At 39.0% G+C, this 72,089-nt stretch overlaps 4 protein-coding genes across 7 annotated transcripts in view; 3 read left to right on the plus strand and 1 right to left on the minus strand.

Annotated features, from left to right (window-relative positions):
* Nucleotides 1-570: 570 nt before the first annotated feature.
* Nucleotides 571-16,790, minus strand: LOC306857194 (membralin-like). 2 transcript variants are annotated; one of them, XM_079396992.1, is made up of 11 exons: nt 15,748-16,790; nt 8,643-8,936; nt 7,811-7,973; nt 7,109-7,219; nt 5,759-5,881; nt 5,568-5,668; nt 4,797-4,854; nt 4,591-4,674; nt 4,333-4,465; nt 3,200-3,299; nt 571-3,113 (listed from the first exon to the last, which is right to left on the minus strand). In XM_079396992.1, exons 1-11 carry the CDS (start codon nt 15,964-15,966, stop codon nt 2,454-2,456), a joined length of 2,046 nt encoding a protein of 681 aa, XP_079253118.1. In that variant the 5' UTR covers nt 15,967-16,790; the 3' UTR covers nt 571-2,453. The 2 variants fall into 2 exon arrangements, with proteins under 2 accessions (XP_079253118.1, XP_079253119.1); XM_079396993.1 differs by having other exon boundaries at nt 7,865-7,973; nt 15,748-16,741.
* Nucleotides 15,854-27,299, plus strand: LOC306857190 (mediator of RNA polymerase II transcription subunit 16-like). 3 transcript variants are annotated; one of them, XM_079396983.1, is made up of 15 exons: nt 15,854-16,156; nt 19,162-19,414; nt 19,567-19,674; nt 20,798-20,967; nt 21,049-21,480; nt 22,226-22,331; nt 22,628-22,783; nt 22,867-23,084; nt 23,156-23,362; nt 23,458-23,668; nt 24,827-24,960; nt 25,050-25,242; nt 25,345-25,558; nt 26,076-26,159; nt 26,934-27,299. In XM_079396983.1, the coding sequence occupies exons 2-15, from the start codon at nt 19,231-19,233 to the stop codon at nt 27,061-27,063; spliced, it is 2,547 nt and encodes an 848-aa protein (XP_079253109.1). In that variant the 5' UTR covers nt 15,854-16,156; nt 19,162-19,230; the 3' UTR covers nt 27,064-27,299. The 3 variants fall into 3 exon arrangements, with proteins under 3 accessions (XP_079253109.1, XP_079253110.1, XP_079253108.1); XM_079396984.1 differs by lacking the exon at nt 15,854-16,156 and having other exon boundaries at nt 18,881-19,372; XM_079396982.1 differs by lacking the exon at nt 15,854-16,156 and having other exon boundaries at nt 18,915-19,414.
* A 1,858-nt stretch (nt 27,300-29,157) lies between these two features.
* Nucleotides 29,158-44,213, plus strand: LOC306857196 (phospholipid phosphatase-related protein type 3-like; the record flags this gene model as incomplete). Its single annotated transcript, XM_079396996.1, has 8 exons — nt 29,158-29,267; nt 38,380-38,487; nt 38,879-39,064; nt 39,583-39,712; nt 40,142-40,337; nt 40,533-40,590; nt 41,035-41,208; nt 42,954-44,213. The coding sequence occupies exons 2-8, from the start codon at nt 38,407-38,409 to the stop codon at nt 44,211-44,213; spliced, it is 2,085 nt and encodes a 694-aa protein (XP_079253122.1). The 5' UTR covers nt 29,158-29,267; nt 38,380-38,406.
* A 7,925-nt stretch (nt 44,214-52,138) lies between these two features.
* The window catches only part of LOC306857224 (paralemmin-1-like), a 35,246-nt gene continuing 15,295 nt past the window's right edge, over nt 52,139-72,089 (plus strand). Inside the window, exons 1-3 of the mRNA XM_079397054.1 lie at nt 52,139-52,494; nt 68,758-68,803; nt 70,331-70,411. Of these exons, the coding sequence (XP_079253180.1) occupies nt 52,490-52,494; nt 68,758-68,803; nt 70,331-70,411 (132 nt within the window). The 5' untranslated portion in view covers nt 52,139-52,489. The remainder of the gene's footprint in view (nt 52,495-68,757; nt 68,804-70,330; nt 70,412-72,089) is intronic.

Here is a 72,089-nt window from a genome sequence, read left to right on the forward strand (position 1 = left end):
CAACACGCTCATTTATCATCACGCACTGGCATAAATAGCCTACAATCATAAAGTACTGGCATAATTATCAGGCGTTTACAGTATTTGCTAAATATATGGTAGCAAATACTAGCATAATTATACAGAACGTTAATTAGGTAAAGCGATACACGAATTGAAAGGAAAGATAAAATGTTTATATGAAAAATATAGCCCTAACAAGTTAATATAGCCTAATAATAATAATAATAAACAAATATTAAATGTTTAATGTTAATAAAAATGTTATGATAATCCTGGGTTGCTATGGTCACGTAGGTTTGTTTACACATTAAACTCGTGGCTCACCATGCTGTTCAAAAATAATTTTTTTAATTGAATATGTTAAAAAAATTGAATATTTTAACACTTCTGGCAGCGTTTAAAACAATTAAACTGTACCCTATTAATGGAATGAGCCGGTTTCAGGGGCTAAATAAAAATCATATATAAAATAATATATCTTTAAAATATAGAAAACTTTTAAAAAGAGCTTAAAACAAGCAGGTTTAGCCAAAGTTAAATTACTGAATGATTGATTCACTTGCATTAAAAGTCATAGTTTTATTTTCCTGCCTTCTCAATTTTCATGATTTCCATGTTTCGTGTGATGGGCAGACGTCACATTAATGCACATGCTCCAGAGTTCATTATATACTCAGTCTCAAACCTCAAGTTGACAGAAAGTTTGTCAACTCTAAGCCTACTTTGAAACAGTTACAACTTTGTGTGAAATGCCACTGAAAGATGAAATGACCACACACAAAAAGTTCTAAGTGGAAATTAATTTCATCTCTTTAAGCAGTTTTTAAACATTACAGTTAAATACATTTGAATGACAGAATCACAGAACTGAGAATTATTTTTTCAGTTTCTGTCTAGACATCCTACACAATGCATCTAAACTCTACAATCATCTGTTTCCTCTGACAATGGCAAATAGGCACTGAAAAAAAAATAATATCGAGGAACTGATCATAAAACCATAAAATCACTCTTTCAGACCTATTATCCTTTATGGATCTGAGCCTTACAAAATATTGCACAATTTGATGAAAAAAACCCCCAAAAAACAAAAATCCAGAGCCTGGCTTTTTTTCTTGCCATATTGTTGCATAGCCTATAAATGACCATCCCCATCCACAGTCATGTGTCACAACAGACAAGTTTCCTTTGTTCTCTTAGTTTGCGGTGCGTTTAGTGAAGTTTTTACACATGGTCACAAAGCTCATTAGACAGCCACTGATCTTCCCAAGTCAAACATATGGAGAAACCTCAACACAAGCAGAATATGAAAAGACAGCGGACGTCTGGATCAGTGACTTCAGCTGATGGGCTGCAAAATGAGCACAGCTTGACCTTCACTGCTTACGGCTGTTTCAAAATTGTTTCTGCTAAAGCATGTTCATTCCTGCTTCAGTTGCTCTTTTCTCTACTGGCTTTGAAGCCTCTGGTAAGGCTATCGACTCCAATGTACTTGGCCAAAGACGGAAATACAAGGTTAATGTTCGGTTTTAGAAGCATAAGGCATTAATCTATAAACCAACTCTCTCAAAGCCAGACTTGACCTTAAACCGACGACTCACTGATGAGTCTGTGCAAAAGACAATGTCTGTCTAAACTAACCGCAAAAACAAATGTCTCTTGATGAGGATTACAAAGCACAGAAATGACCCCATGATTTAAACAGAGCTTTCAATGAGGATCATGTGGAAGGAGGACTTATTCTAAGTGTAATGTTGCTTTGATGTCCACTTCTTTTGACCAATAAGCACTCTGACCACCAATAGCATTGGATTCAGGAGTCAAGCTGCTCCATACCTAGGCCAACATCATATCTGAATGCAACGGCAGGTCGCAAGCAAGATTTGAAGTCGCGTGAGGAACATGTTTGGCAACTTGCTGTAGTGAACAAGGTAGGAGAGGCCAAAACAATTATTTTTCACTGCTTCAAGTAGGCAGCATTAATTTTATATCATTGGAGGAATGGAAAGAAAGCAGAAACAATCCTTGCACGAGATGCGCAAAGTACGACTTTGAAGCAAGACTGCCGCCTTGTGGCCCACTGATACCTGCACCTCCTTAATCAGGAGAAACGAAAAGTACCATTATTGAGCGATACATCACGTTTTAAACTGAATACTCCCTGCATTAAAAGTTTCAATCAATTAAATAAAGAAAATCACATATAAAGACTTCAAATGATCACACCCTCATAGCATCATTTGGACAATTCAATACGAATTTACTCTTGAGAACATGACTAGACGGCGGAAGTCTGCTTCGGCCCTCCTCATGTTCACATTGGAGGTTTCCAGGATGTAATTACATAAAGCTCCATCACGGCTTCTCCTCTTGATGCCTTCTGGAATAATTTAGAGAGGGGTGTTGACTGTAGAGCGTGGATTCATTCATTCAGAATGGAGGTGCGAGACTCAAGCCGGTGCAGAGTGGGAGTCAGAGCTCTCGCTTTTGTTCTCCGTCTTGTCATCCCAGTCCGTGGCGCCTTTAAGCGTTTCTGCAACTCTGCAGTCTGTGTGTGAGGTCATTGGGGAGGACGTTTCGGATTCCATTTGCCCTCCTCCACCACCAGGGGGACCCAGACCCTGAGCGCAACCCCGTGCTGCAGGAGCACTGGCTGCGCTAATGTTTCCGACTTGGTTCTCTCCTGCAGTGCTCGAAGCACGCAGCTCTGTTAACCCTGCACCCAACGACGCCGGTTCCTGGATCCTTCCCAGCTCCAAAAGAGAGTCGCCTGACAGGACGTCCGGGCCAATGGCGATCTCGGCCATCCAGTCGAGGTCGGAGTTCGATGGTTCGCCGGGCACCCCAGTATTTACCACCAAGCCGTTGTGAGTTTCCAGTTGAGGTTGGTCCTGAGAGGCTCGCCGGTCCTGGCCGTTAGTGTTCGCATTAGCAGCTGCGTTAGCCTGGCCGGCGGGCGCAGCACTGCTAGTGTTGTTGTTGAGATTGTCCTGCAGTGCAGTCTGGTTTCCTTGACCCACCTGCTGATTTTGAAGCAGCATCTCCTGGATCCGGATCTGCTGCAGGATGGCCGGAAGCTCATAGTGGTGGAAAAAATAGATCATTGAGTGCTGCGCAAGACAAAAACGAAAAAGCTTATGAGCTACAGACAATTCTATTCAACTGGCTACACTGAAAAAGGGCTGAAATAAGATACCTGAATGAAGAGCCAGGAAGTGACCAGAGCAAGGCTGCTGTACTGGCCGTTAAACCGGTAATGATATGCATAGAAGGCAAAGTGATACAGATAGAAGAATCTGAAAAACAGCACAAGAGATCTTTTAGATGCATTTAGTGAGCTGCCTTTCTGTCCATTCCCTACATAAGGAGCTCACTTTGGCTGTGTTTACCTGCACTCTGAATTCATTCCGATTGATGAATCTGAATGTAGTGTTTACATGAACGCTAAATAAAGTGATTGGGTTGATGTGTGTGTTTATGTCACAAGCTTTAAATCAGCATTGATTTTTTGACATGCACACACTACACAAATATAGAGAGTTTGTACAATAACCATTCTCCTACACTCTATTTGTTTGAAACAGAAGAATTAATATTTATTTCTGGACAAATATTACATAACCCGCTGTGCCATGCTGCGCTTATATTTATCACGCAGTAAAAATGCCCATCTTTGTGCCCAAAACAGTCGTCTGAGGATGGGAATCCAAAACAAGGACTGGTGGGACGTTGTCCTGCTCCACTTTAAGGAAGCAGGACAACGAAAGCCACTTTTTCAAAAGGAAAGTTTTATAAATACAGGACAATAATTTATACAACACTTTATTCAACGGGAAGAACAGCTCGTTCCACACATCATACGTCATTACACTATTTCTACGCCAATGCAAATGCGCAGTCCTTTCAGTTTTCAATCTGAAGTTTTTACATGCACTCTCGATCGTATTAGAAAAGGAATAAACCACCTCTTTCAATCCGATTGAAATTTTATTCAGATTGAGCTCAATCGGATCGATTAAGGTGTTTACATGAAGGCTTTCAGTCTGATTTAGCCGTCGATCCGATTCAGATTATTTGGTTGCATGCAAACGCAGCCATTGAGTGATTCAATATAATGCATTTCAGTACGCCACACAAATATCACTCCTGGGAACTAAAAATGTATTTCAGTAGAAAGTGATAAAGTGTTCCTAAGCTGAATGATGACTACTGGAAAATGATTTTTAAAAATAATAAATGCGCAAATGTAAATACTAATGTAAAACAGCAGTAGAGGAGTCTGGTAAAACATCAGAGCCATTGGCATGTACCTGTTATCTGAAGACATACCTGAGCCAGTGCCGTTTGCTCGTATTGGTGTGGCAGCAGATGGCATCATATTGGTCTGCTAACCAAACAATGAGGATGATGTAGAAGGCAGTGGTTGTGTCATTGAAAAACTCAGACATGATGGCCTCCATACCTGCAGACAGGATAAAAAAGAGGGTATTTGCAGTCAACAAAATAAAAGATCAGGCATGGAGTGGATAGGAGACGCACATGAATATGAGAACATCTCTCCAAACCCCAGCAGTGACCTGTACCTACCCACAAGAGCCAGGATGACAGTGAGGAGAGGGGCGGCAGGGAAGGCAATGGTCATATTCATCTCCAACATCTGGAGAAGGTCCACTGAGAAAAACCAAACAGCAGAGATATAGTCTTGTTAAAAATAATAGCTTTAGACTGCATTACAGACTTGATAATAAATGGTTTTTCACTGATGAAGACCAAAGAGGCTGATGGGAACGTACCTATAAAAACAAAAATCTGGTGGTGCGAGTACCGTAGCAGCATGGACACGGACAGAGTCTGAGAAAGAAAAGAAAAAGTGATTCCATTTGATTCAGCAAGGAATAGTTCAAATATTATAGTTCTCTTAACATTTCCTCACTTGTATGAGTTTCTTTCTTTAATGAAACCCAAAAGCTCAATTCCTGAAGAATATTCTGGTCACTTCTCAATGATGTAAATGAATAACCAAGTTACAAAAAACAGACCGAAGTTGAAATCATTATTCACTGCATGTTTGTAAATGGATCATTCTTTTAAGTCAGATCTTTTCAGTGAATCAGTTCATCCAGCTCGCCAAAGCAATCTGAATGAGGTTTACAAAATCAGAGCATTTTTTCAAATTTAACACCTTGACCTTTGGTCACAGCTGTTAATACCTCACTGGAGGGGAAGATTATTAGTAAATGATGACTTTCATTTCAGTATGTGTCTTACCAAAATCTATCATATGACAGTGCATAGGCCACATTTAGAATAATTTCAGCTGATTTTAAATAATTTTTTCCAAGCTTGAAAGCTCTAGACACCATTCCTTGTAATTAGAACGCCGTAAAATTTTTACCATATGTCCCATTTATAAATCATGAGAATGACTAAATTATCAATTTACATTTCTGGGTAAACTAATAGCCTAAATGCTCAAACTGAACTAATGTGATGACATCACATATAATCCAATCACTAACAAGCAACTGCTCTGTAAGGGCTGCTACGGTAAAGAAAGTACTTACAAAGATAACCATGATTACAAAGGCTGCTAGGTAGGAGGTACGAGCCATCCACATACTGACAAAACGGTAGTGTTCTCCAGAAACCACGTTCCTCAGAAACCCTAAAAAAAATAAAAAAATTAAATAAAAACTCTTCATAGTTACGGCATCACCAAGGAATCAGAGTTCTTAAGTGCGGACATCAAATTTACCTTTGTTTTCCTCGTTCTCTGCTAAAGCCTTCACACTGGACATCAGGATATCATCATAACCCAGGCATTCATCCAAGAGGAAGCGACTGAAACCATCTCCAAAGCACTGATCCTTCATGGGGTCTGCAGACAGATGGAGAGAGATTAAGTACAACTGTATGCTTTCCCTTTTAAAAAAAAAAAAGCTATGATGTCTAATGGCCTTGTAGGAAGAGCTCACCAAAAAATATTTGTTAACGCACTCTCATGTCATTCAAAATCTTTATGACCTTCTTAGACCTTCAAAGTAATTGTCAATTCATTTATTATTATTTTTGCATTTTATGAGAAATACAGCACTTTCACACAAGCACAAATCAAGAAAATGTCAACTCGCCTGGTTTGCTCCCAGATTTAGTCACAGCAAAAGACCGTGAAAGAAAACAGGCTGGCTGTATTACACTTCAATTTGAGCACAATATATCAATAGAGATCACTAAACTCCAAACTTACATATCCATTTAAGAGAAAAACTCTTATTGGGGATTTAAATGTTTTATATCTGGCAACCCCAAAACATGAATGTTTGTGGATAGGGATGCACCGAAATGAAAATTCTTGGCTGAAGCCGAACAAAATGAAACACTAGGCTGAAGGCCAAATACCGAACTCGGTTTTTCACATTTTTTTCCCCATGTAGGCCTATTTTGCCATTTTTTCACCATTGCATAAATTAAATAGCCAAAATGTGCAAAAACATTTACAGTTGTGTCCTGCTTTTCAAATAAATAAAAAAAATCAATTACAAAACAACAATTTAAAAATATTTACTTCACACGGAATTTTTTTTTTACATTCTATCAAACATTATACCAACAATTTTTTACAATTATTTATATAGCACATTTAAAACAGCCACGAGACTGACCAAAGTGCTTCACAAATTTAACTTACTAAAATAATATTTTTGGGCAATTTTTGAGGCCAATTATTATGGCAAATTATTATGCTTAATAAATTGAGAGAAGCAGAAACCGTGATCACGATTCATGATTCAACACACTTTCCTCCATGCAACACAAAAGGTGACCAGCTGTAACTCTTTTAAATCCTATTAGCGAATGAGGACCAAGTGCATTAAAAAAGGACCATACAACTTAAATTTTAGTCTGTTTATTATACAAAGGCATAGGTTATATAAATTATAGGTGATTGAAATAGCATGAAGATCGGTAAACACTGACAGTTTTAATTTTGGGGTAATTATTTCCAAGAATGTTACAATATAACAGTGCAATAATAGAACATTCTACTCTTTTGTGTGTTTTGCCAGATTTTCTGTTGATATCCAAGAGAGTGTGATGTACTCACCCAGGGTCACCACCATAACAGGGATGTTGAGTCGCTGCCGTGTGGCCTGGGACAGCCGTAGGAAACCATATTCCAAAGAATATTCAACAATATACTCTTCTTGGGGCCACACTACACACAAACACAAACACAGATAAATGTTGACAACTTTTCATTGAATTTAGAAATTCTATAAAGCTGTTATTTCACAACAACGGTACTACTTTTTCTGTATTAATAAAAAAAAAACATCTCTATATTGTCATTGATTTAATATGCAAAATAAAGTGTTGATTATATGTCCTTTTAAAAGATCCTTTCTTCTGGGTTTCAAGCTTTAATTTGGGGGACTGCCACCCCAAAAACGTCCCGCAAATTACACCCTGCTCATCCTACACATTATAAATAACTTATTTGCATCCAGATGTGAGATTTGGAAAAGGTGAATTTGTATCTAACCTAACAAATTACAGTATATGGGACTCTCAGACATCTTATCTTACAACAGGCCATTGTGATCGTTTCTGAAGTCATGTGACGTAGCACACGTGGCCTCTGGTAAGGGTAAGGTAATAAAAGAATGTGGGAACAGAAAGGAAATCTGAGCAGGGGAAGTAAGAACGGTGGCACTGGATGGAGGGAGGAGAGGGAATGAATTCACACAGGAGGAAGAGGAGGAGAGAACCAGATGGCTACGGAGTGGGGCGTATTTGAGATGTTTACCTGCTCGAGTTAGCATCTCAATCTCGGAGACAGTCTCCCTCAGCGGCTGCATACCTTTAGAGGGGGCCTGGCTGAAGGACAGATCCTGGGATTCATTCAGGCTGGAGCCAGGAACACCACCACTCATCGACGGATTCAGCCGTGGCTCGATGTCGAGCTCAAACTGCATGTGAGAGAGAGACAAAGGGCACAGTCTGTCAGAACGATCACTTTAGTGGAATAATTCACAATGAATCAATATTATATCATTATTTACTGATCATATATAATAATATATAATTTTAGATGGTGAAAATAATAATAATAATAGAAAATGGGAAATATTATTAACAATAACAAATGTAAGAAATTAATATTGATTTGACATGTTAACAGCATGTGTGTTTGGGACAACAGGAGACCAAGTAATTAAATAACAATTAGCAATTTTTTAATTAAGTATGGGTGGCTCCCTATCCTTATTTCCTGTTGCTGTGTAATAAGGCTGCACGATAAATCGCTTGCAATTGTCACGCGCAGCTTGTCAGTAAAGCCGGTTCTGTGATTAGTAGTAAATCTCCATCACGTGCTTTCAGATGGAACGGCATTTAATACACAGATCCGTAGATCGCTGACAAGCTACGCAATTCATAATCGCAGATGAACCCCCTTCGATTATGAACGTGATATTGCGTAGCTTGTCAGTGAACTACGGATCTGTGTATCAAATGCCATTCCATCTGAAAGCAAGTGATGGATATTTACTACAAATCACAGAACCGGCTTTAGTGACGAGATGCGCATGATCATCACATGCGATTTATAGTGCAGCCCTACTGTATAATAAACTCACCCGTACTGTGCTGTTGTCAAACATCTCCATGGTCATCTCTTCCTCCTCTTCAGTGTCTGAGGGCACCATTGGCTCTCTGGTTTCACTTCCGTCCTCTGGTTCTTTCACGAGGCCCTGGATTCCCTCAGTCTCAGAGAACTGCAGAAAGATGGGTGCACGGCTGGAGTTGCGCTGGATCTCCACACGCAGGATGCCGTCGCGGGGCCATTTCTCCCGCACATGCTCCAGGCAGTTGATTGGAGAGCGTGAGAAGGCAATGTGGATGTAAGCCAGGATGAAGAGCATAAACAATGCCTGCCAATCAAATGACATCAAATTAAAGTGAATAAAAAAGGTGTACAAAAACTAAAGAATAGGCAACACTTAGGCATTAAACAATGCACTCCCATAACAATAATGGCATGAAAATCCCTCCTTTTATACTCACAAGTCAAAATTCTGAAACTGATACCATCTGAATCATTAAAGACTTCTCACGCAAAAATGATTTTTTTTTATTTGCTAAATGTGTAGGACAAAATTCAGTTAATCTGTTTAAAAAATATATATATATATATATATAATAACTAATGTTAATTTTTAGTATATATTGCAGACATATATACACATATTTTGGATATGATTTTTAATATGCCACAAATGTGTTTACATTTTCATCAAATAATGGATTTTTTTGCAAAATAAAATACACGTATAAACACTTTTTTTGGATACAGGGTTATTATAGTTAACTAAAACATTAAACAAAATAAAAAAGGTACCTTAAATAAAACAAAACCTATATATAAAAATATTGCAGTTAGTTGCAAGGCAAACATTTCTCATTTTCATTTCGTTTATTTTGATGTACTAAAATAAATTAAACTAAAGCTGAAATAAAAATGTATAAAAATTAAAATGAAAAACACCACTGGTTGGACAAGGTTACATTTTCAACTAAGCCAAATAAATAAATAAATCCCAAAACTTATGTAATTGTTTCACAGCTTTATAATTTAGTAAGATAATAAACTGCAGCAATATTTTTGTGGTTAGCCGAGAGATGCTAAGATTGGTGCCTCACTAACTTAAAGGAACACTCCACGTTTTTGGAAATAGGCTCATTTTACAACTCCAAGAGTTAAACAGTTGAGTTTTACAGTTTTTGAATCCATTCAGCCGATCTCCGTGTCTCAGCTTAGCTTAGCATAGACCATTGAATCGGATTAGACCATTAGCATCTCGCTGAAAAATGACTAAAGAGTTTCGATAATTTTCCTATTTAAAACTTGACTCTTCTGTAGTTACATTGTGCACTAAGACCGACGATTTTCTAAGCTGATATGGCTAGGAACTATACTAGGGATGTAACGATTACCGGTTTGACGATAAATCATGATAAAATTCCCCACGGTTAGTATTACCGTTTCATATTTTAATTATCATTAAAACCGTATTTGATTACCGCGATCTGAACAACTCACGATAATAAATACTGTCCATCATAAAGCAGAGTGTAACAGTGTCACGAGCGCACGGCAGCAGAGTTTCATTCCGAGTGAAAACAGGGCGGAAATGCTGGGAGGTTTTAAAAGAGTGCTGAGGGAATTCTACACATGAATATATCAATGAATTAATTATATGAATGTACCTCTGAAGGATCTAACTGTCTTCAGAAACGATTCGATGGCATTTTGTTTTCATCTTAGCTCCATGTAATACCTAAAGGAAGTGTTCTTAAACACAATACTGCTTTGTTCGCGGGAATCAGCTGTAATTCAGCTTTTCCATATAAACCGCCACCTGCTGTCAGAGAGTGGATTTACAGACACTCATTTACATTCAGCCTGTGTGCAGTTTCTGTCTGGCCAAAAAACTGACCAAATTTGCATGACCTGCTGTAAATTTTAACCGGTTGATGAAAAACAAGCTTATGTGGATTCTACACATCTAAACAATTCAGATAAGCAATATAGAATTATTTATGGAGCAGATAAGTGGATAGAGAGTTGGACTCTCCGGTCCGGCAGGGATTGTAGGTGGGGGGAGTGAATAACCAACACTCTCTCCACCTTCAATACCACGACTGAGGTGCCCTTGAGCAAGGTACCGAACCCCCAACTGCTCCCCGGATGCCGCAGCATTGGCTGCCCACTGCTCCAGGTGTAGGTTCACTTGGATGGGTTAAATGCAGAGCACAAATTCAGAGTATGGGTCACCATACTTGGCCACACACCACTTCCCCCTCCCCTTCCCCTTATTAATCAATTATCATTTTGACTTAACTTTTCTTTAAAGGCTGAAATGTGAGGTTTACCTTTATATGAAACTTTTTCAAAGCTTTATTTGAACATTTACATTATTTATTTGAACATGCTATTAAATGGGTGTCAGTCAAGTTGTCATTTAAAATCCAGACCTCATTGGTAATGTTATTGTTTTAGTGATTATGCAAACAAAAAGTTATTTTATTTGCTGTTTGTTGATTTAAGTATAAAACTTGAAGTTATTTATGTACTTTTTGAGCATCTCCAGCACATTTTAACAATACCGTGATAATACTGATAACCGTGATAATTTTGGTCACTATAATCATGATGAGAAATTTTCATACCGTTACATCCCTAAACTATACTCTCATTCTGGCGTAATAATCAAGGAAATTTGCTGCCGTACCATGAGTGCAGCAGGCACAGTGATATTACGCAGCTCCTGAAAGTAGATCCCAGCTATATCATAACTAGTTACCTAGCTGGGGACTACTTTCAGGCGCTGTGTAAAATCACTGCGCCTGCTGCACTCACAGAATGGCTGAATGGATTCAAAAACGGTAAAACTCAACTTTTTAACTCTTGGGGAGTTGTAAAATGAGCCTATTTCCCAAAAAAAGTGGAGTGTTCCTTTAACAGGTAATTCTGAAGCAAGGTTATTTTCGTAAACGAAGACTAAAACTAAGACGAAAACGACAATTTGAAAAAACTATTTCGTAAACTGAAATAAAATAAAAATGTCAAAATATTTAAAAAACTTAAACGAAACGAACAGTTATTGAAAAACTAACTGAAATAAAAATTTTCAAAAATAAATAATCGTTTTCGTGATCTCTCACCCCTTGGCAGAAAAATATTTGAGCTGTGTGGCGGTTTAGGTATATACCTGTAAATGGCGCATCACGCACATGGGGTAAATCTGAAGGAGCGATGCAAAGCAGTTTAAAGCAGAGTCCTGCTTGGTAAACGTGCACCAGCAGTACTTACAGAACACCCGACCCGTTATCCGACAGCAGCACTAATTTAATTCTGTACCAGACCAGAAGCGTTTGACAAAGACCACGAGTCACGACCCGAACCGCACCCACTTTAAATCTGTTACATCGGGTAATAACTTATTTATTTTCTCATGTAAACCAATTCTAAGTTGGTGCTTTGAAGAAAAACAGACGCGCAGCGCAACACGATAATTAACAAAAAAAACTCTGTAAACAATAGCCTAACTTTTGCCTAGCATATTGCGATCACTCTGGCTTTCGAACAAATGTGCATGCAGTCTAAATCACATCATACGCACGCTTAATTCTTCATAAATTAAAATAGCATTCAAATATGAGCCTTTACTGTTAAATGCGATTGCCCTTATTATTGAATTTCAGAATTATGTGTGGCGTTCACGGAAAAGTGAACAAGACACATCAGTTAAAAAATCATGATTATGGGTAAATAAGAAAAAAAGACATCTAATATTACCAAATTAGGCTTCATTTATTTTCATATTAAATCTCAAAACACATCTTTAGATATGACATTAAGCGCAACTTGTGTAGATTAGTAAAAAGGCTTGACTGCTTAATTGGTGTATATTTGTATACTTTTACCCTTTAATCAATCTCAAAATGCATTAATTCTGTCTCGCTAGACGTTTGCCTCACTATAAGGTTATGCCTACGTCTTTCTTTGACCTGCGCTCGGTGATCTGTTAATTCTGCTAAACTTTAATTAAAACTGAAACTAAACTATATAAAAACTAAAAAATGTGTTCACAAAATAAAAACTAAACTAAAACTAACACAAATATTCATGAAACTAATAAAAACTAAACTGATTTTAAAGCAAATTTGAAAACGATATTAAAATAAAGCGAATTTAAAAATTAAAACTATAATAACCTTGTTCTGAAGCAGATTCGCATGTCAATCAAATAGCAGCATTCCTGTGTGCAACTGTTGCAGTATGACGGAGTAATAAAGACAGGCTCCTGCAGATAACTGCCTATATCTGCCTGTTTCTCACTCTGGCTGATAACGTAACGTTTGGCCAACTAATCTTTTTGCTGTGTTTTTCGTCAGTTCCAAAGTCTGAAGACAGCCTTGTCAATAGATATTAAATATTTTGTGAAGCTAAAATTATTTGTGAATATTTTACATGCTATTTATATTACATATTTATTTTATTATAATTTTAATCTTTGCAATTACTATTTTTTTTTTAATCTTTCTGTAAAGCACTTTGATTATCACTGTGCATGAAATGTGCTATATAAATAAACTTGCCTTGCCTCATATTTATATTTATTTACACTACTGTTCAAAAGTTTGGGCCAGTAATTGTTTTAAGAAATTAACTGAGAAAAGTTATTTTAAAATGCAATAGTATTTCACAATATACTGTGTTTTGATTAAATAAAATGCAGCCTTACATGTGCTTGTAACGTGCTCTTCAATTGCCGGTGTGCTGTTTATTTTTATATTAAAGCGCAATTATATATTATAAAAGGTTGCGCGAAAACATGATGCGTGTCAGATCAGCGTCACGTTCAGCAGTGGCAGCTCTTAAAGAAATAAGAACCAAAAAACCTAATAACCCAGCTGCTGTGATGTTTGTTAATCAAAGAACAAAACAAATAATAATAATATCAATAACTTTTATAGCTTTAAGGATTCATCTATATTTAATATAGAATTTAGTGTCTGATAACTTCAATTTCTGTATATTTCCTACTAACTGAAGGGCACAGGTAGCTAAATAAGACATTTATTATAATGGGTTTATGTGAAGATTTATGTTAAATTAAGAGTTGTTATTTTGTAAAGTCTAATAAATGTTAAAATTGATAGCTCTCATTTATACTGTAATGTTGAATGGTTATAATCAATGGTTAGTTTCATAGATTAGATTAGATTAGATTCAACTTTGTCACTGTGCAGAGTACAAGTACAGAGCCAATGAAATGCAGTTAGCATCTAACCAGAGGTGCAAATAACAAAGTATATACATAAATATAAAAAACGTGTATATACATTAAGTTTTATGACATATAGTGCAAGTTATGAGATGACTAGCTCAGTGCAAATGACTGTACATACAACTTAGGTTGCAAGGAAGTATAAACAGAAGGTGCATTATAAGTGAGGTATGTAAGTAGCATATGTTTATATATGGCCAATGACCTTAATGTGAAATGTGCAAGGGAATGTGCAAAATATCAGAAATGTGCAAAATAACAGCGGAAACAATATGAACATTGTGAGTGAGGAGTGCAGACAGGTTATTGAACAGTTTTTTGAGACATCAGTATTGGTTTTTCAGTCATAAAAATGCTAAACAAATATAAAAAAATAAACTGTCTTATGTTTTACATTAATGTGAATATTGCATGTAAAATTATTGCAATATAAAAGTATATTAAAGGGGTGGTTGACCTTCTAGGCCTGATTGTGTTTATGGGGTGCAGTCTAACATGCGTTAATGCTTTGTTTTTTAAAAACGCATTTTTTTCACATAATTTACCTTCATTCTACACCTCTCTGTCCCTTCTCTTATGTACGCGCTCCCTCAGAAATACGCAATGGACTCTGATTGGTTAGCTTGTCCAGTGTGTTGTGATTGGCTAAATTGCCTCTAGTGCGCATCTAACCGTCAGGTCCCTCAGCTCAGCGGCATGTGTCTATATTGCTCATCAATTTAAGCCCGATTGAGACGCAGAAGATATTAGGTGAAGCGCATCGTGCAGGACATGTGCAAGCACAGCTCTCAATATTATGGTTTTTTGTTTGTTTGTTATCGTCTCATATAGATACTCTGTTATTTGTAAATGCTACTGCTTCTGTTAGTTTTTAATACGCGGTTTTATCCCGATTAAATCTTTAATACAGTACGGCAACCGCATATGCGCCCATGTATAACGCTTCTCATAACTATGTGAAAATAAGTGTATAGTTGGAAAAGTTCATTGTTTGAGCTGGTGATCTGAATGAGAGAGAGAGACCGATGCAGAGCAGGGGATGCGAGGAATAGGATTAAGAACTGCTGCTTTTGAACATTGATTTTGAAACGTGTGAATCCGTTAGAAGACAGAATCGCGATTCATATATGAATAGATTTTTACATGCACCTCTAGTTTTCTCTTCCTCTTCTCTAAAGCAGCGCAGCATGGCCTCGCCCCCTTCGTTACATATTCCCAGGGGCGGGGTTTATCTGGGTTTGTGACGTAACGGACCCAGGAAGTAACTCGTTGTAGTCCCTACGAGCCGTTTTTGTAGGCATTAAACTGCCAGAATTTTAAAAGACGATATCTCCGTTTGCACTGAACTTTCAGCGCCACAACTTTGCAGATATTGTTTATGCTCAAACAGCAACATTACACACTAAAGTTAAAAAAAGTGAAATCGCAATCAACCACCACTTTAAAAACATTAATGTTAGGTGAGATTAATCAAGTTTAATTTCAGAAAAAAAATTGAGCCAATTAGTTCCTTTTTTTTTAAATTGATTGACAAAACATTTTTAGCTATATACAAAACCAACATGTATCAGTAGTAATAACCCATTTTAGTTCAGTAATATGGCATATTTGGAAATGAAACTGGACACTACTTATTTTGACTTAAGCAAATGTTGCAAATAGGATATAGCTGGGAGGTAACACCTAAAGCCATGGGTTAGTTGGCATTTATATGATGCTGATAACCACCAGCATCCATCCTGATGTTTAGGGAGCACGGCATTCTGCATGCTAACAGATGAGGGAGAAAAGCATCCAAAACTGAGCATGTGTAGGCCTTCTGGGAAGGATTACTACAGTTTATATATACATGTACACGATATACAAGATAAAAAATGTCAAAGTTCACCTTTAACAAGACGAGGAACTCGAATATTCGTCTGAAGGACGGTGGGAAGAGTCTGGCGTATGTGACTGCCATCTTAAAGAACAAGGCGTGGAAGAGTCTGTCTCGCACGTTGATCAGTGGGTTCTGGTTCATCGCGGGGTTCCGGATCCGGTTCGCCCCACCGTTATTGTTGTTGTTCAGTGGGACGTTGTTGTTCACATTGCCTTGGTTGTCAGACATGGTGGTCGTTGTTCAGTAACTTGATAAGGAGAAAGACCAGGTGAGGTCAAGCAGACAGCAATGTGCGCAGATCCAGATGAGCAGGCCAGTCACACAACATCAGCACACGCCGATGATGATCCTGCTTCTCCAAAACTGGACTGACCTTCAGATATCACCACAAAAAACGCCCCGACAGATGCTGAATTTTGTAAGGATGTTGGTGGGCAATGCTTCTTCCACTCCTACCATGTCATAACCTAGCCTAGCGAGCTAGCAAACTTCTAGCTAAAGCTTTAGAGCCTTTGACACAACTGCTAATCGTGTAGTTTATATACCGTGAAGCGAGAGCAGCATCTCAGGCTGTTAAAATGTGTTTTAGACTAAATGTGTCCGGCAGATGTGACTTGGGCCTCCTGCATCCACTGTCACTCCAACCAAACTAGTTAAACATGCTAACTAACGCATTTATTGCCACTAACACCAGCTAAATGCATAATATTCACTCGGGCTTGGAAGTTGAATATCGCTCAGATGTTGTAACTGAGTGCATAAAAAGAAAGAAACCTGGACTATCACACAGCACGTCTGCTAACAGTCGTACGCTAACAAGTTAGCCGAGCTCCCCTGAGGAACCCGTATGTTCGGTTTACGTTTAAACAAACACCTCCTCCTATAACGCTCACAATGTTCGAGTAAATAAGGCCTCAGATACTTGATGATATCCCGCCAGAACCATCCGATGGCAGCGACTGCAACCTGTCTTAAAGACCATCTGTTTATACAACCATTTTCTGGAGCGGAGCGGACTTGGGAGTAGCAGCAAAGAAGCTTTTAATGAGGGAAGCGTTTCCACTCTGATCACGCTTCCACGGTTAGTCACATGACATCGAGTCACGTGATTTTTGACCACGCAAATGGTTCCACCCATAATTTGTAAAAAAATATATATATTTTATTGAATCCCATTAATGTATAACATTTAATTTAATTTCAGTACTAAAAATAGCGCATTGTTTATAAGTACCAAATGTTTACTCTAGTTTGAGAGGAGATACGTTATTGTTAAATAGGACGTCACGTTATTGAAGAGTGGAAGGGCTTGTCAGTACAGCAGCTACGGCACGTCACTCGGTGGAAGTACCATTTCTAACATTAAACCTGTAGAGCACCCGGTTGTGGTGGGTTGACCACAGGACGCAGGTCAGAATATGCATATTTTACATGAAAAAAATAAAGACCCATAAAAGTACGAAGGAATGACACAAATAAAAAGATCATAAATAAAAACTCAATTTAAATATAAAACTAATAAATGGAAATTAACAAAAGGCAATATCCAGTTAAACACGTTTTGACAATAAGAAAAATATATTTATTATAATTTATTATTTGTCTTGGAGACAGGAGCTTCCAGTGCAGAAAAAGTACAGACATTGTACAATCAAATACAGTGATAAAAATATAGAAAATACACAACAGATAGATTTACAAATGTACAGATATGCTTTACAGATGTACAGTTAGGCTATGAAACACCCTGATGGCAATTGTAATTAATTAGGTGAAATATAGGTTGCAATCTTTATGACAAAACTAAGAGCAGATCTGGTAGTGACTGATTACATGTAATATGGATTATGTAATCAGATCTCAAAAATGAAGTACTTGTAATTAGTGTATATTATATTTTCAAATGCTCATAATCAGATTACTTTTAATGGATTACGTGATTGCATATTATTCACACAACAGCAGTAAATTATTCTTAACTTCTTGATTATCTCTTCTTCTTTTTATTCTTCTTTTAAATTTTCCTTTATAAAAATCATATGACTATATTCACAAATACTATGTAAATAAATTTGCAAGAGGAAAGTATCTCTCAAGCAATTAGACCATGTATGAAACAAATACACATGCAAGTTAATAAATATGCATGTAGTTTTTTTTAATAACTGTTATTCCCATAATCATTATAGTACGTTAATGGTACGTTTGAAACATAGTTTGATAAAAAAAAAAAAAAAGTAATCTAAAAAGTATTCAGGACATGACCTAAAATAGTAACCTAGATTACGTTTCTAACTACAGTTTTCATCATGCAATCTGTAATGAGTAACAGACTACAATTTATAAGTAATACACAGCACTAAGAGGTCTGTTACGTTTACATTCTTCAAGAATATCTGTAATATATTAGGTGATTAATATATTAACAAAAAAGAAGAATACACACACACACACACATATATATATATATATATATATATACAGTCATGGCCAAAAATATCGGCACCCTTGGTAAATATGATCAAAGAAGGCTGTGAAAATCAATCCACATTGTTAATCCTTTTGATCTTTTATTTAAAAAAAATCACAAAAATCTAACCTTTCATTGGATAATAAGAATTGAAAATGGGGGGAAATATCATTATGAAATAAATGTTTTTCTCAATTTCACGTTGGACACAATTATTGGCACCCCTAGAAATTCTTATGAGTAAAATATCTCTGAACTATATTCCCATTCATATTCACAATTTTGAGCACTCCAGGGTGATTATGAACATGAAATTATCCAGCCATGGCTTCCTGTTTCACAGAAATATAAATAGGAGGGAAAACAAAGCCCAAATTCCCTTAATCATCCGTCACAATGAGAAAAACCAAAGAATATATTTCTGATGTGTAGCAAAAGATAATTGAGCTTCACAAATTAGTGAAGTGGCTTTAAGAAAAGAGCTAGAGCAGTGAAAATCCCCATTTCCACCATCAGAGCAATAATTAAGAATTTCCAATCAACAACAAATGTTACGAAACTGCCTGGAAGAGGACGTGTGCACATTAATTTTCACAGCCCTCTTTGATCATATTTACCAAGGTTGCCGATATATATATCGTCATATATATATGCATGTTATGCGCGTCCTCCAGTCCAATAGGGGGCGGCAAGTCCTTAGTCGAGTCTCTAAACGCGGATAGAAGCGACGTACTGAGACGCTCAGTGATGTGCCGCTTCATAGTGCAGCTGATGTTATTAAAAATAAAATAAATGTCGAAATGCCAGGGCAATTGTACCTTAACATATTGCTTTCTTTTCTACTTTAAAAGCAGCCGCATGTAGTTATATAACTGTTATTTCAATCATTTTGCTTTGTTCTTGTCCAGCATCAGGCATGCTAAGCGTTTGCTAACTTGTAACTTACGTTACAGTGATCGTCTTCACACTTAAGGTCTCGAGTAAAGGTGCCAGTGCTTATAACCTTCAGTTTAATTCATTATATGATGGAGATCGCGTATGTTTGCGAGTGGGAGAAGAGACCCAAGAGCAACCACTGCCCGTCAATCCCTCTGGTGTGCGCCTGGTCCTGTAGAAACCTCATCGCCTTCACCACTGACCTGAAGAATGAGGAGGATGACAAAGGTCTGGACAATGCCTTTATTACCAATATTACCAGACCTGTTGGTGAGTTATAAATGAATGATGAGGAAAAGCATACTCTTTTAATTGGTTCTGAAGTAGAGATTGGCTACGTAGAGCTTCACTGTTTTCTATGATCGGATACTGTGGTAATAACGGGATAATTAATTTATGAAATGATGGCTTTTCTGCTGCAGATCTGAGTCATATGATACACATCATTGACACTGATCACCCCTGGGATGTGAACTCCATCAACTCTGGTCACACTGAGGTCATTTCCTGCCTGGAATGGGACCAGTCAGGTCAGTCATTGTGATTAATATATGAAACATGAAATGGGTGAAACTTCTGGAACGTGTCAAGGTCAAATTTCACTTCAAAAATGAGAATAGAGAATTGTATTTTGCATAAAGAGACATTATGCCTACGACATTGTTTCCAAAATAAATGTTTTTGTTTATATAATATATGTGTGTGTGTACTGTGTATATAAATGCACACAAATACAGTATATATTTTGAAAAAAAAAAAAAATATATATATTTAAATTACAGATAAATATATAAGCATAACATATTTTTCTTAAATATGTACATGCATGTGTCTGTATTTATATATACATAATAAATATACACAGTACACACACATATTATGTAAACAAAAACTTTTATTTTGGATGCGATTAATCGCGATTAATCATTTGACAGCACTATTTGATTTAGATTGCATTCATTTTATTTTAGCCATATTTCAGTAGTTTTAATTTAAATTTTCCATATTTTATGCACTCTTTATTGCATAAATTAGAGACCGAACAATAGATGCTACTGTATTGTATAAATAATATACAATTTAAGTAAAGTTGTTTTGGAGATTATTTATTTTTTAATGTATTTTTAATAGAAATAGTTCCTTAGTTTTCATTAGAGGGATGAAAAATGTAAGAGAAAACTTATAATGTGGAATCAAAATACTGCATATCAGGGTTAGTGTTGTTATCTAAAATTAAAGCTACTGAAATTTGGCTGAAATGTAAAATAAAATATAAATATTAAATGGAAAAACAAGGAGAAATATTTCCTTGGCAACTAACTGAAATCTGCACAAAAATAATATAATATAATATTAGCCAAAACTGAAATGAGAATTAAAAACCTAAAAAACAAAAGACAAAACACCTAACAAAATTACTAAAAAATAAATAAAAATAAAAATGTAAAAATAAAAGTTAATACAAGATATGAATAACAACTGCAATAGTGTATGAATAATGCATAAAAATCCTAAAAACTTTATTTTCTGTATGCATTTCTTTTTTTTACTTTTAGATTTGGTGTTAAATGTTCTTGAACTGTTTTTTGAGATTGACCCAAACAGATCTGAAGTGAGCTCAGTGTTATCATTGTGTGTGTTGCGGTACGCCAGGTTCGAGGCTGTTGTCTGCTGATGGAGATGGTCAGATCAAGTGTTGGGGAATGACAGAGCACCTGGTGAACAGCTGGGAGTGCACACAGAGCAGCTCATTGGACGGAGACCCGATCGTAGCCCTCTCATGGTTACACAATGGAGTTAAACTCGCCCTGCATGTTGAAAAGGCAAGGAAATCTCCTTAGCACCTGCTAAATAACCATACAAACATAACTAACTAACTGCCTGATGTCTTTGTTTCGCCTCAGTCTGGCTCTACGAACTTTGGAGAGAAGTTTTCCCGGGTAAAGTTCTCTCCCTCTCTCACGTTGTTTGGCGGCAAGCCCATGGAGGGCTGGTTAGCAGTGACGGTGAGCGGTTTGGTGACCGTGTCACTGTTAAAGCCGAACGGGACTCTGCTGACGGCCAGCGAGAGCCTGTGCAGGCTGAGGGGCCGTGTGGCGCTGGCTGACATCGCCTTCACGGGCGGCGGGAATATAGTGGTGGCGGCCACCGATGGCAGCAGCTCTTCTCCGGTGCAGTTCTATAAAGTGTGCGTGAGCGTGGTGAATGAGAAGTGCCGCATCGACACCGAGCTCTTGCCCTCGCTATTCATGCGCTGCACCACCGACCCCGTCCGGAGGGACAAATACCCCGCTGTCACTCACCTTAAATTCCTCACACGAGAAAACTCAGAACAGGTGAGATAATGAACATTCAAAAAAAGACATTATAATATTGTGATCCATAAAATCACTTGTAGCATTCATTTTTAAATGTAAATATTTAAAATGAAAAGAAATTGTCATTTTTAGACAAAATAGTATAGATTTGTGTATAATATTAAATATACTGTATTATTGTTCATAACTTTGGGGCCAGTAAGAAAAGGCTGCATTTATTTGATAAAAAATAACCTATTTATATTGTAATATATTTTAAAATGTAATTTATTCCTGTGATGCAAAAAGCTGAATTTTCAGCATCATTACTCCAGTTTTCAGTGTCACATGATCCTTCAGAAATCATTCTGATATGCTGATTTTCTGCTCAAGAAACATTTTTATCATCACAGTAGGAAACCAGTAGTTTTTGTGGAAACCGAGATTTTTTTTTTTCTTTTTCAGGATTATTTGATGAACAGGAAGTTCAGAAGAACAGCATTTATTTGAAATATAATTTTTTATAACAGTCTTCACTGTCACTTTTAATCAATTGAATGCATCCTTGCTGAATAAAAGTATTAATTTCTTTTTAAAAAAGTCTTGCTGACCCAAAACCTTTGAACTGTAGTTTATATAATATTATGTCATAATCTAGTATAGATATAGAATAATTTTGGGCTATTAGTGTCGGTCAGAAATTGGATGTTAATTCCACAATTTCCATGCTACGAGCTGTTTTCCAGTTCTTTGATCTGAGCATGATTTGTTTGTGTTTGTGAAGGTGCTGCTCTGTGCGTCCAGTCAGATGGGCAGCATTGTAGAGTGCTGGTCCTTGCGGAAGGAGGGTCTCCCTGTTAATAATATCTTTCAACATCGATCACCTGTGGGTAAGTTACATTGAACCAGATGCAGAAAAGTGTTATGTTGCAGTGTTATACACTTTTTAATTTTAAAATGTAAAAATTACTATAATGCAGTGTTTGTAAAGGCAATACAACAGATGCTATATAAACTTTTTTTTTTTACACTACTTAAATATTATTGTAGTTAATGCTTTTTCTAATAATTATTTTAAGCAATATATTACCTAAATGTACATATTAACTAAGCTTCTTTATGCTGTATTATTTCCCTGGATTGCAACTTAAGTTGCTGAAGTCGTTTGTTTTCTTGCCATCATCAGTGGGTGAAAAGCAGCCAATGATTCTGAAGTGGCGTATCCTCTCAGCGACCAATGATCTGGACCGTGTGTCTGCTGTCGCTCTGCCTAAACTTCCCATCTCCATTTCGAACACTGATCTCAAAGTCGCCTCAGATACCAAGTTTTTCCCAGGCCTCGGTACAGCCTTGATATCTTTCATCCTATTTCAATGAACGTAGCTTTAAGACTGCTTTGGTTGATAATCATTTTGTTGTCCTCAGGTCTTGCCCTGGCCTTCCATGATGGCAGCATCCAGATTCTCCATCGCCTTTCCCTGCACACCATGGGAGTGTTCTACGGTTCCTCTGGTTCCTCCCAGCGTGTCGGAGAAGAACCTGCCATTAAACGTCAGAGAGCCGGTGGCCCGACGCTGCACTTTAAAGCCCTTCAGTTCTCCTGGACATCTCTGGCTCTGGTTGGAGTGGACAATCATGGCAAGGTATGATAGCTTGACACCTTGTGGTGACAGGAGCACCCTCAGATCTTATAGTTCACCTCTTCTGATTTCAGTTGCACATGATCCGAGTGACTCCATCCATGGGCCAAATGTTGGACATGAACACACTCCTGCGGCACCTGCTGTTCCTTCTGGAGTACTGCATGGTGACGGGATACGACTGGTGGGACGTGCTGCTGCACGCGCAGCCAAGCATGGTGCATAACCTTCTGGAGAAGCTTCACGAGGAGTACATGAGACAAAACCAAGCGCTCCAGCAGGTAGATCAGTATACTATTACATAGACTTTGACTTCAAATCGGTTTCTTTTTGACTTTGTTGTGGTTTTTCCTCTGTTTCATGGCTTGCGATGAAGGTTTTGTCCACCCGTATAGTGGCAGTAAAGGCGTCTCTGTGTAAACTGTCAACTGCCACCGCAGCAAGAGCCTGTGACTTCCACGCTAAACTGCTCCTCATCGCCATCAGCTCCACGCTGAAGTCTTTACTGAGACCTCATGTGCTCAACACCCCCGACAAGAGTCCTGGAGACCGTCTCTCTGAGATCTGTGCCAAAAACACTGACACCGGTAATCTAATCGCAATTATTTAAGATAATCACAATAATTGTACAGCTTATATTTCAGTTATATTTTGCCATCCACATAAGAGAAATTTAAAAGGGTAAAGACACAAAAGAAAATTTTTATATTATTCTTTGTTTTCAGAGCATGAAAGTAAATCATAAGAAGTAAATCAAAAGTAATGTATTAGACTTGCATTGTAATTGTATGACAATTAATCATCCACACAAAATTCATAATTGTGACAGGCCTATCGTGACATTTTGCCCATCCTATTCCTTTAGTTGTTGTTTTGATACTGTGAAAGTGAGGTCATTTTCACAACTGCTCTGTGAAATTTCATGGGCAAATTCATTCATTCTTGCAAGGGCAATATTTTTCCCGATGCAGATTTTGCCAATGTTCAACTTGGTCTCCTGGATTTGCCTCGCTGACCAACAGAAAACTGTGACTTGAGTGACTTCTCTTTTGAGCAGTGCTTCGTATTTTGCTATACTGTTCTGGGGAAAGTTACTTTTAAAAGTAATGCCTTACATTATTACGTTAATACATAAAAAGTAACTAATTCGGTTACCTAGTTAATTTTTATGGGGAGTAATGCATTACGTTACATTGCGTTACTTTTGATCACCTAGGCTGGGCTTGCTTTATTTGTTTTTTTAAATATTAGTTCACTTCCAGAATAAAAATTTAATGATAATTTACTCGCTCCCACATCATCCAAGATGTTCTTGTCTTTCTTTCTTCAGTGGAAAAGAAAATGAAAATTTTTGAGGAAAACATTCCAGGATTTTTCTCCATATAGTAGACTTCAATGGGAGACAATGGGTTGAAGGTCTAAATTTCAGTTTCAGTGCAGCTTCATAGGGCTTTACACAATCCCACGCAAGGTATAAGCTTTAGTCTGAAGGAAGTGACCTCACACCCAGTTTCTCTCAACACAGTGACAAGAAAGGTGTCGGGCAATAAATGGGAAAATAGAGTAATTGTTTGAAAAAGTAACTAGATATTTAATTGTAAATTTAAAAGTAATGTGTTACTTTACTTGCTACTTGAAAAAGTAATCTGATTAAGTAACTTGTAACACTGCTATTGACAATGGACAGTTTTTTGCCTGCAAAAATTTGTAAATGTGAATGCACCTCAGTGACAATTTCTGTTCAGATATTGATAAGGTGATGATCAACCTGAAGACCGAGGAGTTTGTTTTGGACGGACCACCCCTCCAATCCCTCCAGCAGCTCATTCAGTGGGTGGGAGACTTTGTTCTTTATCTGCTGGCCAACCTGCCTAACCAGGTGAGCTCAACTGGATGACCTTTATCAGCTGTCATGGTGCTGCCGATTTTGAGTTTAACATGCTGCTTTATGACTGAATATCTTTGCAGGGCTCCATCGTGCGTCCAGGGTTTGGGTTCCTGCGGGACGGTGCGTCTCTGGGCATGCTCAGAGAGATGCTGGTGATGATTCGTATTTGGGGCCTGTTAAAACCAGGCTGTTTGCCCATCTACACGGCCACATCTGACAACCAGGACAGCATGTTTCTGCTCTTCCGCCTGCTCACCAAACTCTGGCTCTGCTGTGAGTTAGACCCTGTGTCACGCTTTAAGCCAACATGTCAGTTGAGCTGTTAAATCGGCTAAAAAATGAACTCTTGTTTTTCTGTTGTCTTTTGATTGGCAGCTCGAGATGAGAGTCACCCGCAGGACCCCGATGAGACGTTGATTGATGAGTGCTGTCTACTGCCCAGTCAGCTCCTGGTACCCAGCATGGACTGGCTGCCCATCAACGACGGTGTTATCACTAAGATCCAGAGCAAACACCCGCTAAGACTTCAGTTCGGCAAACCGTACACCCTGCCCGGAGTCAACCCCAACGCACAGGTGGAGGTGTTCAGGTGAGCCATTATGGCTTAGTTCACCCAAAATATACATCTTTTAATTGGTGTTATCACAGTATCAAAAATTTCAAGTCAGGACCAATACCAGTACAATTTTACAGTTCTTTGCACTCTTTAGTATAATTTTTATTTAACTTTTTGAAAATAAAAATGTTAAATAAATGAAATTAGTTAACTGTTAATGCTATTAAAAATTATTAGTAAATAATAGCTTTCAAATAGTGTTCAAGTAAGTAAATGTTGCATTAAAAAGATCAAATTTAATTGTCAAATTCCATGACATTCCGTGTTATACAGCAGATTTAATTTTAATGGGTTCTGTGATTCCTTCGTTTTCCACATCATAAGGCCCTACCATTTGTTTCACGTGCTTTTCAGACATTGTGATTGGCTACAATGCTCAACACTGCAAAAACACGTTGACTCATTAACTAATTTGACATAAAATTGTCTGATTTTAGGTTTTATTGTTGCCGGTGGTTAATGCATTTCCTCTTTGGTGGTGTTGTTTCAGAAGTCCAGCATCTCAGAGGATGGACCACCTGCGATGTTTACATTTGGGCATCTCTCCAACAGAGGACAGCAAAGCCTGCACCAGGTATTGCTTGGAATGAAATTCCCTTCAATGAAATTTTGACAACAAATTAGTTCATAATGCCTTTAAAATGTGTGTGTTCTAAATTTGTATTTTAATGATTACAATTATATGAAATTCTTGTACTTTAAAATATTATGTGATTAATGTATATCATATATATATGATATATATGTAATGTGTATATACACACACACGTGAATGTATATTTATTAAATGCCATTTATTCCTGCAATAGCAAAGCTGACTTTTCAGCATCATTACTCCAGTCCTCAGTGTCATATGATCCTTCAGAAATCATTCTAATATGCTATTTGCTGCTCAAGAAGCTTTTTTATTATTATTATTATTATCAACAGTTGTGTTGCTTATTAGTTTTGTGGAAACTGTGATATGTTTTTTTCAGGATTCTTTTAAGAATATAAAGTTCAAAAGAACAGCATTTATTTGAAATTGACTTTTTGACATAAATGTCTTTACTGTCACTTTTGATCCATTTATTATTGCATCACTGCTGAATAAAAGAATTTCACTGATCATATAGATATAAGTTGTTCTGATGACTGATATGCTTAAAATCAGGTTGTCAGCAATAAGGGCAATAAATAAAATTACTTTTCAAATAAGACTTTTAAACAGACTCCATTGTGTTCCGTTATTTTGTGGGTCGGTTGAGCCTGCAAATCTTTCATCTTCACACATGATGCAGCCGGCTGTCCTGAGACTCTATATTTAGCAGCATTCCTCAATGAACTCCTGTCTCTGTGGTCTGTTTAGGTGTGGCTGTGTCACCATGCTGAGATCCCCAAATAAAACCAACGCCATGAGACAGTGGGAGCAGCGCTGGATCAAGAACTGTCTGTGTGGCGGTCTCTGGAGAAGAATCCCCTCCACACTGACCGCCTGAATACTGGGGAAATGTTCAAGCTGCACAGATCTCTCATTGTGAACATCGTATAGGTCTATACAACAAAGCAACCTTTATTTTCATGTTCTGGTTTTCTCTAAGCCACAGTGTTTGCGAGAGAGTGAATAATGTCTTGTTTTATTTCCTGTTGTAAATATGAACCATGCATTTTGTTTTGTAACATTGTAGTACATAATAAACATTTTTGTAATAAAATAAATTCTGCATCCTAAATGTATCAGCCTAAAATTGTCTAAGAACCACAGGGAGGTGCTAAACCTGACAAACACAGCCATGTTATATATCCATCATTCTTATTCCCTGACAAATCAGCATATTGTAGAGACAAAACCTGCCCTACTGATTCTGTCCACAACAGACCATTATTAGAGTGACCACTTACTTGTTGACAGCCACTTCACTAACAGCACTATTTAACTGCAGGGACAGTATGAGCATGTGTCCACAGGAATCGATGGGAAATCAAGGGGAAAAGTGTGTTGGCCAGCCACTGTGCTTTGGCTCTGATTCAAGAGGTCATCACGGCACGGGGTGCTCAGCAGAGACGGCCATTGGGGCATTTCTCCAGGCCTTCAGTGGCAGCAGCTCGCTGGAGGTTCATGCTTTTTTCTTTCAGTGCAACCATAGTTGATCCCCTTTCACAGACAAGAAAGAAAATTAATTTCAAAATCAATGGTTACAACCAGAATGCCCCAAAGCTCATTTAAAACTATAAACAGATAGCTTTTTAATATAATGATATCATTAATTATTTTTTTAAATATCATGATAATTATTTTTTTTTATGGATTTTTTCATTCATCATATTAGGTTTGGAATCAGTAATTATTTATTTATTGAGATTAATTTTATTCAGCAGTGTGTGACACTAAGGACATTTATAATGTTACAAAATATTTATTTCAAATAAATGCTATTTGAGCTTTAAATTAATCAAAGACTTCCAGAAAAAAAGTCACTGTTTCCATAGAACTTATAAGCAGCAAAAATTGTTTTTAATAATGAAAATAATAAGAATGCTTCTTGAGCAGCAAATCAGTATATTAAAATGATATCTGAAGGATCATGTGACACTGAAGACTGGAGAAATGATGATGAAAATTCAGCTTTGATCACAGGAATAAATTATATTTTAAAATGTATTCCAATAGAAAACACTGATTTAAAATGGTAATGATATTTCACAATTTTACTGTATTTTTGATCAAATAAATGAGTGAGCAAGAGTCAAGAAACAAAAATATCTACAAAATATTTAATTTTGGGGTCTTAATGACCCAAACTTTTGAATGCATCTTCTATATACTTAAATGTATTTATAAATGTGTAACATTATTGAAAATTTTGTAAATGTTACGAAAGATAAAAATATTAAGTACCAAGACAATCTGGCTTTTTATATTGAGGGTTGGTCGGTTTTAATATAATGGCTTTATTATATAATAAATATGCATCACATGGGTTTTATTCTGTCACCTGATCAACTGATGCAGTAAAAAAATTAAGTGTTTTTTTATCGATTTACATTGGATAGCACACTTTAGAACAGATTTGTTTCATTTATTCAATCTTCACAATAAAAAGGAAGCAAACACATGCAATCGAAATAATTTGGTTATTCGGTGGTCCTTAACAAGGCTGGAAGGGAAAACGTTTGTAAGGCTACAGGAAAAAGGACATTGTGATGTTTTCATCCTGCCTCTGGACATAAGTTAAACCAGTTCACTTCCTCTCCACCCCTGCTATTTGAACAGTTACCTGTGTAGTACCATGTTACCACTGCTGGAGGAGATCAGTGCAGATCGCACTCAGAAGATGCTGATGACTGCTGAGGATGGGACGATTTTACACTAAGATCAATGGACGCAGCTTCATACAGCCCTGACAAACCATATAGCCTTTTTTTTTTTAATCTCTGATAGTACGGTCGTCTCTTACTGAAGCCCCTGCATGTCTGACTGCAGAAGAGCAGCTGGAACAGGAGCTCACAGAGTTGAGGGATATTGTGGTTGGCTCCAGCAGTCAAGCATATAACAGGAGTCCACGGCTGCGTGATTGCTCCGTGGAAAACGTGAGCAGAAAGAGGAATATGAACTGAGAGCCGCAGTCTAACCTCGCACGCTGGGTATTTTCACTCAGGATATCCCCGTTCTGTCAGGGAATCGCCTGTTTTCGTAATCAAGGTGAGATTTTCCCGGTTTTCTACCTGCGTGATGAACAGCAGCTGAATAAAAAACGCACTCCCGACGCGACGCGACCAGAACGCTGCCATTGTAATGGAATTAAAGCGCGTCGCGTCCAGTGGAGATGCGCTATTATGATAGCTGAGATTGTCGCAGTGACTCTGCTGTACGGAAACGATTCTAGTTTTACATAACAAACATCTCAGTCTCACTTTGCAGCGTGAGTCAAGATGATTTTGGGCAGGCAAATCTATGTAAACGCGTATGGATATGGTTATGGACTGCTGATGGGCATTGATTCTCTCAAGCTGATCAATGAACTCACACCTGATCAATTCCTGAATGATTAAAAAAACTCTTGCTATTCTATTCACCACTGCGAATCTATCTATCTATCTATCTATCTATCTATCTATCTATCTATCTATCTATCTATCTATCTATCTATCTATCTATCTATCTATCTATCTATCTATATCTATCTATCTATCTATCTATCTATCTATCTATCTATCTATCTATCTATCTATCTATCTATCTATCTATCTATCTATCTATCTGTCTATCTATCTATCTATCAAGTAATAAATAATCCATTATTAATTCCTTTTTCATTTATATTAATTAATATACATATTTACTATTTGATAAATGTAATATACATATATGTAAAATCATGGATATACAAAATCTCATACACACACACATCTAATAATAATAATAATCATATTTTCAGTTTCTAACAATCAAGGTGTTGCAGTGTGTCAGTGTAATCAGAATTACCAGTGTATTTGAAATAATTGCCATCTTTCTCATCATCAGTGACATTGCTCGTGATTCGTGAACATTAGTGAGACTTATCTATCTCATTCTTATCTGATTACATTATTGATTTTTCCAGAGTCTTTTCACTTCAAGTGTATAATGATTTTGCCTTGACTGGTTATCATGGCTTGACATTTTTATCGAGCCATGCATTGTTCTGCAGTGTCGTGGGTCAATTTGCTTGGATTCTTGGCACAAACAAGGGTCAGAAAGTAGCTGTGTTGCACAACTCACTCTTTAACCCCACTTTCACAGGAAACAGATTCGTGTGAGAAGCCCAGTCAAGTTTAATTAACTTTCTCCGCAGTCGAAGCCTCATGCTGTGAGTATGTTTGAGCACAAACAATGTCTTTTTTGGAGAGAACTCAGCGCCTATGGATTCCTCCCTAAAAGTCACACACACACTCAGAAATCTATTGCCTGTGAGACATATGTGGCTCTTTGAGATAAACAGAGCTCCCACTCTTGAAAACAGGCTTCCTGCTAAATTCAGCAGAGCCTCGCTCACTCCCACTCGAGAGTTTGGAGAGTGCCTTCAGGACAAGTGCCTTGTTTAGTCACTGCTGATTTGGCAGAGAGCAAGAAACACTATTCTCTCAATGCCTGCTCAAACAATAGCCCACATTAACATTTGTTCATTATGCTCTTTTGAGAATATTCTGAAAGGAGCTGTTTATTTAATATTTTTTTCCTCAGGCACACAGTCTGTTATCCATTTATTCAGGAGGGCCTCATTCGGTTTCAGATGAGGAAATAATAATTTGAACATTTTTGTGCAGGCCTTGTCACGGAACTGAGGCGGAAGCAAAGATGCAGGTGAAGTTATATTTAATAGTCAGATTTACACAGCACAATACAGACAACAGTCTCTCGGATGATGTCGTGGCGCAGGGACCAGATGAACAGCGTGCAGGTGGAGAGTGTCGGTGATGAATCCAGTGCAGGTGAAGAGTGTCGGGGATGAATCCAGTGCAGGTGATGATCCGGGTGGGACGAACACTTCTGACACACTCGAACACGAACAGGACGACAAAGGTACACGAAGAACACTGACTGGGGCACATCCAACACATCCAGGAACATTCAAACGATCTGACAAGGGAGAGAAGATTTAGTGAGGCTTTATAGCTGAGTGAATTGGCAGCAGCTGGTGTGGGAATTGAGATCAGCTGGCGCGCTGATCACGGAGCGAGGGACACGCCCACTCGCACACAATACACAGACACAGACAATGATACACGAGACATGAAGGAGGCAGTAGATTAATATACCGTGACAGTACCCTCCCTCCTAGGAACGCCTCCTGGCGTCCCCAGACTCCCTTACCTGTCGATTGTAATCATCGATAAGGGAGTGATCCAGAATGTCTCTAGCAGGCACCCAACTTCTCTCCTCCGGACCGTAACCTTCCCAGTCCACCAAGTACTGGAATCCGCGTCCCCTCCGCCTAGAGTCCAGAATACGATCGACCGAATAAGCAGGTTCCCCTTCTACGAGTCGCGGCGGTGGGGGAACCGGGGCTGGCGGATTAATGCGGGAATAAAAAACGGGTTTAATTTTGGACACGTGGAAGACGGGATGAATTCTCCTGTACACTGGAGGAAGATTGAGGCGAACTGCCACCGGACTAATGATTTTAGTGACAGCAAACGGGCCAATGAATTTGGGAGCAAGCTTATTAGAAACGGAGCGGAGAGGAATGTTCTTGGTAGAAAGCCACACTTTGGAACCGACGACGTATACGGGAGGTCTAGACCGGTGGCGATCGGCCTTGGCCTTGGTGCGCGCTCCCACTTGGAGTAGAGTCTCGCGGGCTCTAGTCCAAGTGCGATGACACCTCTGGACAAAGGCGTGAGCGGAGGGGACCGCGACCTCGGATTCCAGACTAGGAAAAATTGGTGGCTGGTAACCTATACTACCTTCAAACGGAGATAGGCCCGTAGATGACACTGGCAACGAATTGTGGGCGTACTCCACCATTGACAGTTGTTGGCTCCATGAGGAAGGATTCTTGGAGACCAGACATCGCAACGTTCTCTCCAAATCCTGGTTGGCTCTCTCGGTTTGACCATTGCTCTGGGGATGAAACCCTGAGGACAGACTAACAGTAGCACCCAGCAATTTACAAAACTCTCGCCAAAATTTGGACACAAATTGGGGACCTCTGTCGGAAACCACGTCCGTCGGGAGGCCATGTAACCGAAAGACGTGGTCAACGACTGTTACCGCTGTCTCCTTGGCTGAGGGTAATTTGGGCAAGGGAATAAAGTGGGCCGCCTTCGAGAATCGGTCCACCACGGTCAAAACTACCGTGTTACCCTGAGAGGGTGGGAGGGCGGTGACAAAATCTAGAGCGATATGGGACCAGGGTCTCGAAGGGACCGGCAGCGGTTGAAGGAGCCCATCTGGGGGTCTATTGGAAGTCTTACCAGTGGCACAAACTGAGCAAGCCAAAACAAAACTGTGAACATCGCGAGCCATAAGTGGCCACCAAAATCGTTGCTTGACTAAAGATGTAGTGCGACTGACTCCTGGATGACAAGCCACACTGGAACAATGACCCCACTGAATAACGTCGGACCGTAATCCCTCTGGCACAAATAACCGGTTCGGTGGGCAACCGACCGGAGGCGTTACCCCTTGCAAGGCCGTCTTGACCTTCGATTCGACCTCCCATGTGAGTGCGGAGATGATAAGGGTCTCCGGAAAAATACACTCGGGAGTAGACGGGCGATCGGAACGGTCAAAAATGCGTGATAAAGAATCGGGCTTGATGTTCTTGGAGCCCGGGCGGTACGAGAGAGTGAAGTCAAAACGTCCGAAAAAAAGTGCCCACCGAGCCTGCCTAGAGTTCAATCTTTTGGCAGTTCTAATGTATTCTAAATTCTTGTGATCGGTCCATACGATGAAAGGTACCCCCGACCCTTCCAACCAGTGGCGCCATTCTTCCAATGCTAGCTTGACTGCCAACAACTCTCTGTTACCAATGTCATAATTACTCTCGGCAGGGGACAAACGGTGGGACAAAAACGCGCATGGATGCATTCTGTCGTCTGCCGGAGAGCGCTGGGATAGAACTGCACCTACCCCCACCTCTGACGCATCGACCTCCACCACGAACTGACGTGATGGGTCAGGGGTAATTAAGATGGGGGCTGAAACAAAGCGGTCCTTCAGTTTGGCAAACGCAGCCTCAGCTGCGCTTGACCACCTGAACGTAGTTCTGGGGGAGGTCAAGGCGGTCAGAGGAGAGGCTAGTTGGCTGAAATTGCGAATAAACCGCCGGTAAAAATTGGCGAACCCCAGAAACCTCTGCAGGGCCTTGCGGGAGTCTGGGCTTGGCCAATTCACCACAGCCTTAACCTTGTCAGGGTCCATGCGCACTCCCTCAGACGACACAATGTACCCTAGGAAAGGAACCGACTGTGCATGAAAAGCGCATTTCTCCGCCTTGACAAAAAGCCCATTCTCTAACAGCCTCTGAAGCACTCGTCGAACGTGCTGCACGTGCTCCTGGAGAGAAGAAGAAAAAATCAATATGTCATCCAGGTAAACATATATGAATTGATCGACCATATCTCGCAGCACGTCGTTGACGAGTGCCTGGAAGACTGCCGGGGAGTTGGACAGCCCGAAGGGCATGACCAAGTATTCAAAGTGCCCCCTGGGGGTGTTAAAAGCAGTCTTCCATTCGTCCCCCCTCCTGATGCGGACCAAATGATAAGCGTTACGTAAGTCCAATTTAGTGAAGATCGACGCTCCCTGCAACCTCTCGAAAGCTGAAGACATCAGCGGCAAAGGATAGGTATTCTTTACCGTGATGCTGTTCAACCCTCGGTAGTCAATGCAAGGTCGCAGTGATCCGTCCTTCCTCCCCACAAAAAAGAACCCCGCCCCCGCGGGAGAAGAGGAGGGCCGGATGAACCCCGCTGCTAGAGAATCAGAAATATATTTCTCCATAACCTCTCTCTCTGGAACAGAAAGTGAATATAATTTGCCCTTAGGCGGAGACGTACCTGGCAATAACTCTATGGCACAGTCATAGGGACGATGTGGAGGGAGAGAAGCAGCACGGGACTTACTGAACACCTCCTTCAGGTCTAGATACTCCGTGGGCACGTTAGACAAATCCCCTGCCTCCTCCTGCAAAGTGGAAACAGAAACAGACGGACAAGCAGACACAAGACAAGACTCATGACATTTAGTGCTCCATTCCGATACAGATTTCTGCTGCCAATCTATCCTGGGGTTGTGCTTGGTAAGCCAGGGGTGTCCTAAAACAATGGGTGCCAGGGGGGAGTCCAGAATGTAGAATGAAATGATTTCAGTGTGATTGCCAGATACAATGAGTGTGATGGGTCCTGTGGTGAAGGAAATGGTAGGCAAGGTTTGGCCATTGAGGGCGTGGACTGAGATGGTATGAGTGAGGGGTAGGAGGGGAACCTGAATCCGTAGAGCAAACTTGTGGTCCATAAAATTACCTTCTGCCCCAGAGTCCAATAGTGCTTGACCGTCGTGAGTGTGTGCTGTCCACCTTAGTCTTACCGGGAGGAGTGTAGATGTAAATGAGGTCTTTTCAGCGGAAATCCCACCCGACAGTAGCCTCAGATTCACTGCCGGGCTTGGCCTTTTACTGGGCAGTTGTATGCGAAATGTCCCGCCGTACCACAGTAAAGGCAAAGGCCCTGGGACCTCCGCCTCTCCTTCTCCTCCCGAGACAGCCGAGCTCGCCCGACCTGCATGGGCTCGGGATCGTAGACGGGGCTGACCGCGTCCCTGTCACTGGCTCTGAGTGTCGGCGTTTCCTCCGGAAATCGAGTAGGAACCCTCCACCGTTCAACTCGCGAGAGTCGGGAGTCCACCCGAAGAGCCAGTTCGATCAGCCCATTCAGGGTGGTGGGTAAATCCAGCATGTAGATCTCCCTCTGGACGCGGTCAGCCAGCCCATGCAGGAACATATCCCACTGCGCCTCCTCGTTCCACTGACACTCTGCCGCCAAGGTCCGGAACTCGATGGAGTAGTCCGCTACCGCTCTCTCCCCTTGTCTCAGATCCGCGAGGATCCGGGCCGCCTCCTTTCCCGCGGCCGCGCGGTCAAAGACTCTTTTCATCTCGGCGGAGAGTGTCTGAAACGAGGTACAGCATGGATCCTGGTTCTCCCACACCGCCGTTCCCCATAGTGCTGCTCTCCCAGTCAGAAGGGTGAGCACGAACGCCACCCTGCTCTGTTCGTTGGCGAAGGTCCTAGGCTGCAGAGCAAAATGCATTGAACAACGCGTGAGAAATGCTCTGCAATAGTTCGGCTCACCACTATACCTTTCCGGAGCTGGTAGGCGGGGCTCTGGCTGGGAGACGCTCTCTGGTGGTATGAGGGGAGCTGGCGGTGTGGGTGGCGCAGCAGAGATTTGCAGATGTTCCATTTTCTGGGTGAGCTCGGACACCTGCGCCATAAGAGCATGAATCGCCAGCCCGGACTCCTTCATGCTCTTCTCCTGGGCATCCATCCGAGAGACGCTGGCTCTGAGGAAGTCCTCCAGAGACGAGGATGATCCGCCTGCTGCTTCCATTCTCTGGTCAGATCGTTCTGTCACGGAACTGAGGCGGAAGCAAAGATGCAGGTGAAGTTATATTTAATAGTCAGATTTACACAGCACAATACAGACAACAGTCTCTCGGATGATGTCGTGGCGCAGGGACCAGATGAACAGCGTGCAGGTGGAGAGTGTCGGTGATGAATCCAGTGCAGGTGAAGAGTGTCGGGGATGAATCCAGTGCAGGTGATGATCCGGGTGGGACGAACACTTCTGACACACTCGAACACGAACAGGACGACAAAGGTACACGAAGAACACTGACTGGGGCACATCCAACACATCCAGGAACATTCAAACGATCTGACAAGGGAGAGAAGATTTAGTGAGGCTTTATAGCTGAGTGAATTGGCAGCAGCTGGTGTGGGAATTGAGATCAGCTGGCGCGCTGATCACGGAGCGAGGGACACGCCCACTCGCACACAATACACAGACACAGACAATGATACACGAGACATGAAGGAGGCAGTAGATTAATATACCGTGACAGGCCTTTTCCTGTGGATGGTATTTAACCAAAGCCCACTTTTTTGCAAACATACAGGGGTTGGACAAAATAATGTGAACACGTGGGAAATAGGCAATATTTAGGATCTTCCTAAATATAAATAGGCAATATTAAGGATCTACTGACCTTCTTTGAAAAGATGCAAATTTTGAATAGTCTCCAGAGGGTCATCAATAAAAAACATCTTCCAGTTGCCTCAGAGATGGTTAAGGAAGGAATCAGCTTCTCACCAAAACTGTTCACAGTGGTTTGATACTATTCAAGTCAGGTAAATTGTATGGCCAGGATAGATGTTGAAGTTCATCTTGGTGCTCCAACTGTCCAGGATTTATGATTGTGACTCCATTGATTAAAATTAGAGCAACTTCAGCTCTTTCATGAATGTTGGTTTTTGTGAATTTCTCAGCATGTTTTAAACAAAAATATTGTTTCAGTTTTTCTACTTCAAAGTTTCACATTTAATTCAATGTGTTATTAGCTTTTTTGGAATATTTTATAATAATTTAGTAATATTTTACAACAATTTGTTGTTCATACATTTAGCTGTCACGACACACTCTGGAGAAGGGAAACGCAGAGGCTAGGAACTTCTTGAATTACATCAGATCTTTATTTACCAAACTCAGGGATCACTGGAGACACAGAGGAACATGGAATGACGATAAGACCGGACACAGAGACAGGTCTTATAAACAGGAGTAAACTAGATTAACAACACAGGGCTGGGTGGGCTTGGGCAGCCATGGCGGGTCCGCCTCTGAGACCGCGGCCCCAGCCTCTTTGGCAGGAGCCCTACTAACCCCCCCCTCCAAAAAAAAATCCTTGGGGGAAGTAGGGGCTTGATCTGGTACTTGGGGGTGCTCTTGAAGCGCAGACACTTGGGGGCACTCGGGCAGCCCAGAGACTTGGGGGCGCTCGGGCAGCATGGAGCTGGACGGGACCAGCGGAGATGTAAGAGCGCTGGACGGGACCAGCGGAGACGTAGGAGGGCTCGTGCGAGGAGCAGGCACTGGAGGGCACTGGCGATTTTCTGGCGGGCTTGCCATATTGTCAGACGGCAGGCTCAGATTGGCCGCGAAAGGCAGCGGGCTTGAGAGAGCTGGAACAGGTGGAGGCCAACAGCTCCGTCACCGCGGCGAGCCCGCAGAATTCCCCGGTGTACTCCATGAAGGGGAGATCGTGCTTGATAAGGGCGAGGAGGTGGGTGGCGAACAACGGAAAACAATACGAGGGAGGAGAAGTGCCACTTACTTCGGTTTAGGTCCGGTCTTCTGTCACAACACACTCTGGAGAAAGGAAATGCAGGGGCTAGGAACTTCTTGAATAACATCAGATCTTTATTTACCAAACTCAGGGATCAATGGACACACATAGGAACATGGAATGATGATAAGACCGAACACAGAGGCAGGGAAACACAGGGCTTATAAACAGAGGAGTAAACTAGATTATTAACAACACAGGGCTGGGGACTAATGAACTAATAGATGACAAACGTGGACAGGAACAGGAAAACCAAATATGGGCATAAGGAAACACAGGGAGCACGAGGAAACACAAGACACAGGGAAACAAAGTCTGACATTAGCCATGTTAATCCATGTCTTTTATCTGTATCTTAACATAAAATAAAAATTTGGGTATATACACATTTAAGATTTACAGTCTAAGTATTTCTCAGAAAATAGACATCCGTTTCGATGACATCATCTTGCACTCATGGTTCCCTAATAAAAAAGCAATATATTTAAATTTAAATTGATTTCATTCTAAGTATATAACATATTTACTGACATATCGCTGTAGATTTATTGGTATAAAAAATATTATTAAACTTTAATTGGAGTACCACTTGTGCCCAATGCACTTTTCTTAATATTAAGCCCAACATATGTTTTAATGTCACTATTGATGAGGATTGTATGATCTTTGAATAATATTGGTCTTTAAATGGAAGATATTTAAAGTATATCTAAAGTATCCTTGCAATAGTTCCACTTTAGCACAATCAAATATACTTCAGTATATCTTTAGTTGGATTTCAGCACTACTTCCACACAATTAAAGTACAAAATTAGTTGTTCCAATTTAGTAGACTTTTGTAGTACAATTGCGGGGTATTTTTAGTAAGAAAAAACTGCACTCGTCAAGGCTTTTCATGGGGTTCTTAAAATGATCTTATGTGTAGACAGAATAACTTCAGAAGACCGGCACCATGATGACTGCACGTGAAAAAATCAAGAAGAAACCGCCCAAAGACAGTCTGACGCTGTTACCATGCTTCTATTTCGTAGAGGTACGTGCCATCATTTATTACCAGTTTAATAACTTTTAATACTTCAATAGAGCAATTAATGTCTCAGGTAATTACATTACACACTCTAAACAACTGGGCTTCCTCATTTTCTTTGAAGACATAATTGAAAGTGCATAATAGCAGTCAGTTTGAGTGTGCTACTGTGTTTACCTTCCACCACATTGTCAGCCCTGGAGTACAGAACTCTGTGCTGACATTTAACAACAGCCATCTGCCACACTTGCTCTAATTGTGCTCTGGTGTTGATATGTTTGAGTATTATCAATATTTAATATCTGTTTGCACTTGAGAAAGACATGCAATTTAGTACTTTTAAAATTGATAAAGACTTCCGCATTATGCACACACTCTCCTTCCTCTGAGAAAATAGCTACCCATTGTGGCGTCCTCCATGGTTTCACTGTACTTCCTGGAACTGACGGACGTGCTCCAGCCGGCGCAGGTGGGATTCCGCTGCCATGACCGGTCACTCAGCATGCCGTACGTGGACAGCGGCGATGAGCTCATTCCTCTGCTCATGCTCCTGAGTCTGGCGTTCGCCGGCCCTGCTGCCTCTGTGAGATGATCATTGCATTTACTTTGTATCTTTGTAACCTATACTATATAGTATACCTATACTATATATATTTACTCACCCTCATTACATTTCAAACCTGTACGAGTTTCTGTGTTCTGTTGAACTCAGTAGAATATATTTTGAAGAATGTTGGTAACCAAAGATTTGATGGTCCCCATTGACTTTCATAGTATTTTTTCCCCCATACTGTAAACGTCTATGGCTACCGTCAAATGTTTGGTTACTAACATTCTTCAAAATATCTTCTTTTGTGCTCAACAGAAGCTCATAGAGGTTTGGAACAACTTGAGGATGAGTAAATGATGCTATCTCTTTAAAGTCAGTTATGGTAAAGAAAAACATTTTTTTTAGCTTCTATCAAAATGTAATAACTTGCGTCTCCACAGAAAACGTAAAAACTTATCTAATAATATTCACACTAATTACATTTACACATGCCAAAGGTATTTTTTTATTAACAATTGTATAATTATTTGATTTTCTCTTATTGTGTTTAGATCATGATTGGTGAAGGTCTGCTGTATTGTATGCAGTCCAAACTGAAGGTCCGTCCAGGGATTGAAGGAAGCATAAATGCTGGTGGATGTAATTTTAACTCTTTCCTACGGAGAACCGTCCGTTTTGTTGGTATGTAACACTCTTTTCATTGTAAGGCAATTTTATATCAGAATGTTTGAAGTTAAAGTGTGTTTGAAGAGGTTTATAGCGTGGATTAACAGTATAATTATATCATATAATAAATTATATAATAAAGTACAATAATAAATTCTAGTTGCTTTACACTTTACATTTTACTGTAGAAGTTTAAAAATAAATTTATTACAGCTGCAATTAAACTCAACAGGAAATTTTGTGATGTGCTGGAACATTATACGCTGTAAGAAATTATTATAAATCTAGGAAAAAGCTTGCAATTTTGAAACTGCAACACTAAAAATCTGAGCAGGAGTGATGCAGATGAACATTATGTAACATGAGTCAGGCACAGAGTGTTGCATGAAACTGATGAAATGAGTCATCGATGTTTCATTCCTCATGATCTGTCTCTCCTTCTAGGGGTTCATGTGTTCGGTCTTTGTGCAACAGCACTGGTTACGGATGTCATCCAGCTGGCCACTGGCTACCACACACCATTCTTTCTCACAGTGTGCAAACCCAATTATACCGTCCCAGGTGTGTCCTGTGACAAGAACCCTTACATTATCAAAGACATTTGCTCTGGCCAGGATCAGCATGCTATTCTGTCTGCCAGGTAACCAAATAACTTCTGATTTTGTGATCAACTTCAACTTTGTACAATCAGCATTTTCTTTCTCCCTTTTGTGTTTTTCTTCCTGTAGAGCACTTCCTACTCACTTCTTCTTTTAAACCTATAAACATGTGACATTGACTTCTACTGCATTTCTGGTCTAGACTTACTCTAGATGTTTGCTTTCCTTTGTGACAGGAAAACCTTCCCTTCCCAGCATGCAACCCTCTCTTCCTTTGCTGCTGTTTATATTTCAGTAAGTCTCTTCAACATCGTCTCAATGGGTGTTCACTAAATGTTTACAGCAAATGCTGTTTATATATAAACCTAATAGGCTACTGTGGTAAACTCCTCTATGAGAGAAATCAATAGGGTTTAGTACAGTTTAAACTGATTGTACTGTAGATAGAAATATTGAAAAACCAACATAATAGATGTGCATGTCATATGCATTGACACACGAAAGGTGCGATTTAATATGCTTTTATGCGTTCTGTTCACTAGATTAGAGAAAGTCTAATTATAGGTAAGTGCTTCACATGTCTAGCTGTTTGGCAGGATCCACTTCAAGTGACAGACATGTAGATAAGTTATTGCTGCTTCCCACCTTGAGCTTGTCAGACTGTCTGAAGCTGCAAGGCAATATGTTATTAATTTGCACATGACAGCTGGAGACTTCTGCTGCTCTCTGCTCTTCTAGATGTACTTCAACTCAACAATCTCTGATAGCACCAAGCTGCTCAAACCCGTTCTGGTGTTTGCCTTTGCCATTGCGGCTGCGTTGACTGGACTCACTCAGATCACCCAGTACCGCAGTCACCCGATCGATGTTTACGTTGGGTTCTGTATTGGCGCTGGTATTGCAGCGTACTTGGTGAGTTATTGGTTTACTGATGTAGTTTTGCAGATGTGGTGTAGCGTCACTGTTGAAAAAAAAATTGCATATGCTGATTAGGTATGTTTTCAAACATGATAGCTGGTTTGAGCTGGTTTAAGCTGGCACAGAGCTGGTTATAAGCTGGTCCTGAGCAGAAGTTAGTTACTCAGGATCAACTTAAACCAGGGCGTGACCAACTAAGGACCAGCTCAAACCAGATACAATGCTTCAAAACATACCTAACAATCATATGCTGTTTTTTTTAACAGGGTTATTTGTTAAACCATCCTCCACCCCTCATCTTGCTATTGAGCTTAATGTGTTTTACCCAAGTAGATGTTCCTGCATCAAACTCCACGTTGGCTCTGAAGCAACATTATAACCAACTAAGTAGATTTTAGGGTTTGGGGTTGGGCAAAGCCTGTCTGGGAATAGGGGCTTAAACAACATTCAGCAAACTCATCAGGATTAGGGCTATGGCAGTTTACATTTATACATTTGGCAGAAACTTCAGTCCTAAATAAAATTGACGAAACTGTGCATTCAATTTATACATTTTACCATGTCATGCATTACCTGGAAACTGGTTCCATGACTGCTAGTGCAGTGCTTTACTGTTTAAGCTACATGAACACTGTTTGATTGTAATTTTGTTTTACAACCAACAACACATCCCACATCCCATGCAGGAACACATCACACATGGCATAATAACATTTTCGCTCAGGGTTTTCACACTGTTCCTGGAGCTTCCTCAGCACTGCGCATTTTGGATGTTTCCTTTTGCTGTCCCTCATTTCAAAGGCTGCGTCCTCCAGAGGTTGCATTTGTTGGCCAAATACGTCTCATTTCAGAAAAGTAATCATTACATTCCAGAGTAAGAAAGAATTCACAAACAATTCACACCTCACAAAGAATAAAAGTCAGCTTTATAATGGTTTGTTGAAACGAGCATACTCGATGTATGCAGAAAACAAATGCAACCTCCCCCTGTTGAAAAAAAGTTTTTTTGAATCATGACATCTTGTTTAAGCTGGTCCTTAGTTGGTCGTGACTGGTTTAAGCTGGTTATAAGTTGGTTATGAGCTGGTCCTGAGCAGAAGCATGTTGTTTAGGACCAGTTTAGGACCAGCACATGACTAGCTTAAACCAGCTCATAACCATCTCAGCATCAGCTTAAACCATCTCAAACCAGCTGCCATGCTTCAAAACATACCAGCACATGCTGTTTTTTTCAATAGGGCCGGAGGGTGCAGCTTTTGAAATTAGGCACTAATCAAGGTGTTCAGGATTACTAAAAATTAAATCCAGGTGTGTTGAAACTGATGTCTGCAGGAACATATCCACTAGAAATGACAAAGCCACATTTGGATTCCCAGGGAACACAGAACCTTATATGGGGTTATAAAATACAAATGCCCCTGAAAGCAATATAAGTCTCTTCGGGTCAATACTTCCACCACACAAGTTACTATGATTTGGCTAGAAATCGCCAACTTTTGTTGGTCCTAGAAAAACCAGGTTTAACAAACATAATACGAATCCCATCCTTAACGCCAACCCTAACCTTACTCATTAACTACCCCTAAAATCAGAGGTTGGTTGGTATGAGTGTTGTTCAAGCTCCCACCCCAGCCATAAGCCTAACCCTAAACTGGACTGGGTTATAGGAATATTCTTTATTGTTGGGAAGTAAGCAATGTAATGAAGCCACTGTATTTTAAAACTCTAAATCATTCCAGGCTTTCCATGCTGTTGCCAACTTCAAATCTCCAGAGGACGCTATCATCCCGCAACCTCCTCCTCTGCAGAAGGATGCTTTGAGGGCTCTGGCCCAGAGAGGCCACGACTCTGTCTATAACAAAGGCCATGCCTCTGAGAGCAATGATGAAATTACATCACCAGCATGTCTAGATGGGCTGAACCGTCCTGTACAACGGGAGAAAACCTCTTTGGGAAGCTTAAAGAGAGCTAGCGTGGATGTGGAGTTACTGGCGCCTCGCAGCCCAATGGGTAAGGAGACCATGGTAACCTTCAGCAACACATTACCCCGTGCTACAGCTCCAGAGGAGCCAACGAGGCGTCTGGTGACAGTACCTGTTCCAGTACCACTGGACCCCATGCGGACACAACAATTAGTGTCTGAATGGAAGCAAAAGTCAATGGAGATGCGAGGCGGCAGCTTGCCCGATGAGGACACCAGCGATCAGGGCTCAGATGGCAACGACACGACCACAGAGGAGGATAGCGTCCACTCTTCGGTCTATTCGTCTGTTCAACCATCAGCCAAACCGGCTAACCCACCTGCAGGGGCAAGAGTAGTGATGCCCCCTCGCCCCCCAGCACAGCCCTCTGTCCCTCCACCTGTGTCCCCTAAAAGTGCCAGCACTCGGGCCAAATGGCTGTCCATCACAGAGAAAAGTGGTGCTAATATTCCAGTTCTCAAGGCAGGAAATCAGCCTCGGATCATGCAGGTCATTGCCATGTCAAAGCAACAGGGACTCCTGTCTGGATCGGCCAAATCCTCAGAGACCTCATCCTCTTCTGGTACCTCATCCATCACGGGCACAGAATCATCGCCTAATCGTTCAGAACGTGACAGCGGTTCAGGCATCATCACGGTTGATGCCCACGCCCCCCACCACCCCGTAGTCCGTATGACCTCCAACCCCAATAACCCCTGGGAGTGGAGAGGATCTTCTGATTGTAACATGGCCGAATCGTACGAGCTTAAAAACCTCAACCGTGACAGTTCCCGCAGTTACCGCAACATGAGGAGCAGCTCTCCTTGTTCCTCCACCAGTGAGGCTGACCATGGGCCTCCTCAACCTCCCCAGCCACCACTTCCCCCTCAACTCCCACCTGTGGGTCACACCTCAGAGGGTCGCAGTCTGCGCCGCAAGACCCCTCTAGTCCTACTGGATAGGGAGGGCAATCTGAACCACATGGAACAGGACAACTACTACAAAAAGTTACAAAGTGGCAGGCATTTCAAAGAGTGACAATGTGCTAATATATATGAGCACAACTACACTTTTTGGTCATTTGGGTTTAATTACTTGATTTGATTCCATGAGGAATATCAGAATAACCGGATCCACTACAATATGAGTCAGTAGAGCTTTCGGGAGATGCTGCTTCTGACGACTTAAGAGCACAATGGTTTTTGCCCTCTAGCCAAGCTCAAGCCAAACTACATTATCAAAATTTCCATCAGATGTATTGTATTTACATAATCTTCATATTATCAGAGTGTAAAATAAGGTTTGGGATTATTTTTATTGCTGCTCTTTTTGTTCATACTTGACTTATTTAAATGTGTGACTGAGATGTCAAGTTGAATTTATGTGTATGTGTGTTTACGCACGATTGTTTAGTGTATGTTGTAGTGCTACAATAATAGAAAATATTTGACTGCCTTGTAACGCTCACAGTGAAAACCGATTTAAAGTGTTTTGTTGGCTCTTTATGGATGACAATTGCTTTACAAAAGAATAGCGTCCGTTCTTTGTACATCTGACTATAACTGCTGATAAACTGTTCTGGACATTCTGCAAATCTACTGAAGACAACCTGTGAAAAGCGGTGGAAGCACTTTGAATAAGCACTTATAAATCACGTCATCTCATTGTGTGTTAACAAGTGAGGTGAACTGGATTGTCTGCGAGGTATTCCAAAGGAATATTAGACTGCTCTGGACTCTTAAAGGAAAGTATTTTCTCACAATCCATCACATACCTTACAGTGGAACAGCAACTGGACAACTGGTCCGTGTCAAGAATTTACTGCAGGTCCCACATTTGATGTATCATAATGAGAAAGAGTTTCCCAAAAGAAATAACTGTAACACTTTGTTTTAAGGTGTCCATAATACAGAGTAATTACCTAGTTAAGTACTTAGTAGTATCTGTTGTACTTACATGAAACAAAATGTACTTACCGTGTAACTAAGTTATGGAACAGCCTGAACTTACAGTTTGTAATTATGTAGATATAATAGGCAGCTACCGTTACACATGTAACAGACCGAGTCTGTTACAGAGCTACTTATGTAACCAAAAGATTGTTACATATGTGTTGCAGACTTTATACAACGTACATATAAGTGTAAGTACACAGACATAAGCTACTTAAAATGAAGTGTATCAAGATTGTACTTAAGTGTACTTCATGTGTATCTATACTGTACACCTTATCCAGCTGCACCTTAGTTTGATTTAACCCACCAGTACACAGCTTAAATATATGTAATACCTTTATAATTACATTAAAATTACAGAATATTACGCAGGCATAAGCTACTTAAAATAAAGTGTATCAAGATTGAACTTAAGTGTACAAGTAGCTGTGTAACAGACTATGTGTAACAGTAGCTGCCTATTACAGCTACATAATTACAAACTGTAATTACAGGCTGTTCTATAACTTAGTTACATGGTAAGTACATTTAGTTTCATGTAAGTACAACGGCTACTACTAAGTACTTAATTAGGTAATTACTCTGTATTATGACAACTTAAAACAAAGTGTTACCGAAACTACTTTTTTGGTGTAAATCACAAAAATAATTTATACAAATACTCTGGGATTTATCTGTAATAGTTAGAGGTCTCCTTGTCATGCTGTTTCCCAGAGGTTCTCCTCTAAATGAACTTGATGCATGTTATGTGAGTGTCCTTAAGGTGGAAGTGAAGCCTTGTCAGTGAAGAATTCCAATCTGTTATAATGTACATGTGCAGCTGTCACTGCAGGCTGAAGTCTGTGTGCGTCAGCTCTCTCTTCACGGTGCTCTGAGCTGCTCCTGGATCTCTGTAGATGGTTGTCCGTAATGGATGCTTTGTGCTGTTGATGCAGTTTCCAAAAAAAGACAACATAAATGACAATAATAAACAAGCTGCTGTAAATTACAATAACCCTAAATTGTAATTTGTAACACACTGCAAACATTACCCCTCCCATTTTTGTGCTGAAATATTTTCTGTTCTTCTTTCATTTATAAAGTGTAAATATGGTGGCTTATAGCAGGTTAGAGGTGGAGATGTAGAACCAATCAGTAGACATTTGAGAGTGATATACAGTACATGAAAGCTAAGCAAATAACCCCTTGCAAAGAGATTGATTGACAGGCGATCTGACCAATCATAACGCTGAATCTGCCATTTTGTCCAACAAACAAATCAGACAGTAGAGTAGATTAAATTCAGTGGACTTAAGGGTCAAGGCACCTAAGGTGTCCCATACACAAGCATAATATACCAAACCTGCATTTAACAAGATAATAACATCTTCTTCTTTTTTAAAGATTACTTACAGGTGCATGCGTTGTTTGTGTTCGTCATTATTTTGCATTTGATTGTTACACTAAGCAAACTCTCAGAAGGACAATGACTCTGGAGCCAGTAATTACTCCAGAGTAATTAACCAAAAATATAAAAAATACTGTAGATCTGCAAACTGCCAGGCTTTTAAGTTTGATTCAAATATGACATGCTTGCATTTGGGACCTGATTTTTAAACAGCTTGATTTCTCATTAAAACTGGATTTTTTTTATCTCTCCACCAAAGATAAATTCTAGCCCAGAGCATTTCACAGTCATGCCGAGGTCATACTTTAAATTCTTATTAAATGCAGATTAAACTGGCAGTGCAAGCATTCCTACATATGGAGTTTGATGGAGTTTTTTTTTTTCTACTGTAAAGCGCACACATCTGTGACAAAGTTTTGTTACTTAGATTAAAAGAAAACAGCGATTTCTGAGTATAATCATTGCAGTAATTTTACCAAGAAATAAAAATGATGAAAAACACAAGGCACCTATGATGCCTGAGAGCATCCCACACCTGGGGTTTAATTATACTGTTGCCATGCAGTGCTCTGAGTGACTACTGCAGAGATGCACAAAGGATGTTCTATCTCCTCTAGAGGCATCAACAATTAGCTTGCTGTCAATCCAAATGAATGTCAGACAATTCAAGATACTAAATTTTAAAGATCTCTCAGTGTTGCACTGCAACATCTCAAAGAGACTGCAGATGTAGTCTGCTAAATGAATAAATGTTCAGATCATTAGGCACGCTATGCTGGGTTGCAGCTATATGTAGTAATGTTTCAAGCCTTTTTGAATCATGCTGTGACCTCTCAAAAAGCCAGCGGTGCATTTGGGTCCATCTTGGTATCATGAAATCTACCTGGCACCAGTATAAGCTTCTTCCACCTAGTCAACTCTAACGCCTACATACGCTCTCCAAACATGAACAGTACCCACGCCATACGCTGCAACTATCGTGAAGTCTGCAAAAGCACAAACCGAGCTCTGGCTGTTGCTATGGTGACTGGGTTGAGCAGAGGGGGCCTCCAGTACAGAGCAATTTATCATTTTAATAAGAACTATATGTGTGTTTCAAGGGGTGGAACTCTGGACTCACAGTCATAGACATACAATTCATTTGATAACATTGAATGCTTTTGAAAGATGAGAGGTTGAAATGGATTTTGAGCCCTGACAATGTTTCCTTCATTTTCAGCTCTGAGAGGTGTAGGCTGGGTTTATTACATGATATCTGATGTAATATTTTTTACAAAAGATGAGAATGGTCTCTGTGGACTAATGTCACATAGAAATATTATTAAACTGAAAGCCGTCGCTTTGCTTTATTCATTTAATATTCTTAATTTAAAAGATGAGAGATGGGTTGGAAATATTTCTTCTCGCTACTAAATTCTTATTAAATGAGTTTGGGATTTTTCAGAACTATTTCTAATTTAATAGACTTATGTTATTCTGTTCTCCATCTATTGGCAAGAACCTGTCCTCCAGATATTCAAAAAAGAAAGACAAAATAGCACCCACAGAATTTAATCATCCAAATACACACCAAAATACACTTTCCTCATATTTCTTATATTCGTTTGAAATAAAAACGAAAGAAGGCAACGAGTCATCTGGAGATAGTGGGTGATGACTTTTGCTCATCCCCTCCTGGTATGCAGTTTATTTACCCTGATTAAATTCAAGTTGATTAAATTTTCAAGAGCGTTAATAAAGACAGCAGCCCTTTGATCTCCAGGTGCTTTGACTGCTCATGGTGTTAAAGCTTTTATTTTGCAAAGCATTTTCCTGGGCTCTTGCACCAACTCACATGGCCAAACGTCACACTTTTAGCAGTGCTTCTTTCTGCAATGCTGATAAGATGACACAAATAGTTTAACAGCTCTAACTTTTCTCCTATAATGCCTGATGAGGTTAGAGAACACCTGACAAGAAATCCGAGACATTCCTTCATCCAGAATCACTCCAGACCCTTTAGATTCCCAGATCCATGCCGGTGCCTCTTCTCTTCAGTTCAGCTCACTCATTTTCTACAGGGTTCAGGTCAGAGGACTGGAATGGCCATAGCAGAAGCTTGGTTTTGTGCTCAGTGACCCATTCTTGTGTTGTTTTTGAGGTTTGTGTTTGGATTATTGTACAGTTGGAAGATCCAAACATGGCTCTTTATAAGATTTCTAACAGTGTCAGTCACTTATTGATTTTTAATCTGTTGGTATTTGATAGAATCCATGATGCTATGTGTCTAAACAAGATGTCCAGGACCTCCAGCAGAAATATATGCCCACAAAATAGAGCAGTATATTTCATTGTACACATGTGGTACTTTTTATCCCTGTGTTCACCAAACCCATCTTGAGTGTTTGCTGCTAAAAAGCAAATTTTTTAGTTTCATCTGACCATAGAAGCCAGTCCCATTTGAAGTTCCAGTCGTGTCTGATAACTGAATATGCTGGAGATTGTTTTTGGATGAGCTAGGAGAATTTTTCTTGAAATCCTCCCAAACAACATGTGGTGATGTAGGTGCCGTTTGACCATTTTTTTTTAAGGTTTTCTGACCCCGAGACTCAACTATTTTCTGCAGTTCTCTAGGTGTGGTCCTTGGAGAGTCTTTATCCACTCAAACTCTCCTTCTCACCGTGCATTAGGACGATATAGACACGCGTCCTCTTCCAGGCAGTTTCATAAAATTTTTTGTTGATTGGAAATTCTTAATTATTGCCCTGATGGTGGAAATGGGGATTTTCACTGCTCTAGCTCTTTTCCTAAAGCCACTTCACTAATTTGTGAAGCTCAATTATCTTTTGCTACACATCAGAAATATATTCTTTGGTTTTTCTCATTGTGATGGATGATTAAGGGAATTTGGGCTTTGTTTTCCCTCCTATTTATATTTCTGTGAAACAGGAAGCCATCGCTGAATAATTTCATGTTCATAATCACCCTGGAGTGCTCAAAATTGTGAATATGAATGGGAGTATACTTCAGAAATATTTTACTCATAAGAATTTCTAGGGGTGCCAATAATTGTGTCCAACGTGAAATTGAGAAAAATATTTATTTCATAATGATATTTCCCCCCATTGTAAATTCTTATTATCCAATGAAAGGTTAGATTTTTGTGAATTTTTAAATAAAAGATCAAAAGGATTAACAATGTGGATTAATTTTCACAGCCTTCTTTGGTCATATTTACCAAGGGTGCTGATATTTTTGGCCATGACTGTATATATATTTATATTTATATATAATTACACTTAAAAATAGTAAAAGTAAGAGCATCCTTACATGTAAATTGAATTAAGCTTTTACTAAAACCAATTCATCCTCAGTTATGTATTTTGGATTCAAAACTGTGAATTTTGACGAGTTTGCAACATGAAATATATGAGACTTCATTAGCAAATATGTATGTAAATTATGTAAATAAGTATTTTTTAAATATATTTTTAATATCTGTCTGGCTTGTGGACCAAAACTTGAACGGATGAATGTAGACTCACTACAGTCCTCTATATACGTGATAATCACTAGACAGTGTCTTATGTAAGCATGTTATATTAAATTTCACACTAGTAGCCATGTTTCACAGATCTATTGAATAACAAATAATACCTTAAACCTGACTTTCTTTTCACGCTGTTGGTGTGACAGACAGCATCATGCTGAAATCAAAACCTCCTCCACACACTCTCAGACACACACACACACACACACAGAGAGAGAGAGCCTCCGCAGCCATTTCAGCCCCCTCTCCTCCTGACAGAAATTTAGACTCAGCAAAATCTGGAAGGATGATGATTTGTGGAAAATACCTGATTCCACATTGCCGAAGCGTCACTCGAACTGATTGTTTTGTGTTATCACCGAACCAGCGCACTCAAATGAAATGATCTGCCTCATGAGTGATGATTTAACCCTGACCGCAGAGGCCAAGAAACCACCCAGATGGCATTTCACACCCACCTCCTCCACCCCACCGCTTCCCTTTGCCTCCATTTCTCCCTTTGTGTCTTCCCCATCTCGGAGCGAGCGGGAGAGAGCGTTACACTGAACTCCGAGAGAGCAGGCAGCCCTCCAATCCTCTGCGACGGCAACATTTCCATTGATCACAGCAAATGGAGACATGTCAAGTTACCACGGCAACTGGCAGGCCAGTGAGGCGGCTCTGTTTGTGTGAGGACTGGCTGCAGGAGCATCAGGGTGGAGCTGTGTGGGCTGGAATCGTTCAAGAAGAGAAGAAAAGCTATTTTCTTTCTGCTTCGAACATAAAAGTTAGATTCAGTGAGCTTATGCATTTGAATATTTCTGATAGTGTCTGAAGTGGAAGTCATACAGATAGAGCTTTACTGCTGTCTCTGAACACGTTTCAGAAAGCCAAGTTGGTGAGGAGGACAAAATCATGCTCAGCTTATTAACAGTGTGTATATATTTCAATGATTTATGACACATTTCATAATGAATTCAGATTTCTATAATAGAGGCCTATATGGCAATATATGTACAGCAAGAGCTGGTCATGTACTCCATCTACAGGCTGCCTACCTGACACACAACATGACTGTTATGATATAATCTCCAAATAACATAACTCATGAAGTCTAATTCTCATCAATGCACACCATAACTTGCATAAAATAATCACTGCAATTTTAGAAAACCAAAAATTATTATTTTTAACATTTATTTATTATTAAGTAATTTTTTTATTTATACTTAATTTAAAAATAGGAGCAATAATATATATAAAAAAATAATAATATACTATATATAATAATAAAAAAAAACTTTTTTGAGCTGCATAACATCTTTCTCTCTTTATATAGATTACATATTATTACATGTAAATATTTAGATATATCCCCTAAATTTATTTGTGCAAAAATATTTGTGCACATTTCCAATTGTGCAAAGGGTACATAAATGATTAATTATGAGCAGTTCTGTACGTGCACACATACACAAGGAATGTTATTTCCTCTTCTTAATTAAAAGGTTGAAAAGCTATTGTGCCATTCAATCATTTCGCAGCAGAAGTGCTTTAGATTATGCTACAGATAGTTATTACAATTTTATAGTGAGGCCAGTTTGAGAGTAGGCTTATTTTAGTGTCACTGAGACACAGGTTTTGTTAATATTTTGATTTGATTTTTATATTTTCTGTTATCATTATCATTTTTTGTTAAAGTTACAGTAATTCTGATGTGTGTTTTTGACACTTTAAAATACGCTTCTATAATTTTCATCAATTTTTATTTATTTAAAATAAGTTATTAATTAATATATTAATGTTTAATATATTATTTTGCATATATTAACTTATTAAAATTCATATAAATTAATTTTAATAAGTTATTTGAGCACATGAAGTTCAACTAAATGAAAATGAGAAACGTTGCCTTAAAAACTAGCTGAAATAAGTCTAAATAAATAAATAAAATTGATTTACTTTATTTTTTTTAATCAATGAAAATATTTGAACAATAATAACCCCGGTTGTGAGTTTTGATATCAAAGTTCTCTTTATCTACATTTATCTACATGAGACTCGTAGTATCTTCTACGTCCATGAGGGGGTGACAAATCTCCCCTTAATGATCAGACTGGGCCAAATATCCTTTAATATAAAACATCATTAGATGCGCATACACAAAAAACTCAGATCTCTGAGAAACCGGACACTCTTAGAGAGTTGATGAAGAGATGCTACATTGTGAATATGTTTAGAGCTCGTTGAAAGGGACGTGGACTGCGCTGGTCTGGTCATAAAGCAGAGAGAGGCAGATTCAGGGGAGGGACACCAGCAGCAGCAGCAGCTCCCGGTCTCACTGCTCACACACAGGGAGAAGACACAGAGCTGACCCTGATGGTGCTGCGCCTCTGAGAAGAAACACTAACACTTCACCCGGGAGAATTCACCTGAAATTTGAGGCAAACCGCATTGGGACACTATGGAGTGAGTATAGCAACTATTCTTCATTTAGGCAGGCCAGTGCGCCGCTGGCCCTCATAATAAGTGAACGGAGCCACACCTGCAAAACATCCCAAGCTCCGCTCATCTCTTGCAAATTCATATACAGAGAGTGCGTTGCCTACCTATAGCAACTTAAACAAGGTTGTGTTTTTCCATTTAAAACGCATATCGTTTTATTGCTATATTTTGTCGTGTAATGTGTTCGGTGCAGCGGATAACGGTATGACATCCAGCGGCGAGCAGCATCCAGCACACATGCGCCCCAGAAATAGGGTTCTCCTTCATGGCTTTGACACCCAGTCCGTGCAGTTGTTTACATGCCTGATTTAGAAACAGCTTGTCTCTTTTTCTTGGAGGTAACGTTACTTAGTTACAACATATGCTTTTCATGTAATGTCGCGTAACGTTACTGTATTTAACCAGGACTGCTGTTTGGAAATAGACGCTGATATTGAGCACTACAGCACGATTCTGACTAGGAGTAGACCTACAAACAAGTAATAATATCGAGTAACTTACGTTTAAGACAGAAATCCGCCTCGGATATATTTTTTGTATTTTATTTTATTTTTTTGTATATTTCATCTGCTACCACTAAAATTGTCTGAAAAGCCCAAACAGTAGCTTTGCGTCTAAAGAAGCAGTTAGCACAGAATAAAACGTGGGAATAAAAGAATGGAATAGACTGCTGAACCCATCACTTTGTTGGAAATCCATTCCGGGTTTTATATTAACCGCTCCATTCATACTAGTGAGCGAAACCCATGTCCGGTTACCCATGTAGGCCTACGCTGCGAGATACTAGTATTTGCTATAGTATTAATCTAACTTACTATTGTAATCAAACACACTGGTTTGTAACGCAAATTGTTATTATTTGAGTTGTGTAGCCTACCTATAGTGGCTGTCTTGAAATAGTTTGTTAAGGTTGGTTGATACTGCAAACTGGTATTTCCTAAAATATTATTTCAGCTATTGTAATCATAAACTCATTGATTTGTAGTGCAAAATAGTTTTAGCATTTACCTATAGCAGCTAATGAATCGATAGTCTCACACATTCAAAGAAAATACGTTGCTTCCTTGTTGCAAAATAAAGTGTAACAAGAAATTCAGATGCTATTTTATAAGCTCCACAAAATCAAACAACTTTGCTTTCATTTGAAATTTAGACAGTGCTTGCAAGATTAACTAAAAAGTCATTAGGTTATTGATAATTAGCATACTACATTGTGAATGGTCTGTTTTCTTGCATTCATTTGCATACTGAACAGTGGTGGATTTTTCGCTGATGCATTCACTTTTTTTTTTTTTTTTTGCTGTGCTGGTGCTTTCTTTAAGCAATATGATTATTTGCAACTTTTCAGTAGGCCTATACTGTAGACTGAAATAAACTTTGCAAGTTTTCCCTTTTGTAATGCATTGCACTTGAAAAAATGTTGAGCGAAAGATGAATGATGGTTTAGTTATGACGCAATGGAAGTAGTGGCAGATAATTTCTTCTGTGTTGTGATGTACATCTGAGTGATTTTCAAAAATGTAGAAAATATGGGACTTGGTTCTGTAGTTGACTAAGAAAGGGGTGGGGTTTAGCCGAATAAATGATTGGAGAAATCTGGCATACTTCACATATGGAAAATTAAGTTATGACATTTTGATTATGACAAGGTCAAAATAGTAAAAAATAAATAAATAAAACATGCATAAATGAATTGTTCACAATACGAGCCATAAGAAGCAGTTAGAAGTCTTTAGTGATAAACAGAGATTTTAATTGATTCACTTCAGAATCTTTTTTTGTTTTTCCCAGTGTCAGCTTAAAAAAAAAGATTTCTGTCGGCTTGATTTGTGTAAGCATGCAGCGAGCTGTATTGATATGTGAAACAGCCTAATAATCCATGCACTGAGAATCCTGTTTCCCTCTGTGAAACTGAGAGGATACATACATCATGACTGGGGCTTTAGCTAAGAGGAGCAGAGACAACTGCTTGCAGACTTAATTACTCTAATGCACTACACCAGAGAGAGTGAGAGAGACGAGGGGTGGGCTGACAGTTGCTCCTGGAATCTGAATGAAAGGCCCTGCCCATATCGGATGACACATGTCTCTCCATTAGTGACTCGCAGTGGTCTGTCTGAAACCCCATAAATGACCACTCCATTCAGGGGAGGATGAAATTAGGCGCTGTTTTATTGGCACAATGAAAATATCTTACCTGAAATATGATCTGAGCTGCTTTTAGCCGACAAAAATGTGGTGGTAATTGTATGGATAAACCTATTGTGTATTTTGGGGACTGCGTGTTGCATTATTATGTCGAGAGCAGTTCTGGTGAAATTTGAGAATGCCAAAGCTGCTCTTTTCTCTTTCAGTAAATGCAGCATTATTATCCTCAGGCTTCAGCGAGAAGGTTGATGGACACATCCGTTCCTGTTGATGTTGCTATGAAACTCAGCATGCGTACCATTTCCCAACTGTCATCCTTGTGAAGTGCTTATTTCTACCACATGTGCTGAGGAATGCTGGGAAGCTTCAAAGGATTCATCATACTCTATGTCTGAGCTGAGCCCTAATGAACAAGCCTGAATCTGCTTGGTCAGGGTTCCTCGAAGACCAAGAAAACTGAAGCGAGTTAAAAAAGCAAATGGGACAACCCTTCCCTCCATGCTTTAAAATGAATGTATCCTTTGCTCCTCGCTTCCTGTCCGTTTTGTTATTCTCTTCACTCTGTTATTCACCATCAGTGTGAAAGGAGCTTGGGGTTATCACATTTAGGGCCGACACCCTTTACTGACAATATGGGGTGAGGTGGTATAAATTAGACAGTGTTCTTTCACTTCTATTCGTTGAACAGTTCATGAAGAAGTCCACAGGGATGTGCCTGTTTCCCTGGACAGAATAGTGTTGTGAAAAATCAGTGCAAAAGTTGTGTAGTGCATTCTATCCTTAAAGGGACAGTTCACCCAAAAATGACCCCAAATTATTTTTCATCATTTACTCAACCTCTGCTTGTTCCAACCCTGTATGAGTTTCTTTCTTCCGTTGAACACAAAAGAAGATATTTTGAAGAATGTTGGTGACCAAACAGTTGACGGTAGCCATTGACTTCTATGATAGGCCTGTTTTTTTCCATACTATGGAAGTCAATAGAGAATGAGGAGTTACGCCGCATTCTTTTCACTTCGCATTGCATTTCATTCTGCTTATCTTTTGTTTTGTTTTTGCCTTTAAGTTAAACAATTATTCATTCTTCATTGTATCGTTTGCAGAGAAGAGAAGCTAATTTATCTCAGTGCATGATAATTAGATTTTTTTTTCCTCTTAGGTTTTGTAGAATTTCATTTACTATGTTGATCTGATTACCGCTGGACGCTCGCTGCTGCTTCAGCCATCATATGGTATTATCCAAATAAAAGTGTGTTCAACAAGCTGACAGAAGTCGATCTATTTCTTTGTTGGAAACTTTTAAATGACAAAGTGTAATTGTTGTCATTATAAATATGAATTTTCCATGGCCACAGAGGAGAATCAGTCACAACAGAGAAACAGTCACAAACTCGCTGTATTTTTATATTTATGCCAAATGACAAGAAAAAATCGAATCCCTAGGAGCTTGTGAACAGTTTTATAGCATTTTAAAAGACAGTGATGCTAAAAGACATGCAGGTGAGCCAGAATATTAACGCGCCATGCTTAAATGTTAAGCATTTTCCTCTATTTAGAAAACCGTAATGCAGAAAGCGCTTATAGATTAGGACAGTCATATTTAATGTTCATATTTTGGGCTCATCTGTTTTTCTGCACATAATATGATTTACTAGAAAGGTGTGTACAGAATGTGGTCTTTTATTATCACTGTCTCTGTGCATTAAGCGCGTTATTTTGAGAGGTAAATGCTTAACGTAAATAAACGCTTTGCGTTTTTATTTTGAGCTGCGTATCTGCACATAGTATGCGTTACAATTTTGTCTTTATCACTGTCTTGGTACATTAAGCCACTTTAAACATTTTAGAAAGTCCCCTGTTCAAGATCTGCTAATTCACAAGCCTATAGTAAGAGTCATACTGACATAAGCATGTCAGTTCTTTCCCAGTGAGATTTGCTAGTCCACTGAAAGGCTGAATTCTCTTTGGAAATCTTTAGACAGAAGATGTGGCAATATTTGATGATTTCCAACCTTTTAAAATATCACTTGTGAAAGCCTAGAGGCCTCCATCCTTCTTCTCTCCTCCTCAAGCAGCACTAGTAAAGGTTAAACCAATAATCTCTGGGCATTGAAGTAGTTAGCTTTGACATTTAAGTGTGTTTTAATGAGTTATGGTTATTAGTTTTGTAGGGTCATTATAGGAGCATGGCTCATTAAGCGGATTCTGCTGCTGGGGCGCAGACTTAATTTGATTGAACATTTGTTATATTGTGGCATTCATTTTGCTTGGTTGATGTTAACTCTCAGGGTCTTTGGGTTATTCTCAGGAAATGATGTTATCCATTTGCTCATTAATTGTTACTTAATGGACAGACACTGAACTTGGTCTTTTTAATTGAAAGTATAAAATAGGCCTATGTAATTTGATAGTTAAGTCCATTATTAGTTATTTTTGTACTTTAATCTTTAACCCTGTTAAGATTTTCTTCAGAAAAAGCCAAAGTTGAGTTGAAAGCGAAATGACATCAGTTATTTTTATTTTTTCAATTAAAAAGTGTAAGAAAAGTCATGCTACCATCTTAATCTTTAATGAGCCGAAAAGAACGCACGTCACACCTCTGTTCATCAATTTGCACTGGCTACCAATAGCTGCTCACATTAAATTTGAGGCATTAATGTTTGCCTACAAAACCACCACTGGCTCTGCACCCCTTTACCTAAATTCATTACTTCAGACCTATGTGCCCTCTAGAAGCTTGCGTTCTGCAAGTGAACGACGCATTATTGTACCATCCCAAAGACGCACAAAAACACTTTCACAGACTTTTTCATTAACTGTTCCCATCTGGTGGAATGACCTGCCCAACTCAATCCAAGCAGCCGAATCCTTACCCATCTTCAAGAATTGGCTTAAAACACATCACTTCCATCTTTATCTGACCCTCTAACTCTAGCACTCTCTATTATAATTCTATTTTATCTATTTGTCTTCTTTTTATATATATATATATATATATATATATATATATATAAAAACACACACACACACACTTGACCCTCTATCAGTTGCATATTTATTCATATATATTATGTCTTTTAAATTCTTTTTATTTTTTGTATTTATTTTCATTTTGTATTATATAAATAAAAATATACTGTATATATATTTGTGTGTGTGTCTGTCTATATATATATATATATATATATATATATATATATATATATATATATATATATATATATATATAGACACACACACATAATGAAATTAATGATAATAAAAATTTATTTTAAAATAGCTATTTTCAGGCATGAAATGCCACTGTTTCCTAAGAAGGAAGTATTAATACATTTTTATATCCATCAGATTTGATGGAAGAGAGGCAGGAAGTTGAATCCATTTTGTAAGTAGACCACAAATGAGTGATTTGGTGAAGATCTGTCTTGAATAGTCCTCTTAATGTCTCTATGTTTGCGGGACACTCCCGCAGTCATGGGGTCTCAAAGCTGCTCTTTGTGCCTCATGCTTTTTCACTGCAGGAGGACGTTTGTTCATCCACACGACCTCAAAACATTCCTGAACTCAGCTGAGAGACATGAAATGATCTAACTGCTGAAATTGTTAGAAGAATGTATTCGGGACCATATTGGCCAAGATGAGGTGCTGCTTTATTGAGTGGAAAAACATCTGTTTTAGTTGTCTAGCATGTCTGATGTGATTTCTTTAGGGAGAAATGGATGTCTTGAATTCCTTCTTCTCTCTAGACCGTTTACGAACGAGTGGTGCATGTCAAAAGCAGCTTAATGAGTTAAATATGTGATTAATTTAGCATCTAAAAAACCCTGAAATACCTGAGGAAACAATAATGTCCTTTTATGGCCCCATTCCTTTCAAAAATAATAATTGCAGCCAGGAGAATAAAAGACAGATGTGGAAACATTTGTGGATGGTGTTACTTTGTGTCTTTTGGTTTGGTTTGCTGGTTGGTTTGGAGTAATGTAGCAAATGTGAACATTCTCTATTCAATGTCAGCCAAGATGAATTTATTCTGTCCTGGATAGTGGGGGTTGCTGAGAAAAACTGGTATTTGGCTGTTTATGCGATCACAAGATGTGACGCAATCTTCAGGCTCCTGACATGAGTCTCATGTGAATGTACATCATTTTAAACATCAAAAATAGACATTAAATATATTCATGAATTTAGTAGTAAGTTCTTGTATTTACTTTTAGTAATAAGTCAATTATTCAGTGACAGTCCAAACAGATTATATGAAAGCATCTTCATCTACTGCTTTAAACTGAACGTGATCCAAAAGTATTTTTAAGCCACATTTAAAAATTTAGCAATGAAAATTCAGCTTTGCATCACAGGAATAAATTACATTTTAACATGTATTCAAATAGAATAACATTCCTTTAAATTGTAAAAATATTGTGACATTTTTTTTACCGAATTGTTGATTAAATAAATGCAGCCTTGGTGAGCATAAGACACTTAAAAAAAAATAAAAATCTTAGCAACTGCAAACTTTTTAATGGTAGTACATTGAGGGGAACTGACAGACACTAAAAATCACACCAGCTATTTTAAAAGTAATTTTAAAGCAAAAACAAATGATTACATTGAAATTAAGTGAAGTTATATATTTTAAAATTGATCAGTACTGTCAATTTTATTAGCTACTTTGCTTGTAGTGTGACTCACTGAAAAGAGCAACCTGACTGAGTAGCTTAGCAGTTTTTGTCTCTTCCCCATCTCTGGCTCTTACATAACATTACAAGACAACTTGGACGTGCTGTTGACAGTGTTAAACTCTAGTAAAGGAAATCTAATCGGCTGGTGCATGGGGCGCGCTGACCGGAGCCGCTCTGAGATCATGCTGTTGTTTGTGCTAGCTGTGGCTGATAATCATGTGACGGGAGGAAAATTAGCCAGACATATGACCCTCATTTTGCAGACGACTGAGGCTCCACTGCACAGAATCAGCAGCTGTGTATAGATGTAAAAGAGAGAGAATAAATAATCATTGTGAGGTGCTGACTGTCCTGTCAGAAGTACAAGATCATGTCATTTTATATGCCTGCCAATGTTGACCTACTAACCCTGAACGCAGCACTGCGGCAGACCCTCAGTTTGAGCTCAATTTGTCAGGAACGGTTTCTTTTTTGTTTTACTGCTTGTGAAGCTAACAAACTGCTTCTCCTTTTCAGCTTTCACATTGACACTGTGTTGACATTTAAGCAACCTGATGGGTAGCTAGATCAGTGTTAGGGTTGCACAATTAATCAAAATAAAACCAAAATTGCAATATGGCTTAGTGTGATTACAAATCGTAATCACAATGTAAAATAAAATTATTGTTATTATTATTATATTATTATTTTATTAAATAATCTATTTTTATAGTCAAATATTACATAGAACAATTTCTTCATTTATTATTTAATTTATTTATTTAATAATAAGAATTCTTATTAATATTATTTAATTGTTTTTATGTCAGGACCACTATCGTCAAAGATGATTGAAAATTAGCATACAGTTTGGATTGGCGGTATGTTTCTGTTATGGGCAAGAACTCGCTGAGCATCCATGCAGCCTAGCATGGATGAGAGCAGGGAGAGCAGCCATAACCCCCGAGGTAAACAGAACAGAACCAACATAAATGTATTGCAGATATCTGTTAGGGCTGGCGTGGGTCTTCGATCGACGAACAGGTAATCCGATAACATAAGCAGTAGTCTAGGCAAGGTGCAAACAGAGTCCAAACGACAAGGCAGGAGAATCAAAGGCAAACAGGAAATCAGGCAACGAGGCAATACAACAAAACTAGACTAAGACTAGAACTAGGAACCGAAGACAAAACTAGGAGAGGGCTCCGTAATGTATCGACAATATCGTTAAAGTTCACTAATTTAATGTATCCATTTTAGAATTAGTCTGATTCAAAAGAGAATCAGAAGGCTAGATCCTGACTGACAAAAGGAGGAGTTGGGGATGGAGGAGGGTAATTAGCTATTGATCAATGCGAAAACTGCTGATAATACTGAAGGACCTTATATATGGATGCTTAGATAGGTGTCGTATTGTACGCATAGGCTAGCCTTCCATCGGCCCAGAAGAATGGCCCATGCGGCCCACTTGATTCAAAAATTCTAATTAATTTAGCGTGCTCCGGCTCAGTGCAGCAGCTCAAAAACGCTCGTCAATGTCAATATGTTTAGAATAGCCAATAAAATTGAAGAAGGCGGGATTTACTGTTCACAAACACTGAGCTGCGCACGACTTGAATGCGAGCTGAGGTAAGATGTAAGCAATATTTGCCAACCGTTTACGATTAAAAGAATACAAAATAATGTTAAACGAAAGACATTAATTTTCAGGAATGCAAACTGTTACTGGCTTTTTCAAATTTCTCAGATTTTAATGCCATTTACGTTATTCGTCACAAGGTAGCCTACATAATATAGCAGTTTTCAGCAGGCAGATAAGAGTTAATGTATATCGCTAGCTTTCTTCCTTGATTTCACATGTCTAAGAAAATGTTTAAAAATCAAAACATTTATTTTAAATTTTATTTATTATTATTTAATAATATTTATTTTATAGACCGTATTATTTTTATTTATAAAATTTTAAAATGTATTTATAAAAATTATTCTCAATCTTACTGTAGAACATTGTAAATCTGAAGACTTTTGCTTTAGAGTGCTGTGCATTGGAAAGTGGTTTATATTATAGGCTTAATAAAAATATAATTGGCTTATTAATTCACACATGCATTATTTTAGGTGGTTAAAAGTATGAAATAAAGGGTTTTTATTTATTTGTTTGAAAGAAGATTTAATTTATTTGATCAAAAATACAGTAAAACAATAATATTATGAAATATTACACTTAAAATAGTGGTTTTCTATTTAGAAATTTTTCTATTCTATTTACTCCAATCTTCAGTGTCCCTTCAGAAATCAATTTAATGCTGCTTAATTTGCTGCTTAATTATTATCAGTTATTATTTGTGATCAATTATTAATAATGGTTTTTATTATTGGTATAATGGTTCTCAGTTAAAGAACAGCATTTATTTGAAATATAAGTACTTTGTAATAAGTGTAAATATCTTTACCGTCACTTAAATCAATTTAATGCAACCTTGTTGAAGAAAAAAACATATTAATATTTTTTTATCTTACCCAAGACTGAATGGTATCACATTTTCCCCAAAAATATTGTGCAGCACAACAGTTTTCAACATTCATTTTTATCAGAAATGTTTCTTGAGCAGCAAATCAGCATATTAGAATGATTTCTGAAGGATCATGTGACACTGAAGACTGGCGTAATGATGCTGAAAATTCAGCTTTGATCAAAGCAATAAATTATTTTACTATATATTCACATAAAAGACAGCCATTTTAAATTGTAACATTATATATTTCACAGTACCGTTTACTGTATTTTTCATTATCAAAATAAGTTGTATACTCTTTTCCACAATTGGAGCTCTATTCCTTAAAATGATAGATGTCAAGTTCCTGCAAAAGAAAAAAAAAAATGTATATGACCAATAGAAAGGCCCATAAAATCCGCATTCTGCACTATTCAAGTCTTAGACGATACCAGAGCATGGTGTCATATGGACTGATAATATAGGCATTTAACTTTAGTAATATTAAAATGTCCCTCGTAAAATTTCTTAAATTATTTACTATTTGCCATATACACCAAGACAAACTGTAATGTAAAGAAGTATGCCAGTCATTTAATGAGTGGTGCGGTGTATTGCAGACCGGGTTTGGTGGGCCGCTCTGTGCCAAAAAGTCCAGGGCCACCTTTTGGCCCCAGTCCACCCCTGACAAGTTCCATAAGGATGTTCGCATATATGTGCGGCAGGTCGAGCATCGTGCACTAACTGCGCTCTCAGCTGTTATGTCACCCCTTCGGGTCCTCTGACAGGCTGTTTGTACAGGTGTTGTGTTTTACTCATGTTGGGGGAAGGGAATGTCAAGTCAAGTCACCTTTATTTATATAGCGCTTTTAACAATACAGATTGTGTCAAAGCAATTAACAGTATCAAATTGGAGGATAGACTGTCAGTAATGTATAATAATAAGATTAAACACTCAATTTTCAGTTAAAGGCATTTCATTATTGAATTCAGAGATGTCATTGTCTACCACAGTTTATTTTAAATAGTATCTGTGAAATCAAATTGACGATAATCGTTAGAAATTAAGTGTCCCCAACTGAGCAAGTCAGAGGCGACAGCGGCAAGGAACCAAAACTCCCTCTGTGACAGAATGAAGAAAAAAAAACCTTGGGAGAAACTAGGCTCAGTCGGGGGGCCAGTTCTCCTCTGGTCAGGATATTATTGTTTATTTATTGTTTTGATTTAAAATTTAAATGTATAAATGTATTATATTTCTATTTTTATATTGTTGCAATTTCTAACAATAATAGGATTATGTAGTTAGGTATTTTATTAGTTATTTTTAGTTATTTTCTTTTATTTTTATTGTATTTTTAGTCGAGGTCTTCACTGGGGTTATGTCCCCGGGGCTCATCCAGGTGTCCAGCCTCCGCCGACGATCAGGGCCGCAGACTTCATTCCCGGCGCCGATCCACCATCTGATCCGGACACGGACTGAGAAACAAAATAAGAAAGAAACAATAAAATATTAGCGTAGATGCCATTCTTCCTACGATGTAACGAGTACATTGTGTGTTATGAGGAGTGTTCCCGCTTCCGGTTGATCTAATTAATGCAGCCTAACAATCCTTTAACGGATTTGAATAATAGAAGTGTAGTAGTGTGTTATGTGTAAGCCAGGTTAAAGAAATGTGTCTTTAATCTAGATTTAAACAGAGTGTGTCTGCCTCCCGAACAGTGTTAGGTAGATTGTTCCAGAGTTTGGGCGCTAAATAGGAAAAGGATCTGCCGCCCGCAGTCGATTTTGATATTCTAGGTATTATCAAACGGCCAGAGTTTTGAGAATGCAGCGGATGTGGAGGACTATAATGTGATAAGAGCTCGCTCAAGTACTGAGGAGCTAAGCCATTCATGGCTTTACAAGTAATTAACAAGATTTTAAAATCTATACGATGTTTGATAGGGAGCCAGTGCAGTGTTGACAGAACCGGGCTAATATGGTCATACTTCCTGGTTCTAGTAAGAACTCTAGCTGCTGCATTTTGGACCAACTGTAGTTTGTTGATCAAGCATGCAGAACAACCACCCAGTAAACCACCCAGTTCATAAACGAATGAATTAGCATTTCTGCATTTGTAGTACTAAGCCTTGAGGTACTCCATACTGCACTTGTGATTGATATGATACCTCTTCATTCACTGCTACGAACTGATGACGGTCAGATAAGTACGATTTGAACCATGCAAAGGCACTTCCACTAATGTCTACATCGATGACATCCTCATCTACTCTCGAAGCTAGGCCGAACATCGCCATCACGTTGCAGAGGTCCTACAACGCCTGAGAGGGTTCCAGCTGTTCCTCAAAGCCGAGAAGTGTTCATTCTATCAATTCTCAGTGCAGTTCCTGGGATATAACATTGATAGTGGTGGCATCCGAATGGACGAGGGGAAGGTGGAGACCATCAAGACCTGGCCCGTTCCTTCCAGCATTAAGGAACTCCAACGGTTCTTAGGTTTCTCCAACTTCTACAGAAGGTTCATCCAGAATTACAGTGTCATTACCAGTCCCCTCACCAACCTCTTACGCAACAAGCCCAAGTCTCTGTCCTGGACACCTGTCGCCACTGAAGTCTTTGAGAGATGGAAGGAAGTCTTTACCCACGCTCCAATCCTCATTCATCCTGATCCTAAGAAACCCTTCATCGTAGAAGTGGACGCCTCTACCACGGGGGTTGGAGCCATATTATCTCAGCAGCAGGGGACTCCAGCTAAACTCCATCCATGTGCCTTCTTTTCCAGGAAACTCAGACCGGCGGAAAGGAATTACGACATCGGCAACAGGGAACTTCTGGCCATCAAGTTAGCCCTCGAGGAGTGGAGGCATTGGTTGGAGGGTGCTCAACATCCCTTCACAGTCCTCACAGATCATAAGAACCAGCAGTATTTATGTGATGCCAAAAGACTCAACCCACGCCAAGCCCGCTGGGCTCTCTTCTTTACCTGGTTCAATTTCTCAATCTCCAATCGCCCAGGGCCCAAGAATGTAAAGGCAGATGCCTTTTCTCGCCTTCATGCTCCAGAAGAAAATGAGGAAAAGCCAGAACCCATAATCTCAGAAAAGATCATCGTCAGCCCTATCCAGTGGAACTCCGACCCCGGTACCTCCTCCAATGCTTTCGCCGGGCTGCCCACCAGGTGTACTGTATGTCTCCCGAACACAGCGCACTCCTCTCATTCACTCCGTTCACACATCACTGGGCACTGGCCACCCCGGGGCCAACAGCACCCTCTCGCTGCTGAAAGACCGCTACTGGTGGCCCAACATGGCCAGGGATGTGAGAAGGTTCGTCCAGGGCTGTGCAGACTGCGCCATTTCCAAGAGCCCACACCATTTACCAGCAGGCAAACTCCTTCCGCTGCCCGTTCCCAACCATCCATGGTCACACCTGGGAGTTGAATTCATCACAGACCTACCGGCTTCAGATGGTAACACTTGCATACTAGCAATTGTGGACCGATTCTCTAAGTCTTGTTGACTCCTTCCCCTCAGGGGTCTGCCCACGGCCATGGAGACGGCTGAGTTACTATTCAACTTTGTCTTCAGATACTACGGCATTCCGGAGGACATTGTATCGGATCGGGGCCCACAATTCGTCTCCAGAGTATGGAGAGAACTCTTCAAGCTCCTGGGTGTGACCGTAAGTTTGTCTTCTGGTTACCCTCCCCAGACTAACGGGCAGACGGAGAGGAAAATCCAGGAAATCGGACACTTCCTACGAACCTTCTGCCACGGCCACCAGGACTCTTGGAACCAGTTTATTGACTGGGCCGAGTACGCTCAAAATTTCCTGCATCAATCTGCCACTGAACTCACTCCCTTCCAGTGCGTACTCGGCTACCAGCCACCCCTGTTTCCCTGGTCTGGGGAACCGTCGGAAGTACCAGCGGTTGACTACTGCTTCCGAGAGAGCGAGTGGGTCTGGGACGATGCTCACCATCAGCTCCAATGTGCAGTTCGCAGGCGCAAGATGACAGCAGACCTTCGAAGGTCCGAAGCTCCACAGTACCAACCTGGACAGAAGGTCTGGCTGTCAACAAGGGACATCCGGATGCGTCTGCCCTGCAAAAAGCTCAGTCCCATATACATTGGCTCCTTCACCATCTTGAGACCGATCAACCCAGTCACCTTCCAACTGCAACTACCTCCACAGTACAGAATCAATTCAACTTTTCACGTGTCAATCCTGAAACCTTACCACTCTCCTGTCTCTTCCTCCACAGAGCCTGGTCCGTGTGAAGAACCCCCTCTCCCGCTGATACTGGAGAACGGCGCCATCTACGAGGTGAAGAAGATCCTGGACTCCCGGCGCCGTGGTGGTCAGCTGGAATACCTTGTTGACTGAGAGGGCTATGGCCCGGAGGAGAGGTCATGGTTTTCTCAGAAACGACGTCTTAGACCCAACACTGCTTGACGAATTCCACTCCACCTATCCAGATCGACCAGTTCCCAGAGGAAGAGGTAGACCACCACCACGTCGGCATCCTCGGCCCTCTGGAGTGGGCTGTGGAGAGGGGGGTAATTTCACAGATCGGCCAGGCTCCCAGACCAGCCAATCACAACGCACACCATCACCTGAATTCTAATGGAACACACCTGCACGTCATTTGAGCCTCATCACCCAGCACTATAAAGCCACACACCTCACTGCAGTCAATGTCCGGTCTCGTTCTTACAAAGTGGACTCCTAAAGCTATCTCAGCAACGTACTAGTGACTTACTTGTTTGTCTACTTACCTCCTGTGTTCTCTCCAGTGTCGTGTCCCTCTGTCTCCTGGATCCAGATTCTTCCAGCGATCTCCTGTCAGCCCATCGAAGACTCACAGTGAGGTGTGTGGTTCTCCCAGAGTCCACGAGTTCCTGTCAAGATAATTCAGTCCTGTTATCGACTCATCTCTCCAACAAACAGATATCTGCACGTATAACTTACCATCTCATCATCTGCTGTTACTCTGCTGTCAATAAATCCCACCTTTTTGAACTAATCCTTCATGTGAAGTCTGCTTTCCTGACATCTCCCTTTACCTTCTGGACATGGCTCATTTTTATAGCAGTAATCTTGGGGGGTAGACTCATTTAAAGTAATGTATTCATCTGGTTTTAGCCATGTTTCTGTCAAACAGAGCAAATCTAGGTTATGATCATTGATCAAATCATTTACAAAAAGTGCTTTTGTAGAAAGGGACCTGATATTCAGTAAGCCAAGTTTTATCAATTGTTTCTCTGTATTGTAAACATTTTTTATTTGTTGAACATCAATTAAATTGTTGCTCTTAATTTGGTTTGGACGTTTTCTGTATTTTCTAGTTCGGGGAACAGACACAGTCTCTATAGTCTGATATCTAGGTGAAGGAGTCTCTATGTGCTGAGAACTAACTGACTTCTGTGACGTGAGGCGGCTAGTAGACAGTCGGTTTAGCCAATCTGTCTGCTTCCTGACCTGGGCTCCAGTTAGTCAAGTACGAACTCTAAGACTATGTGCCATATTTCTAGAGAGAAGAGCGGCACCACCCCAAGGAGGGATGAACACCATCTCTTTTCAACAGGTCAGGTCTGCCCCAAAAACTCGTCCAATTGTCTATAAAGTCTATGTTCTTCTGCGGGCACCACTTAGACATGCAGCCATTGAGTGACAACAGTCTGCTATGTATCTCATCACCCCGATACATTCAATGTAAGTGCGGTGGGTCGGAGAACAGCCTTCACATTCTTCTTTTCTCTGACGGCATCTCACCTCAGCTTTCAAATGCTCCTTATAGGGGCCGCCGCTACAGCTGTGTCCTTCAGCAGACGGGGATGTCAGCAGGGGTCCGCTTTACTGTCTGTAAGATCTTTTGGGCTGGGCCCTTTGCAAATGAACAAGGAAAAGTCTGTGTGTGTGTGTGTGTGTGGACAAGAAATGAGGGAATGTGTTGAATGAGGATGTTCCTGATCAGAAAGCAGACTTCATTTGTCATTAGGGAGAACTTCACGCTGGCGTTTGCGTCTCCTGCATGAGCCACAGAGGATGTGGTCAACGTTAACACGGTTCTTCAGCCATTTTTTGCTCTTCTTGGAATCAGTTGCACAAACCTTACGAGGAATTTTTGCAGTTTCACTCCAAAGCTGAATATTTTCTTCTCTTGCTCAATCAAACTCAGCATGAATCAAATCTCAGACTCATTTCTCAAACTTTTCCCTTCTTGCTTTGTGCTTTTGCTCTGTGCTTTTGCTAGATCTATCTATCTATCTATCTATCTATCTATCTATCTATCTATCTATCTATCTATCTATCTATCTATCTATCTATCTATCTATCTATCATCTATCTATCTGGATTATAAAAAATGTAAGCTTAAATAATACTACTAAAATAACTAAATTAAAACTAAAACAAATAAATAATTAATAAAAACGACAAAAACACATCAAAATTACTAGCACACCAAAAACAGAAAATATTATGATAAAATCTGATTCAAGACTACAGGAGTATATCAGAGAATCTAAAATAACATACACACAAAAAAAATCATATTTAAAATGTAATGTTCAGTCATAAGTAAATAATGTGATGTTAATGTGATTTATGGTGTTTATTTTTTTAAATAATCACAACGATAATCTTCTATCATGATTCTTAATTAACACTTAAAAGTCAGGGCTCTGAGAAAATTTCCCACTGGTAGTTGCAACAGTGTGGTGGTGTGTTGTGCGTTTATGATCATCTTGTATATCCGATGCACTGATGTGAAGCCAGCAAATATGTCATTTTACACCCAGTCCTCTAACTTCACCGATAATAGCTAAAAGAGTCCAGATGTCAGAATAGGAAGCGAATCTGTCCTGTGTTTGTGACTATTGTTCTATCTACCAACCTAATACATATATTCTCTCTCTTTCAGGATGTCAGAATCAGTCTCACCACAGGAGCGGCTCCAGGCTATTGCAGTAAGTCAGATTCTCACACCACATGTTCCCCTGGCGGTCCTAATAAACCCACCTCCTGAACCCATTTCACAAATCAGAAACTGGGTCGGAGATTTTTACATTTGAGGCTCATCGTGAAAACGGCTGATTCGTCTGCCCATGTCTGAAAGTAATGGACTGGTACTATTTTATTTCATTTAAGCATTGATTCAAGTGCGCTCACACACACACACACACACACACACACACATATATATATATATAAAATGTATATAATATTACTTGGATGGAAACTGTAGTTGGTAACGTAATCTAGGTTACTCATTTTAGGTAATGTAATCTGATTACTTTTATATCTAACTTGTTTTAAATTTATACTATTAAATGTACCATATTGATATAAAAAGCAAAGAGAAAGTAAATATTTTGTTATATCAACATCAAAAAGCACAATTATCAAATTTATCAGAGCCTGTGTAATTTTTATGGACTCATAGACAAAAACAATAAACTATTAAAACTATTAAAACAATAAAATTAGTGCTGTCAAACGATTAATCGCGATTAATCACATCCAAAATAAAGGTTTTTGTGTACATAATATATGTGTGTGTACTGTGTATATTTATTTTGTATATATAAATACACACACATGCATGTATACATTTATGAAAAATATGTTACGCATATATTAAATATATTTATATATGATATAATTTATATGTATATGAATAAATACATGTAAATATTTTCAAAATATATGCTGTATGTGTGTGTCTTTATATATACATAATAACTATATACAGTACACACACATATATTATGTAAACAACTTTTTTTATTTTGGATGCGATTAATCGCGATCAATCTTTTGACAGCGCTAAATAAAATACACAAAAATGTAATAATCAACTGGGATTTTTTTGAAAATTACAATTGCAATTTAGAAAGGAATATGAAATCTCATTCATTCATTCATTCATTTATTCATAAGATGTAAAAATAAATTTAAAATGTTATTTTGTTTGTTTTTAATATTTTTATTAATTTATTTTAAAATCTGATGAAATGCTGTCATCTGTCCTCAAAAATGCTGTATGTAATAGTTCTTACTAAGATTAGTAAGAACTATTACTAAGGTCAGTTTGTTAATCTATGCACCTTTTTTAGTCCTCACACAGACATCACATGCATACTTCACACACACAGAATCACACATGCCCTCCCTGCTGGCTGGGATCTCGGCCTCACTGATTGATGAACACATTGTTCTCAGCTAATTTTCTCTCACATATGAAGCTTGTTAACACTCATTATCACACATGCTTTGGTCTGAGAGCAGTGGCGTAGGTCTCAACAAAATATGTTACCCCGCAGAAAACCTTTTTTTAGCCAACTTTCAGCTCTAAAAGAACTGTTTTCACAGAGTGGATGTTGAAGAACAGGACAAATTGTGTGTGGTACAGAAAAGAAATATGGTTGTTTGTGTTTGCATGCGTTTAGCACACTAGAACTCAGTGTTAATCTTAATAATATTTTTATTGACAGGAAAAGAGGAAAAGACAGACAGAAATTGAGAACAAGAAAAGACAACTAGAGGATGACCGACGGCAGCTTCAGCACCTCAAGGTAAAAAATAAATAAATAATAATAATAATAATTTTGAAATGACTGCAGTTTATATTCTCTGTAAAACTAACAAAGGCCTAATACAGTATGCATGATGAGGTGACAGTTTACATTTACATTATGACGAATACAGACACTGATGGATTTAATATTTCTAAACTGTTACAGTCACTCGATGTCCAAAGCCCATTTATTTCCACGACATAAAAAAATGTTGGTATAAAGTCATAAAAAGTCTTAATTGTGACATTAAACATTTGAATTAATGAAATAATAATTTTGACGTTAAATTTGAAATGATGACATACTAAGTCATAATTATGAGATTATTATTTTTTTCAACTACTTGCACACTAAATCTTTACTTGTCACACAATTTATGAAACCTGACACTCAAACGCCAGAACCACACACCAAATCTGCAAAACCATACACTAATTCTCGGCCTTTGACTCAGTTTTCAATTTCATAAAACACTTTTTGTAAAACACAACACACAATTTTCTATGTAACACACAAAAATCTTACAGGAATTAATATTATGGCAAAGGTGTTTGCAAAATTTTGCGTTTGAGATGTGTTTGTGATATTTTGAATGCAATGCTACATTTTGCAAGAGATGCGAGGCATTTTGAATTTTGTGTGTGCAATTTTTGGATTTGTGTGCAAAGTAAAAACAAAAAAAAAAGTTTTGAAAATGTGTGTTAGCAGTTGAAAAAGACCTGCAAAAAGTCATAATTCTGACATTAAAAATCTGAAATTAATAATTATGAGATAAAAAGATCAAAATTATGAGATTAAAAAATCTGAAATGATAGTTATGACATAAAAACAATCATTATTATGACATTAAACATGACATGAGAGATAAAGTCATAATTATGAGATGCTGAGTTATAATTATGACAAAGATGAAGTTATGACTACTTAAAATTATAAAATAAAAAGTCAAAATGTGACTTTTTATGAAAATAATGTTTTTATTTCATAATTTTGACTTTTGTCAACTTTTTGTCAACTTAATATAATCTAATTGTGGCTTTTTATCTCGTAATTATGAGTCAGTGGCATAATTGTGCCTGTCATAAGTATGACTTTTCATGTCAATTTAAACTTTTATCACACAATTATGAGTTTTATGTCATAATTTAGTTAGTGTCTCATAATTTTTACCTTTTATCATTATTATTTGTCGTAATTATGATTGAACAAAGCATGTTGTTTTTTCTTATGTGGCTGAAATGTATTTTATTTCACTAGTCCCTATTATTTATGAATTACGCCAGGGGTCCTCAACCTTTTTCAGGGTAAGGACCCCTTAGATCCCAGAGGGATGTAGCAGATCCCTGTTGTAACTGAGTGTTGTATTTTAAGCTAAGTATCAGTGTTGACCAGACCACACTGATTTGGTGCAGTCTGGGCCAAGAACACCCTGTCAGACACAGGAAGGAGAATCTGCCATGGGGGGTGATGAGACATCCTGTTTGTGTGAAGAAGGAAATGCTTCACTCTGCTAAATATATGGCATATTGTCTCTGTGGCCCTCAGGTCAGGTGTACATGATTGCGAACCTGTTGGAGGTTTTTTTCCTATTTCTGTTTATGCTGTAGCTTAGAATAGACATTTGAATGTGTCTGCATATGTATTATTGAAAAATAATATATATTATTGAAAAAAT

Source organism: Barbus barbus (genome assembly GCF_936440315.1).
Source record: "Barbus barbus genome assembly, chromosome: 37".
In the NCBI taxonomy this organism is placed as follows: Eukaryota; Metazoa; Chordata; class Actinopteri; order Cypriniformes; family Cyprinidae; genus Barbus; species Barbus barbus.

Bases quoted from the DNA above. Each gene is read 5' to 3' on its own strand.
- LOC306857194 (XM_079396992.1), bottom strand. From the start codon at position 15,966: ATGTCTGACAACCAAGGCAATGTGAACAACAACGTCCCACTGAACAAC. The intron at 5,882-7,108 runs GTGAGTACATCA...ATCTGTCTGCAG, and splicing joins TGTTATGGTGGTGACCCTGG to ACCCCATGAAGGATCAGTGC. The intron at 3,300-4,332 runs GTATGTCTTCAG...GCTGTTTTTCAG, and splicing joins AGCAAACGGCACTGGCTCAG to ATTCTTCTATCTGTATCACT.
- LOC306857190 (XM_079396983.1), top strand. From the start codon at position 19,231: ATGATGGAGATCGCGTATGTTTGCGAGTGGGAGAAGAGACCCAAGAGC. The intron at 19,675-20,797 runs GTCAGTCATTGT...GCGGTACGCCAG, and splicing joins CCTGGAATGGGACCAGTCAG to GTTCGAGGCTGTTGTCTGCT. The intron at 23,363-23,457 runs GTAGATCAGTAT...CTTGCGATGAAG, and splicing joins AAAACCAAGCGCTCCAGCAG to GTTTTGTCCACCCGTATAGT.